Below are 72,089 nucleotides of genomic sequence, written 5' to 3' on the forward strand. Positions count from 1 at the left end.
AACGTCTTCAGCCAGACAAAACAGATGACTCGAAAAATAGAAAGAATTTTACCCACTGGATTACAGAAGTGTAACTAACTGTAAACCAATAATCGATACATCTGTGGGTCCACCCAAAACACAAAATTTTTAGTGAACGATAGTCTCACATTTTTATGAACTGTTGAAAGTGCATGTGAGACTACCAAAGAAGAAGGGCAATCCCCAAACTTAGTGGATGCACAATCCACTAAGTAAGTATAAATACTAAGACCAACGACTAGAAAGTTATCAAAAGAATCGACATAACAATGAAGGGCCAATATATCCGTCGAAGGCAAAAAGTCATCTGCAAGCTTAGTGGATAGAATGTCCACTATGTTCATAGGCGTTCTTGAGGAGACGTCTGAAGTTTCCCAAAAGGGATCACCAACCGAGTTTGAGGTCATATGAAAAGTCAAACTAGACTCTAAGGATAAGGCAATAGGCTCGGTGACCAAGTCAAGGTCCATGGTTTCCTTAGGTAAACAGTCTGACAAACTATCTAACATGTCCCTAACGTCATCAATGTCCTCAAAGACATCTGAAGCCTCACAGTCAGTTATAATATCATGCCTTCCTAGCATTTCATCTAAGACTGACTCCTTACAAGTGTCAAATATCGGAAAGCTCAGAATCGTGTCATCCCCAAACTTGCTCATAGAGCCATCATCCTGAACATCAACGTCCGATGTAGTCCTATCATGGTGAGACGACACATGTGGAGGAAACAAGACAACAATGTCATTAGACCGTGCAGGCTCTAGGATACTATCAGTAAATTCATCGACATTTAATTTAGTACTAGGGTAAGACATATTAACCTCGTCATCTTACCTGGTACCCTCTTGAGTTTGGGGTGGTGAAACCCCTTCCTCTCGGCGAATAACTGTGACTTAATCTCCTTTAATTGATTTGTTAGAGACTCAAACGTCTGATCTAACTGTTACTTCATTTGAGTATGTGCCTCTACAAATTGCGACATCATCTCAATAAGACGACTCTTAGACTCTGTTTGGAATTTATCTCCAAGAGCCTTTTCATAATAAGGCTCACATGTGTAACTAAATGAAGACTCTTGCTGATTACTCCCATTGTAGATACTAGGATCATACATGCCTCTAAACTCATTGGTCTCAGAATACTGTAGACTATAAGGTCTTTAATACGTATTTGGTGTCTGACCATATCCATCACAAATTCGACCATCTGTATACATTTGTCGTATTCTCCTAATGGCATACGAGATCGATCAGGTTATGGTCTACTCCGCCCACTAATCGGACCGTCCCTACACATTCGTTGATAATCTCCAAATGTGATATTAGGTCGGTTAAGCTCATTTCTATGCAACAGTTGGTATTCTCTTATGGTCATATCAGGTCGGGTAATGACGGGTCTCTTTAGATCAAGGTAATCAACATCAACAGGGTATGTCTAACCGTTAGAATAGCATGCCATGATCTCTAAAGTATTTAAGATGGTAAGGCACGACCACAAGATGAGAACTGACACTTACCAAACTAAACTTGATTCCTTTCTTTCAGTCTTTTTTTTTTCAAAATCGAAAAACGAGAAAGCACTACGAAGATCCCAGAAGGAAAACAACCACAATCAAGCTGACTCAACCAATCAACCTAAACAAAATGTAGACGACAGACAGGTTGGTCAATTTAACTTAAAGGTCTAGACAGCTCCTACTTCGTAACAAAGCTTCAACTATGATTGTTATGAGGGTTACTCCGTCAAAGTACTATGGTCAAACAATTCTTCAAGACAACCATAAAAGTTGTGATAACCGACCGTCCTACCTTAGGCAATGTTTCCTCTTCTCGAGGCGGCCTTTTAAAGAATTGAGTGACACTTTCCTTTTAGGAATGCCCAAATAAAAATCGAGTTCATGAATTGCTTCAAAGATCCTATGAACTCGATACCTTAGAAGTTGATGTCTAAAGTAGATTTTAGTTTAGGTGAGGTTTAGGATCGTGAATGTTGGTACCTACTTGGGCAAGAGAACGGTGATGAAATTCGTCTTCTATCATTCAATTGGGTTATTGCCCTTACTAGAATGCTTATACTAAACAGTCCGGTCATAGCAATTAGGCACACGAAACACAAAATTACCCACTGATAGGAGATTTGTGGGTGATCAAGAAGTCACCTCCTGTTCAAGACGAGCGATGACCTTTTAAGACGACCCGGGTCACTCTTCCCTCAAGTGTTCGAACCCGAGGCTTCTTTGGTTTCGATTACAATTTAGCCCTTTTAAATTAGGGTCAAAACTTAAAACAAAAGAAAGTATTAAAAAGTCTAAGTCTCTCTCTCACCAAAAATAAAATAAAATAAAAATGTAAATTTCTTATTTTTTACTCTTCCTCCTTGTTTGCGCCTTATCCTTCACTCCTTAATGTCCTACACACCAAAAATAGAGAAACAAGTCAAAGTGGTCAAAAAATCAAAACTTACCAAAAATAAAACTTTCTAATATTAGAACAAATTAAAAACTTAGTCCCCGGCAGCGGCGCCAAAAACTTGATGGGTCTAAAAGGGTACACCTAAAAGGTCACCAGCAAGTATACGGGCATCAAGTACTAACTCGGTAAGACCGGAATCGTCCACGGAGACAAAGTGAAACCTATTCCAATACTTAGAAGTAACACGGTTTTGTTTGAATTTGGGGTTTTGGTGATAAAAGAATAAAATACTAAAACAAATAATAACGGTAAAAGAATCAACAGAGGAGAAGCCTAGGATTTTAGAATCCACTCAATAAAATCACTTTTTGGAATAAATACTTAAAATGATTAGTTCTCTTTTTTATAACTCAGAATTTCGGATAATGAACTATCCTAATTCCGGGAGATGTTCTCGTTTAAAACAGATAAATCATAACAATGTGATTGTGTTTATTTTGAAAAATACATTTCTAAACTACTATCTATCAATTAATAAGTGTGCACCGTCAAAGGATTTAACCTAAACACGATGCATCAACTCTAAAAGCATATATAGTGAAAAGATAATGGATTTGACAAATTAAAACAATTTCAACTTTGAATCACAATCAAAAGAATTAACAAAACAAAAATATATCTCTAAAGCTTGAAGTACGACTTTCATCATAAAATCCTAGATGAGAGATTTAGCTAATCATGATGGAAGAGATAAAACTAATAAGTATGAACAATAAGAGGGAAAAAGAAAGAACTAAACTTTTTTCGCTGATTTTCCCTGTTGCAGCCAAACGCGCCCCTAAGGAAAATATTTCAGCAACGATGGGAAATTATTTTCAAAAGAGAAATTCCGATCAAACAAGGTCTTCTTCTCCACCAAAATTTCTCTTTCTCTTTCTACTGTTTTTATTCAAATCAGAGAATCAAAACTTCTGATGAAGAGATTATATTAGATGAACATTGGATAATCCTCTCTATCTCACTCTACAAATCACTCATTCTCCCTCTGTTTTACTCTCTCAATCTCTCTCTCTCACTATTCAATCTCTATTCTCTCACAAAACAAAAATAAGAACAAAAGAAGAAGGAGATGATGATGATGATGATGATGATAACTCTCTCTGTTCTTCTTCTCTCTCTCTCTAATATTCCTGTTTAGTTAAGCTCGAGAGGATGAACCCCCAATTGAGAGATAATCATCTCTATTCCTGTCCTTTCAGTTATATAAAGAGAAAAAGAAATATTCGAAATCCTATTTCTCTCTAAACTTAAAAACGCAACCCCAATCATCTCCTTCTATAATTTGTTATCCCCGTCTCTCTTTATTCTCCATCAAAAACATAATCTCTATCTCAATATAGTAACAGAAATCATTCGGGATGCCTGAAGATAAATGGGTCGGGCCCATTAATTCGTGGGCTTAGTCACCGCGTAAGCCCATCAATCGTGGATTTCTGGGGGCGCCCCTAGTGACCTATTTTGGCCCATACAAAAATTACCCACTGACAGGAGATTCGTGGGTGATCAAGAAGTTACCTCCCGTTCAAGACGAGCGATGACCTTTGTAGACGACCCGGGCCACTCTTCCCTCAAGTGTTCAAACCCTAGGCTTCTTTGGTTTCGATTACAATTTAATCCTTTTAAATTAGGGTCAAAACTTAAAACAAAAGAAAGTACTAAAAAGTCTAAGTCTCTCTCTCACAAAAAATAAAATAAAAATGTAAATTTCTTCTTTTTGACTCCTCCTCCTTTTTTGCGCCTTCTCATTCGCTCCTTAATGTCCTGTCCTATACAGCAAAAATAGAGAAGCGTGTCAAAGTGGGCAAAAAATGAGAACTTACCAAAAATAAAACTTTCTAAGATTAGAACAAATTAAAAACATAGTCCCCGGCAGCGACGACAAAAACTTGATGGGCCTAAAAGGGTACACCTAATAGGTCACCACCCGCAAGTATACGAGTGTCAAGTAATAACTAGGTAAGTCCGGGATCGTCCACAGAGACTAAATGAAACCTATCCTAATTCCGGGAGATGTTCTCGTTTAAAATCGGTAAATCATAACAATGTGATTGTGTTTATTTTGAAAAATTCATTTCTGAACTACTATCTATTAATAAGTATGCACCGTCAAAGAATTTAACCTAAGCACGATACATCAAATCTAAAAGCATAGATAGTGAAAAGATAATCGATTTGACAAATTAAATCAATTTCAACTTTAAATCACAATCAAAAGAATTAACAAAATAAAAATATATCTCTTAAGGTTGAAGTATGACTTTCTTCATAAAATCCTAGATGAGAGATTTAGCTAATCATGATGATGAAGGAGTTGAAGGAAATATCCTTCGACCAAGATGGCAATGCGAGCAATATGTCAGCTAGGACAATTGATGAAGAAGATCATCAAGTCCGATTGATTTAGGGGTCGTAGTGTTTAGCTAGAACCCAACTACGATCGTCGAATTACGAAGTAATTCGCGGCTAACTTCGATCGGATCCTACATCGGGTTACACATAAGAATGGGTATTTAATAGGATGATATGACTAGTAGGAGTGTGATATAACATTAGGAGTGTCCCATAAACATATCTCACAGGCCTAAATAGAATTTGGGCAAAAGATAGCAAAAAGGCCCGAAATAAGGGTTTTGGGCCTAGACCGATTCGGGTACTTCTAGGACTCGGATTGGGCTGAATTTTGGAGGGTTAGTTGATGATATAATAAGAATTATATCTTCCAAGAAAATCCAACAATGTCTTTTCTCTCCAATTCGAATCAATGTCGATCTCGACTTCTCGTTCTTTCCATCAATGGAAATCTTTCTTTTAATTCTTCTTTAGCCGAGATATCATCAATCCCCTCAGAGATTTCTTTTTCCTTTCCCGCTCTCTCTACTATTCAGTAGTTTCTAACGATAGAGAAGAGAGAGAGAAAAAAAAAAAAATAGGTTCCCATAATTTTTGAAACCAACCAGTCCACGTTTTCTGGCTGTTATAAGGGAGGTGATTCAGTGTATCAATAAGTAGTATAAGAGGTGGCAACGCGAGTCTAGATGAAACCATGTGAGTGAAAATAATTCCAGTCATTAGATGCATCTGGATTTACGGTAGTATATTGCGTAAGGTCACGCAGAATTAAGGACCTTAGAAATCCCGAAATGCACCGAACTTGTGACAGAAATGAACCCGCACGTGATTTGCGCGTTCTAGTTTTGTCGTTCGGACTTCGATGTGACTTTTGTTTTCGCCTACAGGTTCGTCTTGAATTGTACTTTTCATTCGAGCAACAATGTCGATCAAAATTACCATAATTCACAAATGACCAAAATACCCCCAACATCTCGATTTCATCCGTTTTTCACATTGGACTCCGTAAAAGACACCTGGGAAAGAGAAATACACAATTCATAAGAGTAACTTCTCGAAATAGACTAACTAGCCCAAATTAAGAGATTCAGATGGGACATTTTCATGTCTCATCGCCCGACTTACTAACTTGGCAATTAGCCTAATCATCTGTCGTACATGAGGCCCTACTGGTTTTCCTTTCTCGATGGTTTACAAACCCATGTTTAGGTGCTATTTACAAAACAAAACTGCATGCAATTATTGCAGACATGGGTTGTAAACCCTAATTGCAGAACTTGTAGGCAATGGAGTTTACAAACCCCATTTGCAAAACAAGTATGGTGAATGGGGTTTACAAACCCCATTTCCATATTACAAGTGGTGTTTGCAAACACTATTTAGACAACAAGTGTTGCAAACAAGGTTTACTAACCCTATTTGCAGAGCAAATTTGGGAAATGAGATCTACGAGCCCTATCTATAGATCAAGTAGTACAAATAGGGTTTGCAAACCTCATTTGCAGAATAAGTATAGCATATGGGGTTTACAAACTCTATTTGCAGAGCAAGTATTACAAATAGGTTTCACGCCCCATTTGCAAAATAATTATCACAAATTGGGTTCTCGAAGCCTATTTCAAGATCAAATACTGAAAATAGGTTTTACAAAACATATATGAAGTGAAGAACTATAATCATTAACATCACCTTCAAGTTGAAAAGAATGCAATGATGAAAACCAGTAGATGAAGAAGAATTGAAGTCGAACTCGCGAAGCAGGAAATCGAAAGATGAAGACAACGAAACCTTAAAATGGGAATAAGGAAACTAGTTGAAGAAGATGAATTTTTGCGACTACGGGTCGGAAACGGACCGAACAATCGACAAATCCACGGTCACTTACTCTTCCAGTCCGGGAGAAAATTTGTCCGCTCAGACATCCAGACAAATCGGGGGGGCACTTGAGAATGTTTGGTTGTTCGTTGCCTGTCCGAGCCCGCCTAAATTATCGGGCAATTCGAAGATCAGACCATTCGGACCCGGACATAATGTTTATTTATTTTTGTTCGAGTGCCTATAAAAGATACTCATTGAGATTTCACCCGAGCAAAGTCCATAAACATAGTCCAACCAAGAGTGTTCTATCTCTCAACTCTTTTATAAGAAACTTCAATCACTTTTTTCTTAATCACTAGTGATGTTGGATTAAAACACAGAGAAAAAAACTTATTTTGTAATAATAATACAGTCCGACATTGTAAACTTTTTGAGATGAAAGAGATGCCAAACTTTATAAATAGTAAACGTGTGAATCTTATTCTTATCATGCACATAGATGTAAGTGTTCAATCTAAATACTAACCCTAGTAGTTGATTTATCTATATAGAATTAAAATGTCGAAGTAAGTCGAAAATAGTAAGTCGAAAATATCAATTGGTCGAGCTTATTGGTCAGACTCGAAGGGAAGGCCGGTTAGAGCCTTTTTCGTCCGTGTCTGTATGACTAAACTTGGCAGTCGAAACAGGTAGTGTCTGTCTTGGCATTGGGCGTCCACGGACACTTGGGGCTCGGGCGATTCGTGGGCGGATCCAGGCTCGCAAGCCTTTTTCCCACCCCGAGTTGCGGCTGCTCGAGTTTCCGTGACATTTTAGGGCACAGTTGGAAGCTAGAGGGAAGAAATGATTTGTTTTTCTCCAACTGAAATGTCTTTTGTATGGAAAGACACAAGAGGGATTTTGTAGTTTCTGAAGTGTAATTACGTTAAATCAGAATTTTGGGATTTTTTTTATCTGATTGATAATTTGGTAATATTTAGTGTCTTTTTACTTCTTTTTCAATACTAGAAATTGGGTCGGAGGCCCAATTTCATGTTTTTTTTGTCAAAAAGACAAGTTATCTTTTTGTCCTTTTAGGCCCCATATATAGTTTGGAAATAGTCTTGAAGGACAATTCTAAAAGCACTCCCATTTTAATTGTCCTTAGAATCTTAGCTTGCGAAGCTTTCCAAACTAGTTTACACTACTTTGCAATCTGGTTTACAGAGCTTTGCAAACTGGTTTCCACTGCTTTGCAATCTGGTTTACAAAGCTTTGCAAACTGGTTTGCACTGCTTCGCAATCTGGTTTGTCTTGCAATGACTTTGCACACACTTTGCAATCTGGTTTGGAGAGCTTTGCAAACTAGTTTGCACTACTTTGCAATTTGATTTGTCTTCCAGAGCTTTGCAATCTGGTTTGCAGAGCTTTGCAAACTGGTTTGCACTCTCGTTTGCAAACTGGTTTGCAATCTGGTTTCAATAAGGTCAGTTTCGTCTTTTCCCTATGTTAGATTATTTACAAACATACCATAGGGAGCTGAAGCCTTTAAAAAGTTGATAAATCATTTTTAACCAAAACTCAAATTTTTTAAGGAATTTTGGCCAAATTTCCCATTTTTCAATATTAAGTTAGATCTATTTGATAAAAACCTGAATTCGCAATATCCAGTTTGACGATAAAAGCATTTTTCCGAGGCTTCAGTGGAAGGAAACAATTCCAGAAGTACGATATTATCACCATTTTATCGAAGAGAAAATGGCTATTTGGGTTCAAAATATTATCATAATAACTAAAAAAACCATCATTTTTTTCTATTAACCAAAAGTTGTAATAATAATATTGGTAATGATATATAAGGTTTGAAATAATACGAAGAATTATAGATCAGGTCATTTTCTACTCTTTTAGTTCCCAAAATACCCTTGACCCTAAAACTCCATTTCTCTCTAAAAAAAACGAGACCAAATTTAGGGTTTGTTCTTCTTCTCCTTCGGCTCGTCTTCATCAATCTTTGAACAGTGAAACCTGATCTACAAAATTCAAGCATGTTCGTTCTCCTTGCGATCCTATATGTAAGTGATTCCGCCTGAAACTAAAAGAACTTAGAGATTTTCTGCTCTTCTTATTGTTTTATATGAACATCTCCCCACTTTTCTTCTTCTTTTTATTATCCCGGAGTTTTGCAACTAACCTGATGCTCCAGGGATGATAATTGATCATGTATCTGGATATTTTATGCTTAGAACAAATTCTACTAAAACTGATTATGCACATTAAATTTTCATCTTAACTGTGTTAACTCGCATTCGACCAGATTGAATCGTACCAATAGCAGAGAGATTTGGAATGGATCCCAAGGCCATACTTGATAATGTAAGCAACACTTACAAACTCATTATCCTATTTCAAATTCATCATTTTCATAACCTAGATAAAAGGGAACATAAATGCTCAACCCTTCCCTTTGATGATTAATCAGTAGTGACTGGCACTTTCCTTTTAATTTACTTTGTTAGACGTATTATGTTTGTTTTGTTTGGATGAAGATTGTATATGCCAGTGCTTACACTTATGAGCATCAGTACAACCTACTAGTTGGTCTGGCTGCTAAAACGGCCGAAGAACTTTTCAGACTTTTGGTGAGTTACTTCTTTATCTTGTATTGCTATCTATTTGGGTTTTGAAGATTAAACAATCTATGAGACTGATACAAAATGACTCACGTTTATTATCTCGTGAATCATTGTAGATTATTGATTCAATCATCGCTCTCTTTCGAGTGGATTTCACTGGTCGTGGCGAGCTTGCTGATCGCCAAGTTGCATCTTGTACAATAGTTATAGAAAGCATCTTGATGACTCGTTTAAGCTGTTCTAACTGACACTCAAATCTTGTAGCAAAAACGAAGCTTTCTCGTATAAGAAAAATTGCTGAAGAATTCAGCGTTCCAGTCTACATGACCAACCAAGGTAACCCTTGCCAAACTTTTAACCATTTTTACACTCTCCTACTACCAAAACTAACAATTACCATATGATTTTGGGATGTTGCAGATATAGCTGACCCAGGTGGAGGTATGTTCATATCTGATCCAAAGAAACCAGCAGGATACCATGTTCTGGCCCATGCTGCCACTATCAGGTTGATGTTCAGAAAAGGCAAAGGTGAAAAACGGGTCTGCAAGGTGTTTGATGCCCCCAATCTGCCCGAAGCCGAAGCTATATCCTTTTACCACATCATTCATCTATACACACACACACACACACACACACACACATTTCATACGTATTTACTAGTTGAACTACTCTATTAAACCATCTCTCTGTGTCGCTGAATCTTTCGAGGTATTGATGGGTTCATCTTAACCAAATATCACATTTTCCAGATAACACCAGGAGGTATTGCAGATGCAAAGGACTGAAGAGCTAGGATCTATTTCTCTGTCGATATAGACAGGTTTAGGTAAAAACCTATTTTCTACTGTTTCACCATATATCAGAAATCAAAATAGGATTAATAGATGCAAACAGTAGAATCTTCATCTTATATTTCATGTGTTAATCTCTGAAGTTGTTTCACAATTAAGACTTTTCCACATTTTGGTGTTCATAAATCATAGTACATTTTTTTCCTAACCAAAGCTCAATTCAACAGTTCAAGCACCAGCAGAAAACTAAAATTTGGTAATTAAGTTCCCCAAAGTGTCCATTTGTCCAAACCCCATCGAACATTGAAACCCCAATTTAGCATCTCTTATTATGTTCTGTGTTCTGATGGTACAACATTAGGGTTTAATTTCTTCCTTCATTACTACTTATAGTACTCATTTTTTCTGAAAAAAAGAATATGTATTTTCTTTGTAATAATCTTATAAATTGATTCCTTCTTTTTGGTTAAATTGAAAGGATTTCATAGAGTTTTATCAGCAAATAGTTATCATTTATAGGTGAGATATCTTAACCCAAGTTTCTTGTTCTGTGGCAGCTCCATTTTTAGGTTAGAATGAGATTTATGAAACTACTGTTGGTCGTTCTAGAGTTTCAACCCTACTTCCAGTACTAATTACAAACTGAATTATGTGACAAACTGTTAAAGTAGCATTGATTACTTCAATCATATTGCTCTATTAAACCAGAAGTTTGAAGCCATTAAAGGAGAAAAGGCAGGTTTGGAGTCTAAAATAAGGAAACTCACAGTGCAAACTGAACAATGGAGGAAAGTTGTTGATACATCAGCAAGGTACTATCCGGAGTAGATATGAATGGGAGAGTTGCTGAGACATGTGGGTCAATGGACAAGCAACTCTTTGATGGTGGATATTCTGGTTTCCACCATTCACTAATAATCAACAATGATTTTGAATATGGATTTGACAGTGGAAAACATAAAGGCTCTGGAACGGCGAGTTGTGGAACAAATAGGGTCACAAATAAGCAACTTCAGTATCTCGGTGACTGCATTTTTCATTTGTTTCCTGTCTCGATTACTTCTTTTTAAGGTTCCGAGAACATTTCGCAGTAGTATATTGTGTTGTTCGGATTCGAAGAATGATACTTTTGTTTGTAAGAATTTAGTTTATCAGTATATTTCTCGTTACTTTGTCAAATCATCAGAACAACTTCGACAGCTTCTTCGTTTGCAGTCAAAATTTCGAATAATTTGATGCATCAACCATTTTAGCTGGCCCGAGTGGTTCGAACATCCCAATAGTTTAGATTCTCGATTTGCAAATCGAGTTTGCAAGATATGCAACTCAGGATTATATTCTGCAAAGCTTGCATATCATGTTTGCAGTTTACATTATGCAAACACATGTTTGCAGTTTACATTATGCAAACACATGTTTGCATATCAGATTGTTGCAAACACGTTTGCAGAACAAATTGTTGCAAATACGTTTGCATAACAGATTGTTGCAAATACGTTTGCATAACAGATTGTTGCAAACAGGTTTGCATATCAGATTGTTGTAAACACGTTTGCAGAACAGATTGTTGTAAATACGTTTGCATAATAGATTGTTGCAAACACGTTTGCATAACAGATTGTTGCAAACACGTTTGCAGAACAGATTGTTGCAAATACGTTTGCATAATAGATTGTTGCAAACACGTTTGCATAACAGATTGTTGCAAACACGTTTGCATAAAAACGTAAAGGAAAAAAACGCCGTTTTTTCCTAGTTTTTTTTTTTTGAAAAAATATATTGAAAGTGGATCTTGTTAGAAAGCTAATGAAAAATCATTTCTAAATATATAAATTTTATAGAAATCCGACATCTCAAATAAAAGTTATATCGATTTAAAGTTTAAAGAAAAATAAAAGAATTTAGTTATATAAAATGACAAAAAGGGATATTTTAGTATTTGCACATTTTTTGACCTAAATAATAATTTTCAAATGTTTTGTACTTTTCTACTCATTTTCAATATTATTTTGACCTTTCTAGAAATTACCTGTTTATCGAAAATCATTATTCATGGGACCCACGTCCCTCACCTGACATAAGTACTATTGTAAAAGGAACAATCGTCATTAACCACAACCGAACCGACTCGCAACTCTAGTTATTGGGATATAAATGACATTATTGAAATTGAATAAGAGTACATTAGTAAAAAAATGGTGACTCTCTGTCTCTCTCTCTCTCTCTTCTCTTTCTTTTCAGTGTGATGATTTTCTTCTGAAAGGAAAATGTGACTTGCAGAGTTGGCAATGACTTTCCATCAAGGCAGCTAAGCCGCTTCCATCCGATTACCTAATCCCTTACCCTTATTTAAATTAATTCTTTTTCATTTCTTTAATTCCTTTCTGCCATTAAACCTCTGGTTTTAACCTCTCTCTCTCTCTCTCACTTTCTCTCTCTTCTGTAATTAATGTTCAATTTAGATCTTCGATCTTCTCTTTCTAGAAACACAAATAATTGATAGTGAAAGAGTAGAGAGAGAGAGAGAAAGCGAGTTATAATGCCTTCAGTTCGATTTCAAGTAAGGAATGAGTACGGTTTAGGAGCTCAAGAGCTTTATAGAGGAGTAAGTGATGAAGATCCCAAAGGTCTTCTTGAAGGTGTCACTGTTGCTGGTCTTGTAGGGATTCTACGACAGTTAGGCGATCTTGCTGAGTGAGTTCTCTCTTCTTCTTCTTCTTTCTCTATCTCGATCATAGTGGTTTTTTCTGTGAATTTTGTTTCCTAATGTGATGTTACTAGTTGAAATTGTTAAATCATTGTTAGAAATTGTTCAAGCTGAGATTGAATTTGGGATTTTATTGATTTCTATTAAGGATAATCGAGTTTTAATGATTGGAGGTACCTATTATGTCTGAATTAACTTGCCCTAGTTTGTTCATAGTCATCTGAGTACAGAGCTCTTTAATGCAAGGAATTAAATTTTGGTTTCGGTGGAAATTTCGGTAGACATGCAAATGAAAATATTTAGGTCATTTCAACTGAAATATTTCGAAATTTATTTCTTTCACAAGGCATTGTTAAGAGAAACTTAGTTGAATTTCGGATTCAATGGTAAGTTCTGTCGGCATGGAGGTGGAATATTTTGTTCAATTCAACCAAAATAATTCGAAATTTAATTCCTTGCTTCAATGGAAGGGAATGTGTTATAATAGAAATACCACTTCTCACTCTTTCCATGTTAAACTTTTAGGTTTGAAAGGAAATATGTTGATAATAACAGTTTTCGTTTGCTGTAATACCCCTAAGCTGTAATTGGTTAGGACTATTATCAAACAACGTTAAAATAGTTTATGATATAGACAGTTCGCTACGAGAGGGTTACAATCTTTTAAATCAAAATAAGAACTCCAGAAAAAGACTCGGAAGTCTAATAAATTCCCACTACCTGCTACCAAGCACAACAACTTGTGATCTTGCTAACGCACCTACCAACAAAAAAGGAAATCCATAAGAAAATGAGTACTAACTTATTAAAAAAGAAATAGAAACTAATCCTAGACTTAAGCAAACAAAATTAATAGAGCAGTGGGTCCTTAAGGAAGTGCATTTAGCGGAATTCGAATTCACATCAATAAACTCCATCCAAAAACTACAAAGATACACAGACGAGAATAAAAATTATCAGAACTTCTCAACCTGTTGTTCTGAGCACCAAAGAGTTTAAGAGAATCAACTGCATGTCCTGTTTCACCTGAGCATAACATGGTTAACATTTCTTAATTATCTTCACCTACATGTATGCTCCAAAGAGCAGTATAAAAAGAGTTAAAACAGCAACGGCAGATGGTGCACATCGTTTCTTCTGTTCACCTTTCCTCACTCTGACCAGTTTCCTTCTTCAAATTAGTTCTAGCTATTGTTTTTGTAACACCAAAAATTATAAGGAATGCTCCTTATGGCTAAAGATTCAATAAAATCACGAGAACAGCTTTTAGTGAACATCGATAATTGATTGTTTTAAAACCTCAAACTCGTAGAAATTCATGTCAGAGGGATAACATAAGTCAAAAACAATGGCAATCGTCAGTGGCGAGGCCACATAGGGGATCTGTGGGGGCACGCACCCCCATGGCCCCAAATGTGAACTCCTTCCATACCCAAATATGAAGTACAGACAACACTCTCAAAACAAGTCATGCCCAAATAACTAACCACAAGCTGACTTATTACTTCACCATAACCAACCCTTATCTCAGTTAGGAACATATCTGCCACCAGTTTTACAAACCTAATGCGGCATCCATCTCTTCTATATCTCTCTGTCGCCAGCAGAGGATGTTTTGTGTCACGACATTTTTTTGTGTATACAAGTAATGTGTGGACTAAAATATCCTGATATTTCTGATGGGTTGGTTATAAATAGTCTGTGCACATATAAGTTTCCTTTTAACTTTTGACCCTAACCCTCCAGAATATTCTTTTTCCCATATGGATTTTTTATTTACGGACTACTGTCACTAAAACATGCTCCCACAACAAAAACTTTTCTGGCCTCGCCACTGGCAATCGTGGGAGCTATTTTCTGAAAGCATGTCAGGGAAGATAACTCGCTCATATACAGATATACTAACCTGGAAATCGTGTAGCCTTAGTAAGCGACATTTCAACTTAATGGAAGTTTTGGGCTTATGCTGAGGAGTCATCCATAACTCTATTGGATAATTGAATTTGTTGAGTTCAAGTAAATGAAAGTATTCTAGCTCTTTTAAAGAAGTATTGCTACGCTGACAGCAAGATGATGGCAAATGCAGGTTTGCAGCAGAGGTTTTCCACGACTTGCAAGAGCAAATGATGACCACAGCTGCTAGAAGTCATAAAATGGTAGCTCGTGTAAGACACATAGAAGCCTCCATTCCGGATATTGAGAAGGCTGTTCTTGCTCAAAAGAACCACATTCATTTCGCCTACACAAATGGTTCACTTCTGTTCTCTGTTATCATTTTGATGTATAAGTTGCTTGTGTAACATCTGATAGTGGACTTTTAGATACCACTACTCTTTTCTGCTAATTTGTCTGAATAACTATAATTTCTTGTGGTAGAAGGAAAAATTGTATTGATTGAGTAGCGTTTACCCAAAACTATGTTTTTGAGTAAATTAGGGAACTGTTGAATATCCAAATTTAGGTGCTTGGATTAACTAACTGATCATTGTCGTGAATTTTTGAACGTTTACCTTTTTGGTGTTATCTATTTCGATTTCTAGTATCCGTTGTAACGTGTTTGTGCGCCGTAAAATTAGCAACTAAACCTAACACACCAAAAACCACTACTAAACTGATAGCAAGATTCATTTGTGCGAGCATTCAAATATTTGATAGCAAGATGGTCTGCAGGTTCTGACTGGCATCCCAAAATTCGTACTCATCGAAATCACTTCATATATGGTGACTTGCCACGCTTTATCATGGATACATATGAGGAATGTCGTGATCCACCAAGTCTCCACTTGCTTGATAAGTACGATATAACTTTTTAATTACGAATCTGCTTCTAGTTGTTTGACGAATGCTAAAATCTGTTACCATACTTTGCAGGTTTGATAAGGGTGGACCTGGATCTTGTTTGAAGAGATATTCTGATCCATCCTATTTTAAAAAATCACTGCCTAGCTCTGGAATGCTGACTGATGACAAAGTTCAGAGAGATAAGAAAGCTAGGAAAAGAAGGGTATAGAACTTGATTTCTTTTCTTTTATTTTGTTTATGAAGTATATATATATCATGTCCAAATGAAAAGAATGTGCACAATCAGAATTCCCTATTCGGGAACACCTAAGGGTGGCCCGAGACCAAAGCAGCCAAAGCGGCCGCTTTGGACCCCAACGTAATCAAGGGTCCCATGTTTTGGATTTTGTATGTCACTTGCGAAATAATAATTATATTTGAAACAGGTATTTAGTATGATTTAAGTTGTGGCTTAGTGGTTAAGACTTAAGATTATGTGCAAGAGGTCAAGGGTTTAAATCCTCCCTTAAGCACTATTAGAAATTTTACTTATTTTTTCTAAACCCATTATAGGAGGCCCAGTTTGAGCTCCGCTTGGGGCCTCTGAGATGTTGGGGCGGGCCAAACATTCTTCAGCGCACACTCAGGTTCATGTCATAAATGGTTAAAGTCTTTAACAAAACATCATCTAAATGTCTTAAGAGTTTTAGTTATTGTGACATCATAGACTAAATAATTTGATGTAGAATTAACTCTTTTGTTTGGAATAACTTAAAGTTTCTGAAGATTTTACCCTTAATTATCATTTTGACGGGTGGAGTGTACAAAGGTTACAAAGTGCCAAGAGGTACTTCGCTTCAAAATTATGGCTGGCGGCATCACAAACTGTTGAAAGTGCCTTGAATACGGGTCGATGTCTAACCTGGTTGGCGACCCGAAAAATCGTTTTCCGATATTTTGACCCTATCGGTTACTTATGTTTGCCCTAATCTTATAGGGATTCTTATTAATGTAAAGAGGGTATCTTGAAGTCGGTTTTAGGCAGAGGTGAAGCGGTTGAGTGCTAGGGTTTTAGTCAGCTACAAATAATAAAACCCTTAAGAAATCTCAGTAATCTTGTTCTTCTTTCATAGTGAAAATCATCACGCCATTGTTCACCGTGGAGTAGGTCTCACCAACCGAACTAAATAAATCTCTTATGTTTGTTTGATTGTTTAATTCCACTATTGCTTTTCTTGGTTTGCTTGTTCTTAGTCGTAGCACGAACTTTCCTCCCTTTTTACATCTTTAACCCTTGTTGAGGACTAGCGCCCTCAGTAGAACTCTAAAGCCCCTCGGTCCTGTCATAATTTAGCGGTCAAGTTGATCTGGCAGGAGAAATTGTAAACGCTGATGAAGGCCATCTTCTTAATGCCGATCCACTGGCCTACCCTTGCGCTGGGACCTGCCTATCCTTCTTCTTAAACCAAAATAAATATATGAATAGGTCAATAATTACTTAGCAAGTAATACCAATATAGCCTAGCCAACGCTATAGAAGTAGTTAAATCAATGTGCAGAATATCCCTGATAGGCAAGGAATAAAATTTTGAAATATTTCGGTCATTTCATTGTCGTGGCTACCGAAATTTCCACCGAATGAAAGAAAAAAAACCGAAATTTTATTCCTTGGTGATAGGGAATAAAATTGCTGATTAAATAGTTGAGACTTTACACGAGATCGTTGGGCCCTAGGGAAATTCCAATTTGGGCGAGCAATGTAAAGGGGTCCGCCCAGGGTTGGTAGATAACTCCGACCAAAAAGACTTCCTCGCAAAGGAAAATTGTGATCAACTTACCTGTTATGAAATGAGAGTTGACAACTCATTTTAACTAAATATATCCTCATCCGATATTCCTATTATAAATAGTCAGTTTAATAATTCTGAGCCACTTTCTTTTTATGAATTTTAAAGCTCACTTGATATTTCTAGCTTCCCCTTTATCCTGTCTGAAAAGTGTTTCATTTTAAAAGAATCTGAAGGGACAGAGAAAGCGGCTGGAGCAGAGGAGTAGAGAACGGTCACATGGTGTCTCAGTACCTGATTTTGGCAGGTATGTTTATCTTTTCCTATTTATTTGGATACTAGGGTATAGCCCGTGTTTCTATATTTATGTTATACAAAATTATCGAATATTTTGGTCTTATATAAATATCGAAGTAATAAAAATATATTTAAAATAATAACCGAGATTATATTGTTGTTTGAAGGGAGAAAAGAGGAAAGAGAAAAAGAGTTAGAGAGTTTTTAGGGAGTGGGTAGTTATTTTGACTGTTAAATATCTATCGTTTCAAAGACTCTTTAAAATGAAGGGTCATGATTTACAAAAGAAAATTGGACGACCTAGATTTATAAACCAAAGTTATGACATGGCACCAAAACCTATGTCATTTGTTATATAGATTTGTACTTCTATAAGTTTATATCGTTCAAATTTTATCATTAAAAGGTAAATGTATACTTAGAACTTGAAATGACTAAGATATTTTGGCAAATTGTCAATCAAGTCTTTCTCCTCTACTCGAACCCTATTAATAATGATTGTATCGTAATAGCATACAATATTCTATATATGCGCTCTTTTACTAATCTAACAGTTGTTAAATCTAATTAAACAGAATTCATTTTTCTTCTCCAACAAGTTATGGGCAAAGTTCTGCTGCTGAGACTCTTTCCACATTCACAATGAGATCAAAACCTGACTTAGGAGACCGATCTTTTGATCCAAAAACGCCAGACACCCAATCTACCTCTTTAGATGAGAGGACAAAGTTGGGCTACCCTGACACTGTTAGTTCTTCCAGACAGCAGGAGGATCAGGAGCGTTATGGATTGACCTCGTCCAAGTCAAAGCTGCAAACGAATAGTGACTGTTCTACGTTAGATGAACGGGAAGAGGGTGAATATATTGACATAAGTGGGTCTTCTCTCGAATATAGTGTTCCGAAATCATCATCTTCTGTTAGTTGGGATGAAAAGACAGAAATTGTGAAGCCGATGCATCAGCAGCCAGAGAGAAATTCCGAAAACCTGGGAAAAGCTTCAGATATATTACCACCGACCACCAACGAAAATAAGTTGGAGAATGGAGTTCCTGTGCTTAGAAATATTGACAGTATCTTGTCTGATCCTGGTAAAACCTCATCATCAGTTAATAATGATAACCAGTTTGAAGAGGTTGAAAGTGACTCAGACAGCTACATTGATGCACTTAACACCATTGGATCAGAAGTTGAAACGGATGTTGAGCTCCAAACGAAAAGGGAACTTTCCTCGGACAGGTTAACAAATGAAGGAACGGTATGTGAAACACGTCCAGTGCCAAAGATGAGTAGTAGCGAGACTTCAGAATCATCTGATGTTGAAATCTGTTCAGAATCCTACAGTTCCTCAAACAGACAAGTTCCAGTGAACTTCTCAAATTCCATCTCCTCAGAGAGTGTGAACCATGGACATGAAACCCAAGTGAATAGTGTGTCTTCTGCTCAGAATGTTCATGTAGACACTGTTTCCTGTCAAAGTACTGATTGTCTTGATGTTTCAGGAGGAAGAGATTTTGAGTATGCTAGTAATGGTCCCCTAGCTTCTGGCTCTAACATTCCAAATTCACAAGTTCCATTAAACATTGAAACCCGGATGAACGAGTCTGCTAAAACTTCTGATGCGCCTTCTGTTAAATTTTGGACAAATGGAGGTATGTTGGGACTTCAGCCATCAAAACCTCAACAATTTAGTGCTATTAATAATGTGAATCAAGATTATAAAGATGGTAAAAAAGATGATGAAGGTCCTGCTTCAAGTGAAATGGTTGGTCCCGAGTCTCATTCTAATGGGTTGAATGTGCCTATTAAGACACCTGAGCAGACAGAAAAAACGGCCCAATCTGGAGGAGGAACTTATATATATCTTGATAATCTTAGCTTGAATGATCTTCCTCCTCATCAATTGGTTAGAAAAAGAGGGAACATAATACAAAATGTAGATCTATCTCACATATTACATAATATTGACCAGCCTTCACTTTCAAAATCATTCAGTAATAATCTAGATGATGATACGCCGACAAAGAACTCGGCAGTTTTAGTTTCTTCGATGCCAGAGTTCGTTAATAAAGCTGGAGGGTCACGTAGTACAAGTTGCGTAGGGGATGCCCAAGCATGTCGCTTGACAGAAACCAATAATAATATCACAAGAACTGGTGATGCGGAGTTGCAGGATTATGATAGTAGACAGAAAGAAACAAAACGTGATGTTCATAAAACCTCTGCAGAACAAGAATCTCCAGTGAGCTCAGCTTGTTCTTCACCACCACTAGAACATATGAAGATCTCTGCCCACCCCATTCATATTTCTAATACCTCCATTTTGAAACTAAAATTTCCTCGTGAGCATCATTTTCGTGAAAGCAATAGAAATATCGTGTTTCCTTCATTTCAGCTACTTCCAGAGCTATCTGCTTCGTTGCAGGGTGTGAAATATGAGACTGATGATGACACATTTTACAGATCATCTCCAGATATGTCTGACGAACTTATGAGCCAACAATCAGATTCAACCTTAGAGCAGTGGGAATTTGAAGAAACACCTACCAGTGCCAAGGAACCTGGTGTCTATGATTCACGTCAAGTGTCATCTGAAGAAGCCATCTCGAGCCTCTTTGCAACCGAGAGAATAAATGATGGCATCTATCATGTTTCTGATGGAACCAACAACTGGGATGGCTTTAGCTCATTCCAGGATGGTCCTTTGCTTGATTTTCCAAGTTTTGATGTTGTGGATGAGTTGACAAATAATCTAAGGATGGAGGCGGAAACCAGCCCAAAAGATCATGTAGACTTAGAGTTACAATATCCTATTACTGTCAATCCATTGTCGCCTCCTAATGAATCAACTTCACTTCCCCCTTCAGATGAAGCAACTCCAGCACCACCTCCACTTCCCCCAATCGAATGGATAGCAGTAAAACCTAACATTTCTGTTGAGAATAATGAACAGACCTCTATATCTAAAAACGTGAGTCATTTGAACACCTTACAAGTTCCCGGAATCCCGCCCTTTAAGCAACTCAAGCCAGTGCCGTCAAGATATCTACATACTGAAGAGACCACAGCATTGCCCCTACTTAAGGTAATATTGCCACATGTATTCTTTGTTTTATTTGAATTTATGTTTTAGTCCTCTTTGTTTGTGTTGTTGGACTTTATGGACCTAGTAACAGTATGTATATTCCAGTTATGATAGTTAATCTTTATGCAGCTGGGTGAAGAGAAGTTGAATAGAAGTACAGAAACTTTGGAGACTTCAAATGGCAAGGTAATGGATGAAAGGGAAGATTTTTCACATCAAGTTACAAACAAGGTTAGTTTTGTTTTCCTTTTGTTTCCGTTGGTGAGCTTTTCTATACCTAGAAAGACTGAAGGATCCCTTTCCCGGTAACTGGGATATACGATCATAATTTCATGCCAAGAATTTAATCATTCTATGCAGCATGACCAACTGAAATTGAAGAGGGCCGAAACCATTCAGGCCTCAAATGGCAAGGGTCCAGATGAAAGGGAAGATTTACTATATCAAATCAGAAGCAAGGTGAGTTGTGTTCTACTTCTCTTTTAGCATTGTGGGCTTTTCTATACCCAAGTTAACTTGTGTATCCTTGCTTTGATATTCAGTATATAATAAACATATGATTCTAAAATTAAATTACATCTGAGTAGATATGAAATGTCTTGAGATATAATGGGATAAATGTTCTGTTAATCGTATAGTATAAACCTACTAGGTTCCTATCTGACAACCACCAGATTCAACTAGAAATACAATCACTCATCAAAAACTAATTTTCTTCTACTTTTTTTTGGTTATTGATTTGTTAGGAACTCGTCTGCTTAGTGTGGACTTCCAGGACTTATCCAAGAAAAACTAACTTGCACTAGGAAAGGAAACTACTCTGGCACATAGGTTTTCGCAGTATGAAGAACTTCTTAGTAGAGTAAAAAGAAGGACAAAAACAACTCTCAAAAATCTGGGAACTTCCTAACTACCAAAAAATTCTAAAATGAAATTCTTAGTACTATATGCCCGAAACAATCTTCTAACAGACTAGATTAGTTTCGAGATGCCCAGCTGCAGACCTAATCATGCGCGACTTGTGAAAGTTCAAAGTTGAAAAAGCCTACAATCATGTGCAAGTTGCCACTTATATTAATTAAAGTTGTTATATCATGCATATTTCTTTTAGTTAACTAGGACACATTGACCTAGTCCATTCCGTCAATAGTGAGGTCTCTACAATCAAAAACCCAGATGAGGTTGTCGTTCTCAAATTGCTGAGCAAGACTGGACATATTCAATATAGTACTTAAACCTTTATAGTCGTCACCTTTTGATCGTTAGATTAAGACACTATTAGGGGCATATGATGTGATGGTTAACCCAAGTGATGAGCCAAGGGCAAAGATGTTATTGACACTGGCAAGCTGAGTAATGTTTTATGACATGACTGAACCAATGGATATGGGATCGTGTGGTTAAATCCTAAGTGTTAAAGAGATAATTTGTTTAGGATGTATCTTATATACCATCGCCTTAATCACTGCCTAGTTAGTGTCGTATTTTAGATACTTGATACTTCCTTATTTTGAGTTTCAGTCTTTCAATCTACGTCGCACAACAACATCAAAGCCAACACCAGATACAAGTCTCACTACCAACACCAAAGTAGCTGCAATGCTAGAAAAGGCAAACGCAATCCGTCAGGTTATCATTCTCTTGTTTCTTTCAATTCTAATCTGATCACCGAAAAGTTTCAGTTCTGTTCCCCACCAATCTTCACTGGTCATCAAGCCCCCACGAGCCTGTCACTGTGACCTTAAACCCGAGTATTTATGTCCCTATTGATCGCACGATTAGGTTTTCTCTGTCAATCTGAAGGCACCGAGCAAAACCATATATCGACATATAGTGTTCTTCCATCTCGTTGTCTAACTGATGATCTTATTCTACTTTCAGGCATTTGTGGGCAGTGACGAGGGAGAAGATGACCAAAGCTGGAGTGATAATTGATTTATTCAACTAAGTTAATTAGTGAGAGGTTATCTTTTGTACATTTCCAATGGCGAAGTTAGATGTTATATATGTGAATAAGTCTAAGTTTCCATGTAATTAAGGTATACGGCTTGTCTAATATAACTTGATTTTTCCAGGTTTAGGTTCCAATTATTTTGTAAGACATGATCAACTATTACTTGTTCATCCTATAATGTAAATCTTTGACCATTTGCCCGAGTAAATATATCGAGAGAAATTTGTATCTTTGACCATGCTTTGATGGCCTTCAGAAAGCATAACTCTGTTTCTTTTCATATCTACGAATCTGACGGACTTTCACTTAACTTAGTTTTGGTATAACTCTGTTTCTTTTCATATCTACGAATCTGACGGACTTTCACTTAACTTAGTTTTGATAAGTTCTCTACCCCAGACCTTAGACCAAGTCAGGGCTTAGGTTGAGTAAACTTTGACTCGGATTCGCCTAATGTGCCTTGAGGCAAGACGGGCATAAGGGCCAAGTTGATTTCCACGGAACCCCTTTACTGCTCCAAGATCCAGAGCAAAGTTTGACCATGGTTGACCTGGTTGATTTTAGAACTAGAGCGGGCTTAAAGCGCTTAAAAAACTCGTGCCAACCTCCTAGTTCTGTGTTTAGGTGTCAGAGCTCTTTTTGATTCACTTTGTTGGTAACTAAGACACGTGTTTCCAGGTCTTTTCTTGGCTTCTTGACTTGGTCAAAGTTGACCATATTTCGGATCAACAAGTGTATTAAAGTAAATCAGTCTTTCTTCCATTTATTTTTCAAGCTTTCAAAGCCCTAGATTATCGATTAGAGGTCTATATGTTACACGAGAACGTAGGTTTAGAAAACGATTTTAGTGGAAAAATCAATTTGTCATTGTTTGATTGGACTTAAAAGTGTGGAAATCACTTTCTAGTGGTAAAAAATGGTGGCAAACAAATATCATAAACTCCAAAATGTGGTAAACAAATATCATAAACTCCAAAATGTGGTAAACAAATATCATAAACTCCAAAATGTGGTAAAACTCATTTCCTATCCTCTCTCGTAACTCTCGCCCTCACACCCAGACTCGTCTCTCCTTTTGTTGTTTCCTTCTCTATCATTTCTCTTTCTCATTCTTGAGAACTGGTTAGTAGAATTGGTCGTCTACAACGATCTTTCTTCTTCTTCCTCTCACCACCCCCCACTTCACCTCTATCTCTTCTTTTTTTTTAACCTCATTTTTTCTTCCTCTTTTTTGAAACGATAAAGAGAATTCGTGAAAGTCCATGGACTCTCAATTGTCAATGAAAATGTAGACGAACATAAACTCCTTTTCCAAATCAACCCCAAATTTCCACAAGTCAAAATAGACCATGACTTTATCACATACCAAAGGGCAAAAGGTTTTGCCAAGCGGGGACTTCCCTGGAAAAAGCCAGGTTGGTGATTGGTTATAAAAATTGGAACGAGCCGGCCGATGTGTCGTATTTCCCTTTCACATAATACTTTCTCTTTCTTCTCTCTCTCTCTCTCTCTCCTCTTTTCATTGGCCTCACGACTTGGTGTTCTACAGAGAAAAAAAAAAGAAAAGAGGAATAATACTAATCTATCTGATCACCCGAGAGAGCAAGGAAAAAAAAAACCAAACCCCGATACCAAGCGTTTTTGAAACCCTAGAAAGTTTCCTAGATCTGCAATGGCTTCCTCAAAAGAACGCGACAACTTCGTTTACATCGCCAAGCTCGCCGAACAGGCTGAACGCTACGATGGTTAGATGATCTATATCTCTCGTTATCTTTTTCTAGATCTTGAAAATGCATGCTATTAGAGTCGATTTTGATTTGATTTCTTTGTTTGTGACAGAAATGGTGGAGTCGATGAACAACGTCGCTAAGCTGGATGTGGAATTGACTGTTGAAGAACGAAATCTGCTATCTGTTGGCTACAAAAATGTGATCGGAGCTCGAAGAGCTTCGTGGAGGATCTTTTCTTCGATTGAGCAGAAGGAAGAAGGTAGAGGAAATGAACATAACGTGAAGAAGATTAAGGAGTATAGGCAGAAGGTGGAATCGGAACTAAACAAAATTTGTAATGATATCATGACTGTAATTGATGAACATCTCATTCCCTCGGCAACTGGTGGAGAATCCACCGTTTTCTACTATAAGATGTGAGATTGATCTTTGTTTCTCTTTCTGTTTCTGTTTATTGTTCTGAAAAAGTGATTCTTAGGGTTGAAACCTTTTGAAGCTTTGATTGATTGGTTTCAGGAAAGGGGATTATTATCGTTATTTGGCTGAATTCAAGAGTGGGGATGATAGGAAAGAGGCTGCTGATCAGTCACTTAAAGCATATCAGGTATACTTCTTTTGCATTCTTTTGATTTGTTAATTATATGGAAGAGATTCGAATCAGAATCCCATTTATTTGATAATTGAATTTGGCTCATTAAGATTTCATATTTAATTGAAAATTCATGTTTCCTTTTATCTCATACTGATGGAGATCTAATTTTAAGTTTATTTTGATTTTAATTATACATGCCTTTTCTTTTGTGAATCTTATACTTTTTGAGTTATGTATGTCACCTTGTTGAATCTTTTCGGTATTACCTATTTTAACAATTGACTTAGTTCTCTTTATTATATATATGCAATCTTTCCGGCTAATGAAGCGAAAGAATTAGTTTACCTTCAAAATGAATTTCTTCGATCTCCATGTGTGATAACTTTATTATTTCTTAGGACCTTCAGGTTTCTTTATATTCTTGAAAATACTTTCTTGTCAGTTTGGGTTTATCCTCACGATTCTACTGTAGTTGCATATAGTTTTGTTTTTATATCTACTAAAGATACTTAATAAATCACTTTTTTTTATTGGGAAAGTAATCTTTTACCAAATCAACCCCCTCTAACATGTGCAAACTCATTTTTTGGCGAAATCCACTATAAAGAGTAGGAAGTAGTAGAAATGAAGAGCTCAATGCAATGGTAGTTGTACGCTGCATTCGAAAAGGAAGGTATAGCTCCACTTAGCTCAGGGGGTATGGCTCAGTTGGTAGAGCTCTGCTCTTGCAATTACGTCGTTGAGGTTACGGGTTGGGTATCTATTTGTCCAGACAGTAATGATAGTATTGTCATTTACTTGAACCGAACTCTATCTTTTTTTAATTAATGGGGAATAGGAACCACCCTTTTTTCTTTTCTTTTCTTTCTTATACTTTATTTTTCTTTTGTAGTTGTCATTCTTGGATCTTGTTTTTGCAAGTTTTAGCTGCCTATTAATTTTTATGGATCTAAATATATGACTCGAATCTGGTTATATTTAACATGCAAAATAGTTTATCTTCTTGGAATTTGGAAACGGCAATTTTTTTTTGAGTTCTTTCACAGTTGCCTAATAAGATGGTTTTCTTTTATGGATTTGTGCTGCAGACAGCATCCACCACTGCAGAGACTGAATTGGCTACTACACATCCCATCAGACTTGGTTTGGCACTGAATTTCTCAGTCTTCTATTACGAGATTATGAACTCACCTGAAAGGTATTTGTCATATTTGGACACAGTTACTGGTTAGCAGTACTATACGACTTCCTCCTATTTGAGTACTACATGTTTTAGAAAATTCGGTCTCTTATACTGTATTTGAGAAAGATTATGATGTAAACTTGATTTCAGGGCTTGCCATCTTGCAAAGCAAGCTTTCGATGAAGCTATCTCAGAGCTAGATACCCTTAGCGAAGAATCTTACAAGGATAGCACTTTAATTATGCAACTTCTCAGAGACAACCTCACCTTGTGGACTTCTGATATCCCAGAGGAAGGAGGTAATTTCTGCACGTTAAATTTATGGATCATACGTCTATCTTGTTTATGTGTTGAGAACTTGCTGATCTCTTCTTTTGAGTCATATATGGCTGGGCACACCGTTCCTATCTGAACTGTAGGAGTATATGATATGGCTCCTGTAGTAGTACACGGTAAAAAAAAAAAAAATGTATTATCACATCTTAGACATCTATATATCTAAGATTTTTAATGACCAAACCTGTACTGGTAGTTCAGGGAAAGCTTTAACTTTTATTTTTTGAAGCTTACTCACCTACTATCCTAGAAAATTATATAGTTAGGTTGTTTAACCCTAGAAGAGTTAAATTGTCATCTTTACCCTACGTCGGAACTGTTTCAGAATTCAGAGATGTTATTTTAGTCCTCTACCTTATTTTCTTTCCTATATTCTCTAGAGTCTCATACTAGTAAATACTCTCTGATTCTCCCATGCTTTCTTCCGTTATCTCCTGCATGGTTGTCACTCGGTCTCCTTTATGTAGCTAATTTTACCTTACTTTTCTCCATGATTACAATTATCGTGGTTGAAGCACACATATAGTGTGACATCCTGCATAGTTGAGTTAAATCACATTCACACACCTCAGTGTGTTTATGCATGAACTCCTTAGCTAAGCACCAAAACATCTATTTCCAGTTTTATGCTTGTGTTTTAGCACGAACTACATATTACATACAGCTAATTTTCACGTTTTGGTTGGACCTAGAGAGTTTTAGTAGATACTAGTGCATGCAGTATATTTATTCTGGAAAAATGACAAAAGAGGCTACAGATGTAGACCTAATCCAGACCTATATAGGAATCAGCAGTCCACCGAAGTGAAAAAGTTCATCGAGAGAGAGAGAGAGAGAGAGACCGTTGATATCATGCAGGTGTGGAGTAGGGTTTGACTTTTAGCGCCTATAAAAACAACAGTCCCAAGGAGAGATCCTTCTTAGAGCGACCTCTGGTCCATAGATAGAAGACCCCATTCAGCGTACAAGAGCCTCTTCTAGGGAGGTACCTTTACCTTTGAAAAAATGGTCTATCATCGTCATGAGGTTAAGTTCAGATCCAACCAACCAAAGCTTCCTACTTTTTATTTGACCAAGCACATCAGTTTTCCTGAATTGAAAAGTTTACTTCAAACTTTTGAAGATCTACATATTTTACACCTTTTCTGTTTGGGTTCCACGAAAACCGAAAAAGATACGTTGGTCAATGTACATAAATGATTTTCTTATTGAGTTCTAATCTCATCTTTCTAAATTTTGTTTGTGTTATGTTTGATCCTTTAGAAGAGGCCCAGAAGATGGACACCTCTTCTAAAGTTAACGGAGGCGAAGAAGCAGAGGTAAGGAAGGCCTTATCTAAACGTTTCATAAAACCTAAACTTTCACCAATTAATTCCATCTCATTCTTTTTTTCTGTTTCTTTTTGTCGCTTTGGCAGTGAAGTGAAGAAGCAGTATAAGGTGAGTCATTGTGATGATGGTTGGTGGGAGAAGGAAGAAGTTTATCGATCTGCATAAAATATGTCCTGTTGTCTTAGATTTTATCACACAATTTCAAGTAATTAAGGCTTTTATTCCTAATTATTGTTACTTCTATGGTAATATAACGTTTAAGATTCCAATGGTGTTTGTTCTTTTCGAAATCTGGTCAAGCAATGTTATTTTCCTTTCGCCTTCTGCTGTTGCGGAATGAATGTTAGGGGAAACAAAAGAGAAGGAATGGCTGCTAGGAAGCGTGTTGGTAGCTAAAGAAATTGCATGAAGTTTTCTTGGCTGAAGAGACCAAATCACAAATAATTTCTGTGCTTCCATTTCTTGCTTTAAATATTATTGGATCTCATGGTAGACTTTGGCCTTATATCCTTGTATTTTTTTTTCTCTTTTCAACCGTTCAATTATTTCGATTAAGACTTCGGTGCTGTTTGTTTTTTTTTTTGTGTCTGAATCTGAATTTGTTGAATAGTTTTACAAATTAGCATGTTTGTTTTTAAATCTCAATTATTAGGTCTGAAAATTAATAAATTACATTTATACCTTGATACCCTAGTTGATATTTCTAAGCATAATTTGTAATTCTCTCTAACCTAATCTCTAAATAAAAAGAGGCCAAAACAAAACCCTAAACAACTCCTCACCTCAATTTCTCTTTCTCCACATCTCTCTACAGTGAATCCCTCTCAATCTCTCTCCATAATCAAATGTCCGGTGAAGCTCCGACGAAGATTTGGTAAGAATTCAATCTCTCTCAGTCCCTTTCTCTCTAACAAATCAGCAAACTGAAACCTCGCCAACCCCCGTGGGTTCCTTCTCTTTCTCTCGATCATCCCCTCTCTTTGTAGCAAGATCGGGAAAGTGAAACCCTCGCCAGATTCGGCGAGGGTTTCGTCTCTCTCAGTCCCTCTTTCTCTGACATACTGGCAAAGTTTGTAAAGAATCAAGAGTAATGAATCAATAGATGTCATGAACCAAAGATAGGCGTAGTTTGTGGTGGTGCGATCTAGTTTGTGGTGGTGGTGAATTCAGGTCATTGTGGTGGCGTTTTGTTCCTGGCGGCGGCAGTGGTTGTGTGGTGATGATGTGGTGGGGAAAGGGATGAAGATGGATATATTTTGTATTTTAAAGTTTAACAGGGGTATATATAGGGGTGGGAATCGGTCCGGACCGGTCGGTATCGGACTCTAACTTCATCGAACCGGTCGACTCGGACATAAACTGTTGGTGACCACCTATTTACTCGGGCGGACTCGGACGGTCACTCTCAAGAATTCTTTGTCCATTGACCGTCCAAGACCGTTTATTTTACCGGTCCAGTCGGACACCGGACGGTCTCGGTCCGGACTTTCCAATAAATTTACTTAATTCAGAACTTTATTTTTATTACCACAAACAAAATTACTTACAAATGAAGATGTTTAGCCAAATTATCAAAAGTAAATATAAAAAAGAAAAAATACAATTGATCATCATTCGACAAGATATAATTGAGCCATTCACTAATGTTTGGTCTTCCCGAGGACTATATGACTATAGCCAACGAACATCATATATTTATATGTCTATAAAATTCAACGGTCAACTTCTAAAAATGAGGACAGTTTAGTCGGTCAACCTATTCGGTCACTCGTACCGGTCGGTCAGCGGTCGGTCCTTCGACATAAAATTTTGACCGTGACCGTCCGCCAATTCTTTCGGGCCGGTCGGACACTGACCGTTATGACCATCGGGTGTCCATGGACACTTTTTATCTCGGTCGAACGGATCGGATAGCGGTCTTCCGGATCTTTTTCCCACCCCTAGGTATATATATGTCCTTTTGCACCTTTTCAGATCTTAGGCTCGCTTTTCAGAGTTGTTTTGAAGTCTGAATTGGCTGAAATCAACTCAAACCTAATTTAAGATTTGGCTGAATATAAAAACAAACATCTGAAATCTGAATTGGATTCCAATTCAGACTTCAGATTGAAAATAAGAAAAAACAAACAACCCCTTCATTTAATTATGTTTTCTCCAAAATAATTCTGAATACAGGAAATTGGGCCGGAGGCCTAATTTCTTTTATTTTTTTTTGTTAAAAAGACAACCCATCTTTTTAATTAGCTAGGCCCCAAGTAAGTTATAAAAATAGGCTTGAAGGACATTTTTAAAAGCACCAACTTTTTAAGAGTCAAAAATACCCTTCATTCAATTAGAAATACCTAGTAATAATCTAACTAATAAATCAGGAACTTGAGTTTTTCTCATGAACGAACCGAGTTGGATTGTCAACGCCGATTAGAATTTCTGGGGTTTGAATCGATTTTGGCTATAAGATAGGTTGATGTTTTTAGGTTTTGGTGATTTAATCTATTTGTTTGTTGTTTGAAGACTCTTTTAAGGGGTTTGATTTAGTTTTTGGTTCTAAATCCTAGAGAGAGAAAGTTTTATATACTTTCAATGGAAGGAGAATTTGATAGTGTTTCAAGGTATAATCCAACTTCTTCATTGCTTTATTTTCATTGAGTTATGAATGATGGATGACAATTTGTTAGTTTTGATGTTTATGTTCAAACTTATTTGTTGGATTTATATGGAAGTTGTGAAAGTATAGTTGATGCAAGCAATGTGTTTGATAAAATGCTAGAAAGAGATGTTGTTGTTTGGAATGCAACATTAGTTGGTTATACAAGACTCAGGTTAGTTGATATAGCTATAAAGTTGTTAGATGAAATGCCTGTGAGAAATATTTTTTCTTGGACAATCATGATTGGTATTTATGTTCAAATTGAGAATTTCATGAAAGCTTTAGAAGTTTTTCGAAGAAATGTAAAATGATGGTGCTATAGCTTATAAAATGATTATTATGGATTTGTAGGGGTTTTAGCTAGTTTTTCGATACAACATTCTATTAGACAATATATAATAATTTGTAACAAATTTCATGTTAAATCAATTCAAAAACTAATTTGCAAACCATTTGCATGGCATTGCAAGGTGTTTGCAAGGCTCTGCAAGGTGTTTGCAAGGCTCTGCAAGGTATTCGCAAGGTTGTGCAAGGTATTTGCAAAAGTCATGCAAGGTGTTCGCAAGGCTCTGCAATTTGTTTGCAAGGCTCTGCAACGTGTTTGCAAGGCAGTGCAAAGTGTTTGCAAGGCAGTGCAAGGTGTTTGCAAGGTATTTTCTTAGACTAGGGTTAGGTTGGTCTTTTTACTGAAATTGAAAATTACATAATTGCCATCAGGGAGGTGAAACCTAAAAAACTTTGATAAATCCTTTTTAACCAAAGTCATAATTTCTTAGGGAGTTTTGGCCAAATTCCCGGAATGAATATTTGATTATTTATTTGGACTGCTTCCAAAATATAACCCAAAGGTTCGTAGCTTCTATAATATGGGCGGAAACTGGTGAACATATCCAGAAAAAAGAAATCCTTATAAGAGCATCTCTAATGCAAGATTCAATCTTAAAATCTTAAGTGACACTTAAGATTTTAGAGTTCTTTTTAAGAAAAAACCTCTCTAATGCAAAACCCAATTGAGATCTTAAGATGATGTGGAAGCAATTAAGTTTAAGATGTCTCAATTGGAAACTCTATTTTTGAGATCTCCCTTGAGAGTCTTAAGTGTTCAAGTCATCAAATTTGATTTTAGGACGACAATAAAGTGTTTCCCTCAACTACTTTTTCTTATTAAATGTATGCGTGACATGTGTAACTATAAGAGTTTTTTAGAGTGTTGCATTGGAGAAAGGCTTAAACTAGAGACACTCAAGTATGCCATATAGGAAAGAAAATCTCAATTTGACACAAGCTAATTAGAGTTTTTTTTTTTTAATTTTGTATTAAAGATGCTCTAAGACTCACCCCCAATGCACCTATTTTTTTTTTTTTTTTACGGATAGTCGTCTTTGCATTTACCACTGTTCAATCCAAGAAAGAAACAAATTACCTTCCATTTTCTTAGCTTTGATCTCTCTCTCCCTCTTATTTTTTTTTCAACACCTCTTTCCTTCTAACAAAATTTGTTGATTTTCATCCTAAATAATTTTCATATGGATTTTATAAAACAAGTGGAGAAATCTTCTTTGCGAAAATGTTGCAAATTTTAGGCTACGTTTGACGTGCGGGAATCACGTGAGAATGAAATGTGATCCTTGGGAATCACAATCCTAACTACTGTTTGACTCGAAGAAATACAAGAGATTCCTCCAGGAAGGGAATTTCTGCCTCCAGGAATGAGATTCCTCCTAAATAAGATAATAGCGAATCCAGGGAGGAGGGTGGATTTGTGATCTCTTTCCCGGAAATGATTTAATTTAATATTTAAGTACAAAATTATTAATAAAATATTAGAATGACTAATAGTAAAATCGTCCTTCACATAATATTTTAACTAAAAAGAATAAAAAACCTAGGGTTTCAGCCAGCGTCACAACAACTCCCTCTCTCACTTTCTCTCTCGCTCGAAAGTAATTTATCTCTTTCTCTCTCTCTCTATCTCTCTCTCTCTCTCTAGCTCTAGTGTTTTCCTTCTCGCTCGTTCTTTGTTCATTCAAATTGATTTCATAACGTTTAAAAAGATGTTTTTTAGCTGAGTCCTTAATTTATTTTAAATAAATCTTTAAATAAACTTCAATTACTATATCATCACATTACTATTTCATATCTACCAATTTGAATAGATATTTCTGATTAATATATATATATATATATATATATATATATATATATAGTTATATGGTTTAAGTAAAATGATATAACATGACTTTTATAAAGATTTACATTCCTATTCATACATGAACCAAACACCAAGTCAGGAATTTATCAGGGATATAATTCTTATTTCTGGTCAAACCAAACATCAAACAATAGTTTGATTCCAAGGAATCGCGTTGTGAGAATGCGATTCCCGAATTCTGTTCTCGCGCGCCAAACATGGCCTTAGTGTTCATGATGAAGTATCCATCAACAACGAGCATGATTTCTTGTACAAATCGATGAAGAAAATATTATGGGGTATAAAAGATTATTTTTAACAGATCTAAAGGATTCAACATCAAACATAATTTTTTCAATAACAAATTTAGATTTTTTTTTCTTCGCGAACAAATTTGTTTTTTTTTCTTGGAAATATCTGTTTTTCTTAACGGATTTGTACTACTGAGATCTTGTAAATATTTGGCATCGGTTTCCTGTTAATAGGTTCATTGATTCCATGACTAAGAGATAAAACAACATTCGAAAGATTGAAGATAAAATTATTTTTTCTCTTTTTGTGTATGAGGATGATATGATATTGAGAATGATTATGCATTTTTTTCTTTGTTGATGTGCACGATGCTGATGATAAATGGAGATTGTTTTATTATCGATTTGTTGATTAACAAATTTGATGTTAATCTTGTTAAAATCTGTAACTAATTCGAAAAGTGTACAAGACATAATTATATTTACAATACAAGACATTTGATTGTATACATACACAACAAAGTGTCCTTTACTTTTCCACCAGAAAGTGTAAAAAATTTGAAAAGTGTATAACACATAATTATATGTATAGTAAAGGACATTTGATTATTCGTTGTACACAACAAAAATACTTTCTCCCCACAAAGTGTAAGAAATTTTAAAAATGTATATAACATAATCATATGTATAGTACATTTAATTATGTACTGTAAATAACAAAATGTACAATACGTTCTTCCAAAAAAGTGTAAGAAATTTGAATAGTCATAGGACATAATCATGTGTACAGTACATTACATTTAGTTTTATACTATACATAAAACACTTTCAATAACTTTTCACTTAAATGACTTTTGTGCAAAAGAAATGTATATGACATTTGATTATGTCTGCGAACATTTTCAAATGTTAAATGATTTTTGGGGCGTTTCTTTACATGTCTCTTACATGTAAAGAAACTTAGAAATCTTAACAATATAGAGCAAAAGTTAGAGATAAAGAAAGACGTTTGGTAGAGGAGCTATAATAAAGAGATAAAACTTGTGAAGCACTAAAAAAATTCAGGTTATTGCCGACGACATTGTACCGTTGGCAACATAAAAGTTACCGTCAGCATTAACTATTACCGATAATTACTTGTTGTATCATCGGCCATATACATTATGGCTGACACTTTCTCATTATGCCGCAAAAAAAAAGGCGTCGACCATAACCCCTTATTTTGTTGTGAAGGATTGAAAGTGAAATAACTCAAATTAATTAGAAATAAGAAAAAAGAACTCTTCTTCATTTGGTTCTCCCCTTAGACTTCGACTTCTTCCCTCCAGCTACTTCGGTTCCACTCCCTTCTCTTCATGAACTAACAATCTTTGGAGGTGATTTCTACCGCACATTTTGTTCAATGAAGAAGACATTAGCTAAAGTCTTGTAAATTTTATTTCTCTTTCTAATTTCTAGGGTTCTAGCAACATTTTAGTTTTATATCTATGTACTTTGGTTTTAAATTTCTTTTAGGGTTTTTATCCTCATTTCATCAATTCCCAAAACATTCAAACCTTTTTAGACTAAATTAGGGGTCCAAAATAGAATTCACTTTAGAAAAATTGAAAACATTAGTCACCTCATCTCTCTCTCTCCTCTATTTCATCACCTCTTTTTTCCGCATCACATCTCTCGCCAATCATCATCTTTTTCAACGTATGTTTCCGTCCAGTAAAATTTTTCGGAGACGTTCATTTTTTCTTCCTTTCTTCTTCTTTTTTTCTCCCTTGTTTCTTTTCTCTCTCTCTCTCTCTCTCTCTCTCTTCTATCTTTTCCCTCTCTCTACCCCCCTTCGTCTGAAACCAGTGCTCTAACAAAGGTGATCCTCCCCTTTGTCGGAGCTTTAGAGAGAGAGAGAGAGAGAGTAACAAAGGTGATCCTCCCCTTTGTCGGAGCTTTAGAGAGAGAGAGAGAGAGAGAGAGAGAGAGAGAGAGAGAGAGAGAGAGAGAGAGAGAGAGAGAGAGAGAGAGAGAGAGAGAGAGAGAGAGAGAGAGAGAGGGAGACGAGAGAGAGAAGAAGAAGAATTAAAAAAATTTGAAGGTTGCCAAAAACTTTTACCGCCCGACGATCTTCGCCGGAGAAGATGATGAGCTAGCGAGAGGGATGATGTGGGGGAGAGATGATGTGGAGGAGAGATATGAGGTATCTAATGTTTTAAATTTTTTTTAAGGAAATTCAATTTTGGCCCCTTAGTTTGATCTAAAAAGGTTGGGATTTTTTGGAAATTGATCCATATCAAAAGGGGGTCAATTTTGAACTAAAAAGTCACTTTTTATAAGAAAGACAATTATGAAAACAAAAGAAATTAACAATTAAAGTTAGTTAATGGTGTTAACAAAAAGGAGTCAAATTTGAATTTACGAAATACATAGATCTAAAAAAGAAGCTGGTCACAAATTAGGAGGCCAAAAAAGAAATAACTCTTATTTAAAATTACTGTAGAGATTTAAAGCACTGGAGGCACAAAAGGTCTCTATTTTGTCACATAAGATTCTAGATAAAGCGGATCTTTCAACAAAAAAAAGGATAAAGCTGTTTTACTAATACCACATGTAGCGATTATCATTTTAATAATTGAGATTGGGCTAAGTAATTTTTTCTAGCCATTGACATATTATAAGGTGCTCCGGGATTAAGTCAAAATGAAGAAAATAAAATAGAGATGGTCAAACTTACAAATTCACATAGTTGATTTAACTGACAAAACCTTTGGTGGAGATATGATTGTTAGAGAGATAAAGGGAGAATTAGGGAAATGGTTAGTTTGCCATGAAATGGTCAAGCACCACAAAGAAAGACAACACAAATAACAAACACCCAAAATAAGTTGGTGTTCAAAACCTATAAAAAGAGGCATTCCTACCTTGTCTTAAAGATCCAAATTGCATCAAGACATGGCAAAATTGTGTCAAGCTCTTCCCCTCCTTGCCATTGCTCTTTGCCTCTTCAACCTATTTGGGTCTTCTTACGCCGAGAACTACTTGTTCGTTGAGGGGAAGGTCTATTGTGATACCTGTCGTGCTGCGTTCGAAACCAAACTATCCACTTACATTCAGGGTACGTGTTAATGTCACTCTCCTATAGTCATTATGTTTTTAAATCTTTTAAATACGGCTAGAAACAATGACCAATGCCATGCAAACCCTTGATTAATCTAATATTTCGATCGATACAATGACTAAAATTTTATAAGCATTTCCTTTTTTGCATTTTATTTGGTGTAGGTGCCAAGGTCAGACTAGAATGTCATAAAACTGAGAATGGTGAGATTACATACACTATTGAAGGTGTCACTGATGCAACCGGAACCTACAAGCTTCCCGTCCAAGGTGAGCATGAAGAGGAAACCTGTAATGTGATCCTTATGAAGAGCCCGTTGCCAGACTGTTCTGAAATCCTTAAAGGAGGTGACCGTGCTCGTATTCACCTCACATCAAACAATGGCATGGTTGAGGCCGTCAGACATGCGAATCCCTTAGGGTTCTTGAAGAAAGAATCAGTTGCTGGTTGCACCGATGCTCTCCGAGACATCGGTCTCCCCAAGGAAGCCATGATACCTGTATAATATGTCCTAAAATGGATAAATGCAAAAGTTGAGCATAAATTCACAATCTAATGACTTTCTTGTGCTGGAAAGAAGAATGAAGTGAATGTAAAAGAAGAAAAACTAAGTTAAATTTCATTATATTATACAAATATTTGTAGATCTTTCCGTCCTAACCGGTGGTGGTGATAGGTTTTGATTCCAACGATTGTTAAACTACCTCACCTAATGTCATTGTTCCATTAGCACTTGACAATGAGCGTATAACTTTTTTATGTCCAATCTCATAATATAGATATGATACTTTCTTGCATCAAGGTACGTGTATTCGACTCATTGTTGATTGAAGAATAAAAAGAACAACCTTTAACTGAATCGAGAAAAAAGATCTTGCGTATCCTACTAGCATGACAAGCTATTTGATTGATGTTAATAACTCATTCATTCGGAATCCTATTAAGCTGAACCATAGATCTACATTCAAGAGCTCGATGAGACAAATCCAATGATTTGTCTTGCTCTTCTGATTTGGACACGTTAGGTGGCGCAAAACCAAAAAACAGACTCAGCTGAATTCCTATTTCAACAATAATAACCGTAAATTCAAATGAATCTGAATCATAACCTGCCATTTGCTTATTGCGGTTTGAGGTGCCTTCTAAAGAATATGGATATTACAACTTTCTTAACAGTATCCACCCTGGAGGTGTATCATTCATTTTGCCTTTCCAATTATTCATCTTTATACATTTCTCTTAAACTATCTCCTTGAGTACTTCAATCGGTGGTCGCCTTTTTTTCTTTGAGCACTCTCCAGTTAGGTTCATTCAATATGTTATTATCGCACTAGCAGACTTTATCGTCCCATTATACCGTCCATTGATGTTGCACACCAAGTAGGCGGAATACACATAAAACTATCCAAGATCCTCCATATAAGGGCAGTGAAATAAGAGTCAAGAGATGCAAGTTTTCTTCACGATGTTAAAATAATATGCAAGTACCACTGATATTTAGACACCAAAAACATCGTTTCAAGCTAGTTTTTAGTCTCCTTATAGCAAACCAGCAGATAAAACTGTGTTGCAGGATGCAGAATACCATCCTTGCACCCACACAAGTTTACCCCACATGACAGCTCTCGGTTATCCCTGAGATGGGCATCTACCACCTCTATTCGTTGAACACTGAAGGATTACTTCATAAGTCTGACAAGAACCTTAATTAGAAATTTGGATATTATTGTTAATTCTCGGTTACTTCACAAGGCTGACAACACCACCAAAATTCATCTCAACATTTTCAGAAGTAGTTTTTAAGAACTTTTTTACGCAATATCTACTACCTATCACATTCAAAGGTTTTTCGAATCTAAAGATGTAAAGTAGAACTCAAACTATTCTAACATTGACTGTCTACTCATTTTGCTGGCTTCAAATTTACTACTAATTCATCAACATGAAAGTAAGAAAGCCAATTCTCCAAGAATGGTGGAAACCGTCCACCATATAATACCTGCCAATTCTCTAAGAATGGTGGAAAATGTTCACAAATTCCATCTAAAGAAAACAAAAAGCTAGAACTTTTGTCTGATTCCCATACTTCCATGAGTACATAACAAGAATGAAAATTTTCCATAGTTAAAACAATATTCAATATGTTTCTAACTGAAACTACCTAAACTGGTTCCATCAATCTACGATTAGCACCACGAGCATACAACTTTTTCAAATTTAAACTTCATGTGGACATTGTTGAATGGAGAATTGAAAGAACAAACTTGCATCGTCTTTATGAAGACATGCCAACCTACTAACATCCTAAGCTATTCGATCGATGTTTTGTTCGAAAAGGCAAGATCCAATACGATTAACTAAGTATTCTTTCTATCTGAGAATAGATTTGTTTGAAGAATTTATACTGCTCACAAGGAATAGTTACTGGGACACAAAGAAATATGAAAAGGTTTAGATTATGCAATCAAAGAACTGGCCGATTTAGAGTAATAAACCCTTTCTCACTTCCCACATAATATAGATAAGAGAGAAAGAACGATATCACCTAAATCGACGGATCTTTGACAACATAATCTCACTCTTTTCATTCACTTTGTGTACTAGTAACTTCACCTCCAAAACAATATGAATCCAAAAAACAATTCTAATCGGAAAACTCATAGAAAGGTGCTTAATTGTCGCATAGGCTGTATGAATTCTTTCTATCTGAGAATAGATTTGTTTGAAGGATTTGTACTGTTCACAAGGAATAGTTACTGGGACACAAAGAAATATGAAAAGGTTTAGATTATGCAATCAAAGAACTGGCCGATTTAGAGTAATAAACCCTTTCTCACTTCCCACATAATATAGATAAGAGAGAAAGAACGATATCACCTAAATCGACGGATCTTTGACAACATAATCTCACTCTTTTCATTCACTTTGTGTACTAGTAACTTCACCTCCAAAACAATATGAATCCAAAAAACAATTCTAATCGGAAAACTCATAGAAAGGTGCTTAATTGTCGCATAGGCTGTATGAATTCTTTCTATCTGAGAATAGATTTGTTTGAAGGATTTGTACTGTTCACAAGGAATAGTTACTGGGACACAAAGAAATATGAAAAGGTTTAGATTATGCAATCAAAGAACTGGCCGATTTAGAGTAATAAACCCTTTCTCACTTCCCACATAATATAGATAAGAGAGAAAGAACGATATCACCTAAATCGACGGATCTTTGACAACATAATCTCACTCTTTTCATTCACTTTGTGTACTAGTAACTTCACCTCCAAAACAATATGAATCCAAAAAACAATTCTAATCGGAAAACTCATAGAAAGGTGCTTAATTGTCGCATAGGCCGTATGAATTCTTTCTATCTGAGAATAGATTTGTTTGAAGGATTTGTACTGCTCACAAGGAATAGTTACGGGGACACAAAGAAATATGAAAAGGTTTAGATTATGCAATCAAAGAACTGGCCGATTTAGAGTAATAAACCCTTTCTCACTTCCCACATAATATAGATAATAGAGAAAGAACGATATCACCTAAATCGACGGATCTTTGACAACATAATCTCACTCTTTTCATTCACTTTGTGTAGTAGTAACTTCACCTCCTAAACAATATGAATCCAAAAAACAATTCTAATCGGAAAACTCATAGAAAGGTGCTTAATTGTCGCATAGGCCGTATGAATTCTTTCTATCCGAGAATAGATTTGTTTGAAGGATTTATACTGCTCACAAGGTATGTTACTGGGACACAAAGAAATATGAAAAGGTTTAGATTATGCAATCAAAGAACTGGTCGATTTAGAGTAATAAACCCTTTCTCAATTCCCACATAATATAGATAAGAGAGAAAGAACGATATCACCTAAATCGACGGATCTTTGACAACAAATCTCACTCTTTTTATTCACTTTGTGTACTAGTAACTTCCCCTCCTAAACAATATGAATCCAAAAAACAATTCTAATCGGAAAACTCATAGAAAGGTGCTTAATTGTCGCATAGGCCGTATGAATTCTTTCTATCCGGGAATAGATTTGTTTGAAGGATTTATACTGCTCACAAGGTATGTTACTGGGACACAAAGAAATATGAAAAGGTTTAGATTATGCAATCAAAGAACTGGTCGATTTAGAGTAATAAACCCTTTCTCACTTCCCACATAATATAGATAAGAGAGAAAGAACGATATCACCTAAATCGACGGATCTTTGACAACATAATCTCACTCTTTTCATTCAGTTTGTGTACTAGTAACTTCACCTCCTAAACACTATGAATCCAAAAAACAATTCTAATCGGAAAAATCATAGAAAGGTGCTTAATTGATGGTAAATAATACTACATAGTTTCTCGATCTAGTCTAAGATCGATACTAAATTTAATCATGGAAACTATAGGTGTTATTCTAAAATATGTAACAAGTAAACCAATCATTAATTATGAAGATTATGATATAGTTTTAGTGGTGAACAAATACTAGATGATGACTTCCAATAAAGGACTCCATTACAAAACGACGACCGAGTCATCTGCATCATCAATCATTACTTTTCCGGGGATTGAGTTCTTTACCTCTCTCCATGAATCTGTTCCTAATGTATAAACCATACTGGTTTATATTCAAACCCAAAAAACAATACAGACAATCTTGTATTCTTTTGTTACTGTATCCATTCCAAATGTGCTCCTTTTTGTAATTTACTGTCTACTAGGGTTGCAAAACCTCAAGAATACTATGGTCTCCAATAAAGAAACAGAACAAACCCTTACAATAACCAATTGTGTTCCTTTATGTAATTTACTGTAATATCTTGACATAATTTACTGTATTTATCTAAGTAGAAGAATCTATTTTATAACAAGGAAAATAATAAAACTGTTTTTTTCTGAAAAACTTTAAGATGAGAAGTGGATTGTTTTGAGAATATTGAAGGAAGTGGGAAGAGGACAAGTAGTTGTTCCAGGTTTTATGATCATGGTGAATCTTGATAAAACAAGAACTTTTTTTTTGATGAGGAATAAAACAAGAACTTACAAGATATTCACAACTCAAGAAACAAAACATACCTTTATGAAGATTAATTTTAGGGCCTAATTTCGTGACTCCTTGCTCCATGTGTGAAACTATATATTGAAAAGGAAAACAAATCACTAATTGTTTAGGTTCTCCGTTCCCCCCCCCCCCCCCCCCTCCTTTATTTATAATGATAAGAGTTGTACCAGCCTAGGGACCGACTCTAATTATGAGTAGGATTTCAGATGTGAACCCTCCTAGCAACCGACTCTAACTAAGTTCCTATTTTCTATTTTAGTTTCTAATTTTAGCAATTAAATATTAAAGAATCTCTCTATCCTATTTACTTGCTTGCCGTAGTTTCAACAAAAAAAAAAAAAGAGTAACTTTCATAACAAACTTTCTATTTTAACTCAAAAAAAAAAAAACATTCTAATTCCTAACAAACTTTCTATTTCCTATTCTATTTATAATTAGATTTTAGCCATTTCTATATATGGAAAAACCATCTTCTCACAATTGTTTTCGGGCAAACCTAACTATCATTCTTCTTTTTCTTCTTCTCCTTTTCGACTACTACAAGTAAACTAGAACTTTTACCACTTTACTATTTTATTTACCGAACCCTAAAAGGATGAGGAAGATAAAGTTTTTCCAAACGTTTCTATATTAGGAATTAATGATATTGGTGAGGTAAGCCCCTAACTTCTATTATTTTTTTACTTTGTATTTTCGTTTTTGTAGTTTAGAAGAATCTTAAAGGATTTCATGAGCAAAATTCGAAATGAAAGAGAAGGTTACAAGAATTTCGTGGAAAACCCAAGGAAATTTATTATTTTTTTAGGGTTTTCCCGTGAATTTGGTCAGATTTCTAGTACTTTTCCACGAAATTTTCCAAGTACTTTTAAAATCCGGATTTGTTTATATTTTGCAATCTTGTATATTCTTTACAATGTTCTCGTAGAACACCTAATTTAACTCGCACACATCATCACTTGGAGACAAGGCCATACCTTTGAAAGTTAAATTTCCTGACTAAAGTGAACTCTTTACGACTTAGAGGTTATGTTTCTCTTACTTACGTATCCTATACTTTTGTATACATTGTATAAACTGATCGAACTAATTCTCTAATTTTGTAATTTTTCGAGTCAAGAAAGCCAGTTGTTGCGTGGCGCACGGAGAATGCGAAGCAAAATCTCTTCATCGTAGTTAAAAGATCCAGAAGAAATAAAAACAATGAAGGCAAGGGGTCATTCAGTTCGTTGAGGTGTTCTAGGGATGGTACATATGCAAGTCACAAGGCGAAAACTTTGAAGTCCAATACAGACCTCGCAAGAAAGAAACGCACAAGTTCATCAAAGTGTGATTGTCCTTTTTCTATAAGTGTAAAAATGTTTGGAACACAGCAAATGCAGTGTTGAAGTATTTGAACTGACGTCACAACCCCCCGCTAATATAGAAACACTGTTCAAACAGAAAGCGACAAAACTCCCTGTATTTAGAAAAAGGTCGACCGAAAAGGAATAACATTTCCTAATGACAGATTCTAAGTTTTTGGATTAGATTCCTAACAAAATGAGAAAATATGTTACCTACATCAAGAATATTTCCTCTGATGGACACTGTGGTTTTCATGTTGTTGGATGAATTGTGTGTAGATCGTCAAAGCATGTAACAAAATAAGCTCTAAAAAAATGTGTGATCACATTGTACATAATAGGGGTGGGAAACGGGCCGGGCTCGGGTACCCGTGGGCACCTCTAGGTCGGGCTCGGGCGTTTCGGGTACCATATATTAAGGAACAAGTGACTTCGCGGGTGGGCTCGGGCCGGGTAAAAGTCAGATTTTCTTGCACAAAGCCCGCCATGGATACTAGCCCACCATGGGCATAACGGGCATCGGGCGGGCCGGGTAACGGGCCAACCATCTTCAAATATGATTTTTTTTTTTTTATTTCTTTTGTACATAAAAAAAAATCACTGTTAACCCTAAATTTGTTTAGTTCATATAAACCTTTCATGAATTAACATCTACATGAAAAGAGAAAAATAGAGATCTACACAAATATGAGACATGAACACAAATATTAATCTTTAGTAATCTTATTTTTACAAAGAGACAAATCTATATATATATATATATCTTCTATATAATAAGGGAGGAGGGTATCTTTTCCCCTCCTCCCAATGGTCCAGATTTATCCTCACAAATTATATCAAGTGGTTGAGCTTGAGACTTTAGGGAACGGAGGGTTCAGATTTATAGTGAAAATCATTTAAGGGCTGAGATTACAAAGAAAGTCAAATCAGAATCTTTCCAAAGATGCCCTATTTTGAATACCCTTCCCGCTCCTTTTCCATTTTAACCCACGGTCTCAGACAACTCTCTCTGCCTTTCCCTTTCATCTCACGCCCTTTTCCATTTCATCTCACACCCTTTTCCATCAGCACCACCAGGAGGTACTACTTCTTTCTCTCTGTCGATCAGTGTATGTCCTTTACCAAGAATTTATCTAGGGTTTCATCTCTCTACCTGTTCATTTTTGTTGAACAAAATTTATGGAGGATGATTTTGATAATCATGATTTGGAAGGATTTTATTAGATTTCAGTGGATTCACACAACCCCAAGGGTAGTCTCTCTGTCTCTGTCTTTCTACTATCTTCTATCTTATTGTTAGGACTTGAGGGATTTTTCTTCTACTATCAAGTTAGTAGTTGTTATGGTTTTATCAAGAAAAAGTTCAACTAAAGCCATATAAAGTCTCTTAGGTTAGTAATTTTTTCTCTTTAATCTGATTGAACCTGTATTTTGAATGTTTTCTTTTTTGGGTTTGAACCATCTGTTGGGTTATGAGGTAAGCTATGATTTCTGTTGGACGGTACAACTTTGAGATGATTTTCTGTCATCCTTCTTACGGGATTTTTTGTCACCGTTGAAATGCAGTTTTAGTTCTGCACTTCAAGTGTTTGACGAATTGTCCAATAAATTTTCTCATCAATTTGCCTCATCTCTACTTTTAGGTAAGCTCACCGAATGTTAACAAGGTTTGTGAATGAATTTTCTTAACCATTGATTGTTTGTTTGATCCTTTATGTAATATCGGGATTGGGAGGGAGATGAAAATTAATTACCTAAGCATAACTGATTTTGTAATGGTAAAAGTTTATGTTCATGTTTTATGTAATCTTTTTTGGTTTATATGTAAGCGGGTGAATCCATCGCTCAATTCAACATGGACAAACTACTTACTCATAGAGTCACTGAATATTTTGGTGCCACAATTTGTAACAAGGTTGTAGACAAGATTGTTGGAGCTTCTTTGCCTTCATTTTTTCCCAAGCTGATTTGAAATAGCTTCTTGGAGTAAACATAGCTTATTCTTTCCCAAGGTGAATCCATCCTATCATGTACGTGTGAGACATTTTTTGAGTAAGCGTTGTATTCTCTTGCTCTCTCCCTTTCTCTTATTATGTTTCTTTTTGAGAAGTTTCCAATAAGCATTGTACTCAAAATAACTAAGCATTGTACTCAAAGTAACTAAGCATTGATATCAAGGACATCCCAAGTAACACCTTTTTCTTTCCAATTTCAGGATATTTGCACAACATAAACCGAAATCGATGCTTTCACAACACATTGTATGGCAACGAGATCACCGATAACCATCAATGGTTACGAGTTCAATACATTGAAGAAGCAGATATGTGTAAACGCTAACCGTCTGGAGAGAAACTCAAGGTGAACAAACCCAATTTTTTGTGGTTCAAGTTAAATGCATTCTTTTATGGTTAAATCCATTGATCATATAGAGTTAAGAATGTTTGGGTTTACATTATATGTGATTTTATTTGGGTAGATTTTATTCATGAGAGGGTTAAATAGAAATCATATTAGGTGGTTCAGTGTTAGTTTTTGTTAAATGCGTTCTTATTTGGGTATATTTGATTATCCATCACCAGTTAAGACATTTTAGAGGCTATTAATGATATGTGAGTGTTATGGCTTCTCATGACATAGTCATTGTATTTTTTATACTTAAACAAATATTTAGAATACTGCATAAAAATGCCTATAACTACCTCAAGCTCTTTGGCAAAACCAGATTGCAGCTAACCTTGGTAAGGTTTTCTTCTCATGCCTATAACGTGTTCTTATTTCGTTGTGTTCATTATATTTCTTTGTTACTATCTTTCTAACGTTGAAGGTACTCCATGTCAGTGTTACGCTTTTGACACTCTCCCTCTCTAGAATAGGTTGAAGATACTCTCACTTCTTTTTTTTCTTTTCTTTTTTTCTGTTTTCTCTCACAATTATTTTGTTATGAATGTTTTTTTTTTCAGAAAAACGTTCAAGAAGCAGGGTTTCGATTATCTCAATCTACTTCTTTCTCACTGTCCCTCTCATTCTCTCGAATAGCTAGAAGGTATCTTCTCTTCTTCTCTTTTACAGCTTTTCTCTAATCTCTCACAACACAACTCATTTTGAAAGATTTTTCTAATCGCTTACACCAGACTGGGTTTTGTGCATTTTTAGGAGAAATCAATGTATCTGATTGATTGAGACTCATATTACACTAATTTTAAGGTTTGAAGAAGATGTTCGTCACAACAACGCTGACACTACTTAATTGATTCGCATGTAAACTGTCACTTTTTGGGTTATGCCAATAGAGCTTTTGTACATTGGTGGTGTTACCATGTTTGTATTAAAAAAATTTGTCTAATGGTTAGTCTCACCAAATAATCTCTAATGTTGTCACTTCTCTCTCTTTTTATGGTTGGTTAAAACTTTTTGCCTATTTCTCTCTACAGTTTTGGTGAACTTTTTGCGTGTTAGGGTTCAGTATGGCTTCGTCCTTCATTGCAACTTTCCCAGGTAAATATTCGTCGTTTGCTGATTTTTTTTTCCTCACTCTCTATATGTTTTTATTGAATTTTGACTTCCAAGGGTTTGGTGTGATTTAAGCTATCATTTTTTTTACCACCATTTTGGCTTTTTAGGTTTTAGTCAAACTGAGAAGAAATAAATGTATCTGATTGAGACGTGCATTATGTTGATTTTAGGGTTCGAACAAGGTATCAGTGACAACAACGCTGGCACAACTTAATTGAATCGCTGGTAAATCACTGTCAATTTTGTCTCTTGAGTTTGAGTTTCTAACATGAACAACTTCATAAGTTCATTATCTGATTTTGTAATATCATATTTATCTAATAAATGTTTGTAAAAAGGTGTTCATTATATTTTGTGATTATTTCTTCTTCTTCCAGAATACGGTATTAGTTTAATTCGGTTTCGCTAATTTTTTTTTTAAACTAAGCAAAGATATCTAAAATTTGGTGTTTTCTTCGATGTTTCAGTTCATCCAGGAATCAATATCGTCGAAAATGAAGAGCTATCAGAGACCAACTTAGAGCTCAAGTAAGTTATCTACTAGCTCAACGATTTATCATTTCCTAATCTGTCTCAAGGTTTGTTCACTGTAGGTTTATCCTTCACTCTAGCTTATGTCCAATTAAACTGAACATTACTCGAAGTTTGCTCACTGTAGTTTTACCTTCATATAAAATGCAATGGAAACAACATATATGAAAACTTTTGCCCATTTTAGTGCAATTTAGCAATTTACAAGGCCTAAACAGAAAGCAGAAGTGTCTGACTTCTTTCTCTTTGGGTTTGCTTTTGTTCTTAGAGCCCTTTAAAATGTATATAAGTTGTTTGAAGAAATGCTTGGTTGAATTTCTTGCTATGTCTTGGTTTTATTGTTCAGAATAGTGTTAGAGGCATCTCGGAAGATATTTTTATATTGCCCTAGGTTCTCAATCTTTTTTGTCTATAGTTTTGAAGTTGGGTTTGCTCCCTAGGTCTTCAATTTGGTTTTAAACCGAGTTTATAACTTTAGTTATTTGGTTATGAAGGGTAATCTTGGAGTTAGTTTATTTGTGGTACCAAATCCCTTCAGTCAACAACTCCTAAGTCCTAACTGGATCACTGTCTAAATGATCATATTTATATTCGATCTCAACCCCGTCGAAAAAAATTTAGTTTTAGGTTATATTATGGTTTTAGGTACATCTAATATGTATTTCACCAGTTATGTTTGAATGAGTTGTTGAATTTGGAGATCTTTGTTATGTTCAATTTTATGTTTGTTGGGTTTCACCCGATTTGTTAAGCTCATTTGCTCAATGATACGAGTTAAGTAGTATTTGGAAAATACGATGTTCAATTTTATGTTTGTTGGGTTTCACCCCTCAACTTACTGAATCTTGCTTTTGTGATCAGGTTCCCTTACTCCTCAGCTCAACTTGGAGTTAGTTCGAACGGTTACTGCATGGATTTATCAAAGAAAATACCTCCTGTAAAAGTACTATTTGAGGTTCCATCTTTAAAGTCCATCTCAAGGAAGTTCGACGATTAAATATTTACACAAATATATCTACAAAGGTAAAGATCGTACGATCATGGTTGTGGAAGGAATCAGAGAACAAATGTCACATGAAAGTCAAGCAACAAATTTATCAGAGAAAGAACCTTCTGCAAAAGGTTTTAGATTGTGGAAGCGATAAAAGAAGAGTTTTGAATTCTATTTGGAATGTTTAGATGTTTGAACTTATGTTAAGACCAGGGTTTGTGAATTCAATTTTTGTTAAACTAAAATTGACTTCTTCTCATGTTTGACTTAATATTCTAAGTTAAATATATTTTCTTATACGCACTTCGCTTAACCCACATGACAGAATTGTCCGTGCCCGGCGGGCACGGGTTATACCCTCGTATATATATATGCAAGATACATGAAATTATTTTTACTGAGAAAAGATAAGAGTATAGAGAATATTTTTACAAATCCATATCCAAACTTTTATAACAAATCTACTAGTTTCTTCTTTAGATTTACTTGAAAACAGATATAAAGATCTACATGGAAATACAATATTTACTGAGAAAAGATAAGAGTAGAGAGAATATTTTACAGAAAAGAGATAAATTCTATTCCCCATAGATCTTCTTTAGATTCACTCTTCATAATATTTCTCCCTGTTTCTATTCCAGATCTACAACAAATGTAAGAAGTAGCCTATCCAAACAACAACTCCCTATCTTCATTTTTTTACTTTAATCTTCATATCTCTCGCCGTTTCTATCGTGATCTCTCTCTCCCTTTCCTTGTTTCTCTTCTTTTTCTCGATATTTCTCTCTGCCTATCTCCCTCTTTTCCTTTCTCATTTAGGGCGGTGGGAATGGAGAGGCAAGTAAAGAGCCCTTTATACCATAGAGAACCCTAAGATTAGAAACTAAATCTAACCATCCATCTTTCATCTGACGGACCTTGTGAGTCGGGTAGGTGACTCGGGCTATGCACTCGGGTAATGCACTCGGGCAAGGCATTTTTTAGTAGAGGCCAAGCCCGCCCACCAAAAGTTAACGGGCCGGGCGGGCAGAGTCCGTCTCGGGCTTCGGGCTGCACGTTTCTTCGTCGGACTCGGGGGTTCCGGGTCGGGTTTTGGGCTCTCGGGCTAAATTCCCACCCTTTGTACATAACGAAGATTTATATTCGTATATGTGGACTGAGATTGAAGTGCGTTCTTTGAAACTACCTTATCTTGCTATGATAAACTACCAGATGATGCAAATTGGGTTTACATGCTGGAAACGGGGCATGTTATAACAGAGGCTCTTAAAATTCCAGTTGTGATGCTATCCCATAGAATCAGTCACACTTTCTTACCAGTAATGAATCCTCTAGATGAAACGCATAATGATATAGTGGTGATGTGTCACGCAAATAATAACCACTACGTTTTAGTCAAGCTCTAATTGTCGCTCCTCTACTGGAGACACCCGAGTAAGTAACTTGATCTCCCTTCTCTGATGTCACCTAGGACTCCATTAAAAGTTGAGAAGAAGAACCATTCTTCTTTTGACTGTTTAGATAGATTGGGAGCTTTTTCTCAAAACCCTCTCTTTCCACTTAATTGTCTGAGAGAGAGAGGTTGTTTTTCTCTTGAGAAAAATCCACACCTTTTCTGTTCTATAATGGTCCTTATATAGAGAAACCTTAATAGGAATCATATTCAGATTAAGATTTAATCCAGACCACAGAAAAGATAAGTCAGAACTCTTTCTGATTGGGAATCCTAGATGGGAGGGATTCCCGTCTAGGGTTTCTCCTTTTTAGTGTGGCCGACCAACATTAGCCCATAAGTGGGCTTGGCCTGGCCGGCCCACTCATATTATGTGGTCAGCCAGATCAACCCATTAATGAGCTTGATCTGTTCGGCCCATAACTTCCTTTTAGCCATCTCGAGCTTCCCTTTCGAGTCCGGTTCAATCTATCTTTTTGCGCCTATCAAACTAGATCATATCCATCTATATAGGCAAGCTCCAACTAGTCAACACTCTCTGATCAAGCCACCACTCTTTGGTGTAATCCGTTGTAGGATCCGGTCTATGTTAGCTGAGGATTACCGAAGTGACCCGACGATCGTAAGCGGCTTCTAGCTAAGCATTATGATCCCTAATTGCACTGGACTAGATGATCTTCCAGATAAATTCATCGTTATCCTAACTAAAAAATTGATCGCATTTCCATCTTGGTCAAAGGACACTCCTTCGGAAGACATCTCCTTCAGACGGAACAGATATATCCTTCAGTCTCCCACTTGTACTTAGAACAAGCGCAATGCTCGATTCCCATGTCTCTTCGTATCTCATCTGATACGTCATATCTTTTCAGACTTTTTTGATCCGGAGAACAACTGTCAAAGCAAATGATTAACTATTACTCCATTTGAGTACGGTCGTACATTTTCCAGTTGCTTCTCCTCAAGTGGCCTAGAGATACTTACCCTAACATAGTTATGAGGACATACTTGTACTCTCATTTAACTTCATATCTATCGTGTTATTCCTAGTACCCGCTTTTATAACCTCCTTTGACAGCGCAATGTTTAGAGGTACCAAAGTTTGACATTCCTTTCATAAGATGAGTCGAGCACTCATGTTTAAGGAACCTTTTGAATCTTGCCTATGAGATTTCATGACGTTTTCATAACTTGAAGAAACTCTCATGTTTGTATTATCTAGTGTATATTCCCAATCATGCACCCATGTAGTTAACTTGAATACCATATTCCTATAGCCCATGAAACTGCGCTATCAGTCAATCTCACATGATAGTCTCAGTGAGTCATTATTGTCCATGCAATGACCTAGACTAGGGACTTAATAATGAATCTATTCCAAATTCACTTAGTAGGGTTTCATTTACCAGATCACGTATCTCATAAGCCTACTTGGAATGCTTCATCATTTTGGACTGTCAGTTAAATACTAAACCACGATTTAACGACGAAATAATTAAATTATTTATGATAATAATAGTTTGTAATTTGAGTCTTTCCGTGTAACTCCTTACACCCTCAATTTTAATAGTCTAAGGTGACTGTTTAGTTAATAGATTTTATCTATGCGGATATTTATGGTTATCATCCCGACTAAATGATGATAATCTTTAGTATTCCAATACTAAATTAAAGCTTCTCAAGCTTTAACCTTTATTTGTAAAGTTTTCAACAGTCTTCATCTGGAACCTTTCCAGCTTACTGTTCTTCCAAGTCAAGATTGTCATCTTATTCTGGAGGTTTGCAACATATGACTTTTCCCTGCTTTATACCGAGAATTTATCATAAGTCTTTCTCAAATACTTTATGATATTTCTCAGTTGCAATCCATATCAACTTATCTGGATTTGATTGGTGATGACTATAAATACTCTAAGTATTTAAGACGTCGAGGTGAACGTTGATCATGTCTAACATTAACGATCTTATGCCTTTAGCATAACCACCTTTTCTCATGCACGCTTGCTCATCAGAATATCTCAGATGCTGAAATCTTTCTTTGCTGCGTGCCATTAGACTTGGGAAATACTCTACTTAAGTCTTTCACATTAGACTTTTCAAGACCTTTTCCTAAACAAGTCTTACTTCTCGATCGATTTCTATAGATCTTTGATGCCTAAAAGCCTTTCACCTTTATGTGGTCCTTTTATTGAGCCAATTCTAAACTGTTTTCAACATCAAGATGTTTTTCTGAATCTCCAGATGTGATCTACATACCGGACCAAAGAAAACTAGGTCACTCCCACTAACCTTCTTGAACTTTTTAAAATTCAAGATTTCTCTTCATTCTCAAAGAAATTAACTCTTGATTACTTTTCCGAATCGAAGATTCCAACTCCTACTTGCTCGCTTCAATCCTTCAATGGATTTTTGAAGCTTGCGTTTGTCACCAGCTTTTAGAAGAGTTGACTCTCCTCCGAATGTGTCATGTACACACTCTTTTGCTTAGTGATTGGTCATTATTGTCTTAAGCATCGTGACTCGAGAGATGGTCTTTTCAGAGTTTAAACCAAGAACTCTATGACCTTTTTTCTAGTCTAGTTCTGGGAAACACTAGTGTTTCCATCCTTGTTCTTTTTTCAAACTCTTTGAAAAACCTATTCTATTTAACATAAATTATCCCGTTAAGCAAAATAGACCAAGTTCCAAACTTGATTTTAAACATGGATTCCATTCTGATCTTATGGCTCCAAGCCATATTTCGGAGTGATTCCGTCATAGCTTTTTGTGTAGGTAGCTCATTTTCTTCTCTAGCAGGATTTTAGTCCCCTGAGACAGATTTATGAGCCTTCAAGGCCTACGACGGGTTTGAACAACTTTGAGACGCTCTCTACCTTTTCTCTCCTGCGAATCTAATTCGACTTATGCGGGAGGATCTCTGAGATATTCTATCTCTACCTCTTTTTCCCTGTCTATCGGTAATGAATAGATAGGAACTGCAATTTCTGACATTCGTATTCCACAGTTCTAAACTATTATACCATTGTCAGTTTGTCGCTCAAATCGAATTTCTTCAATATCTTAAATTTTTCCCACTTGTCTTCTTGGACATAAATCTTATTTCAAGGAAAACACATCAAGAGCAACAGATACTATATATTATGATGGGTTGTAGAAGAATCCCCTATATTTCTTTATCCCTTAAAGAAATACTTTGTCTAATATGCTAATGTTAGTTTTGCAATTTCAGATATTAAGAAAAGACCGCTTTAGAACCATTCCAAATCCATACCTTTATGGTGTCTTTTCAGCTTTTGAGGAAATGTGGTTGGGTAGGAAGAACGACCGTGTTTAGAATATATCCTATAAAGTGTTCGGAAGATTGACATATACCTATCATCAATTGACTCATGTCTAACATGTTCGATTACTCCCACTGAACTCATCATCCATATGATGTGATATTTGGAGCAAGATGAGAAACTATTTCTCAACTTCTTTCATGGTGATCAAATTCTTGACTCAAATATTAATCATCCCGATCCGATTGGGTGAATCATAATTTCTTGTCAAGTTGATTCATTACTTCATCTTGTGCTTGTTTGAACTATTCAAACAATATCGACTTGTGTTTCATGACTAGTTGTTTCCACACTTTCTGAAGTTGTCAGTGCACATGGCAAAGCAATTCCGGTTAACTTGAGTTCACCGATTTGAATCCTTTGATTATAGACTTAAGTACCATTGTTAACCTTTTAGTTCTCCTAGAACCAAATTTGTTAATATCGCACTTGGTTAAAACCTTTGATGTTTCTAGAAGAACATGATAACACTTATTTTCAGTCAAGTATGTAATTCCCTTGAGCTTCCACTGAGCTTCACATCAGGTCTTAAATACCTGATGAAGGGAGTCTACTATACTTGTCGAATTAACTTTGTTAACGAAGACACTGATGATGCATAAATTGTGCAGCATTGAATGACGTCAAGGAGTCAAGACTTGACCTGAAGTTCAACGGGTCAACCCGGCTTAAGGTAGCAGGAGCAGAAAGAAGGAATCCTAATTGATGATGCACAAAATGTCCAGACGTTGACTAACGTCCGAAGAGTCAAGATCAGACCCGAAGTCTACTTTGTCAACCCGGCTTAAGGTAGCAGGACAGCTGAGGCCTGATGGTCCACAGAGTACCGAGTATTCTCCTAACAAGGAGGTCGACCGGAAGAAACCAGCCCTACAAAACGCCCTTGGCATGAACAAATCAATCCTGGGATCTTCAAAGGAGTAAGGGGCGTTTGCACAGGTTTCACCAATGTCTTACTCCCAGAACTAGAGAGGCAACAGCGCCAAGCAACCTACCGACTTAATCCCAAAACTTCCAGAAAGATCTCAGTCGGCTACACATCTCGAAGTGTATAAGCTAGTTTGGACTCCACGTATCTAAAGGAGGAAACTTATCCTTTAGAGTCTATCACATCGGCAAGATATCTACGAAGAATCCTTGAACTTAGGAACTTCCCCTTATCAAAGATCCGAGATAGACTCTAAGAGAAACCCTAGATACTCAAGAGAGGAAACTTCTCTTTCGGGTTGACGGCAACCGCCTCACCAATGCCACTAATCACAGGCGGCCTAATATCGCCTATAAAAGGCCCCCCACATCGTCCTTCACAGGACACGATCTCTTTACCCGAAAAAGATCACAAGAAACTCAGAGTTCTCATAACTCGCCCCCCAAAAGGATCAACCAATATTCTTTCTTTCACTGCAAAGAGCACCCTGACTGGCTTGAGCGTCAGAGCGGTTTTCGAACCCTTTGCATGTTTTCTCCCCTCGGGAATAGAGAACATGAGCAAGAGCAAGGAGCAGGAACAAGGAGCAGGAGCAAGAAGCAGGATTAAGGAGCATGAACGAGGAGCTGGAATAAAGAGAAGCAGAGCTGGAAGCAGGAACACTATGCTAAATAATACTCAACATAACGGAATAATCATACATAACGGAAGCTTTTATGCATCAGCTCCCTTTTTCATGCTGATATAATAGAAGACCAATTTTTGACATCAGCTTTTGGCGCTAGAAGGAGGGGATCCCTCCAGCAAAATCATCAATTCGGTAACCCGAATTCTATTTATTAAACTTTTCAGACTAACTACTTCCCTGAGTCCCTCAGGCAGACATGTCTTCAAGCGACAAACCCCACGAAGATCACCACACAGGCTCCCCAACCCAGTCGAGCTCATGGCCGAGCTAGAACAAGTCAAGGCCGACTACCTTTGAAGGGACGAGGAGGCAAAACGACTGGAGGAAAGCCTCCGCAAAGCCGAGACGGCTAAGAAAGCCGCATCACCCGAAGAGAGAGAAGAAGCAATCAGGAGGCACGCGCAGAAGCTCTTCTCACCCGGTAATACATTCTCTTCCGGAGCTCTGACTTTACAACCTGTCGACCAGATGCATCTAGAGAATATCTTGGACGAATACGGAGCATTAGACCCCAACAGGCCGTACATCCCTAAAAAGAAGGGGGTTGGCGAAGGGTGCACGGACGACCCAACTGTCTGGGAAGTGCTTATACATCAGGTAGCAGAGCTAACTCGAGAAAGAGAGAAGAAGAGACTGTGGGGGAAAGCAGTAATCCACCAACCCCCTTCTCTGCCGAGAGATATTGGAATCTGAGAAGCCGAAGAACTTCAAGTGCCTAACACTAGACCATTACCACGGCCTGGAGGACCCTGGAGTGTTTATAAACAACTATACTACAGTAATGAACCTATACGCGGCCAACCTGAATATATGGTGCGTGGTCTTCACCACCATCCTAAAAGGACCAGCCAAGGCATGGTACCAAGTGCTGGCCCTGGGATCGATCAAGTCTTTCGGGCAACTTGCCCAGGTCTTCTGTGACGCCTTCCGAGGAAGCACCACAATCAAGAGAAAAACCAACGAGCTGTTCAACGCGGTTCAAGGAAAAAAATGAGACTTTGGTGATTTATTAGCAGAGATTCTGCAACCTCACGGTGCAGGTCCCCGATCTGGAGCCAAAAGTCGCTTTTGCCGCTTTGTCGAGAGGCCTCAGGCAGGACGATGTCATCAGGGACATCTCTGGCTGGGAACCAGATACTCTTGCAGAGCTGATAGAGAGGGTACATAAATTCATTAGGAGATAAGAAAACTACCGACGAATGAAGGAGGTGGCCAACATCCCGTATGAGGGCGAACCGACCCGAAAGAAAGAACGGGAGGAAGTTAGGCCCCCCAGGGAACGAGAACGAAGCAGGAGACCCAGATCTGACTTCGCTACCTATTCCCCGTTTGTGAAAGGCACGAAGGAAATTTTACATATACTCATAGCGAAAGGAAAGGCGGGACTACCCAAACCCAACGATGACAAGGAGGAATTCGGGTTCAGAGACATGACCGCGTGGTGCGCTTTCCGCCGAGGCTACGGTCACAAAACCGACAACTGCCGACATCTCAAAAACCTCATCGAAGAAATGGTGAGGAAAGGTGAGATGGACAAATACATCTAGAAGGAGCAATGACCCCACGAATACAAGAATAAAAGGTCGTCAAACAGAGCAGGAATCGGGTCTTGGCTGGATTCCAACGAACAGAGCCCGATCATCAAGAAAGCGACCAAATTCTTAGAGGAGCCAACCGGGGTCATGGGAAACATCAATGCTATCTCAAGAGGACCGACTCTCGGCGGAGCTACCCACCAGGTCTGTTTATCAAACCCAGTGTGGAAACACCACTCATCATCTTCACCGACGATGACCTAGTGGGGGTAATAACCCCACACGCGGACCCACTAGTGATAACGACAGTAATAGCCAATTGGAGGATAGGGCGCATCCTAGTCGACACAGGAAGCTCGACTGAAGTCATGAGCCGAACATGCTTCCAAAAATTCGGGGTAAGTCTTCACCTTCTCAAATCATATAAGTCTTGCCTGACAAGGTTCGGCGACAATCAAGTCGAAACCGATGGGACAACATCGTTACCCGTACTGATAGGAGAAGGAGAAACGAAGAAAGTGATAATGTTAAATTTCGTCATAGTCGCAAAGATGCATGCCTACAACATCATACTGGGCAGGAACTTCCTGAGAGAGTCAGGGGCGATAATCTCTATGAACCACCTCATGATGAAATTCCCAATCCCGGGAACGAATCTCATAGGAACGGTCAGAGGGAATCAAGAAGTAGCCAGAGAATGTAATAATCTCCCCAGAGCTGCGAAGAGGAAACAACTAACCCGACCATCGTAGGAGGAAATAAAGTGTTCTACGAAGATCCCGCGACAGACTTGCAGGACTGAAAGTCAAGAACCACGTAGGTTACCATCGCTTCTGATTTCCTTTTTATTTTGCGAATAAAGCCGTTAGGCGAGAGAAGTAGCGCTACAAGCTACATATTTTATTAATAAAAAAAAATATTTAAGCAAAAAGGCGACGCTATAAAAGGAGGAGTCTTGGCTAAACTCACTTTGCTTCGGCAAAAGCGACGACTCTGGTAGCCATGGCGACGACCAGAGGCCCCAAGGAGGAGTCCTAGTTAAACTCACTTTGCTTCGGCAAAATAGGTTGCTCTGGTAGCTAAGGCGACCAGAAGCCTCAAGGAGCAGTCCTAGTTAGACTAAAACTTTACTCGAGTAAAACTGACCCTTCACTAAGGTCCCAAGGAGACTTCCTAGTTAAACTGACCGTGGTCAAACCTGCAAATCAGGCAGCTCAGGTAGCTAAGGCAATGACCAGAAACCTTATAAGGAGAAGTCCTAGTTAAACTCACTTTACTCGAGTGAAACGCGGCCCCCACTGAGGATCCTAAGGAGAAGTCCTAGTTAACCTACAACCCTGGCAAAGGTGATCGGGGGTATAATGAAAAGTCCTTGCGAAACTAGTCATGCTTAGGCAGACAAATTAACCCTGATAGCGGAAGCAACGACCAGGGATGCGGGAGGAGTCCCGTTGAAACTAGTTGTGCTCAAGCCAACGGAACCAGCTCTGGTAGCGAAAGCGACGACCCGGGGCCTAAGGAGAAGTCCTAGCTAAACTAGTTGCGCTCAAGCCAACGAAACCAACTCTGATTGCAAAAGCAACGACCAGGGGTCCAAGGAGAAGTCATAGCTAAACTAGTTGAGTCCAAGCCAACGAAAAACATCCCTGGGAGCAGCGGCCATGATCAGGGGCAAAGTCCATACCCGAAAATCGTTCTAAGCTATGCAGTTACGCTAATTTGGGTTCTGTTTTGCAGAGGGAATTAGTAACCCTAGGTCATGCTAGAATTAGTAAGCCTAAGCTATGCGATCATTCGGAGCATGCGTAGTAAGTTTAGGGAAAATGCATTAGTAAGTGTAGGATTAATTACATTGACAGCTTGTTTTGTGTATACGTCTATATAAAAAAAACAGGAAGATGCCATTCACGAACAACTACGCATCAGAAGGAGGAGAAGGAGAAGTAGGAAAACCACCAACGTCCACCGAAGCTCTGATAATGACGGCAAGAAGATGACCACCCCCGTGACGGCGAACTAGGAATCCCACAGCCGAAAAAAGAGTCGGTTCAGAGGTGCTCGTGGTACCAGTGAAGGAGTAGACCAGAGGGTAGAGGGGCCTAGCCACAAGCAAGGTAGAAAGATGATCCTCATTCTGCAAGTCTCGAGGACGAAGAACATCAACAAAGCCCTCACCGACCACCTCCATTAAAAAATGTTCAATAGAAGAGTCGATGTCACTCAGAACCATGTAGAAAACGACCCTCACGTCACCACCAGGAGGAGTTCCGCTAACCATTAAAAGAGCTGCTAACCATCGTGAACGGGCGCGACCACCGAAGAGTCGCAATAAATGGCCGCGAATAAGAAGTGGAGGATCGACAGACCTAAACGCGGGAAAATAGAAAAGAAGCACAAAAGCATAAAAGCCAAAAGGTAACTTTTTATTAATTCTTATAAGGGACCTATTACAGAAGAAATTGCAGAAAAGGACACCGAAGCTACAACAGTACGGTTAGGTCTGTCGATATAAGGGTACTTTTTACTAATTCTTAAAAGGTAACTTTCAGGTCTATTGTAGAACAAATTGCAAAAAAAAAAATGGATATAAAACCCTAAAAAAGAAGTCGAGGGCAAGGAAAAAACCAAAGAACGTGAACGGCTAGAAGAGCAGTCACGCAATTCAGTTGGAGAAAAGCTGAGAAGTTACCTGCAGGTACCCCTTTCCAGAAGAGCTGGCAAGACAAGAAGACAACCGAGGAAAAAATAACCCTCTTGTCGTCATCACCTTGCCCTAAGCACCTCAGTTGGAGGCAGCACTGGTAACCCTAGTTCCTTGTGGATTCTACCAAAATGGGACATGGGGTTACCACGACCATTATGGAGAAGTCCACCCTTTACCACGGTCATTATGGAGAAACATCTTTCAAGCATGTAACTAGTATGAAATCAAACAGAAGCCTCATCTCGGATCCTCGGTAGATACAAGGGATAAGGAAAAAGAGTTGGAAAATAGCGTGAAAGGAAGGATACTTTTGATCAACTTTTGGTGATGAGGAGTTAAAGAACCAAAGAAGGCTATTTATACTGGAAAGGAATAACCAAGAGACTTTTTGAAAACAGATGAAGGGTCATTAAGGCGAAGACCAAACACATCTCGGGAATGCTCAAAGGAATAATGACCAAGGGATACACATAGCTCAAGATCGATCAGGTTTAAAGGGATATCAGCGGGTTTCGAGGAGACGCGTCAACTCTCGCACTAACAAGGCACCACGTGTCCATGCATGCTGAAATAACTGCCGTGTACAACAACCCAAAAGATTAGCACCGAAAACGCGTGATCAGAAGATCAAATACATGATGTCACAGAATCACGCATGGAAAGGAAATTAATTGCTTGAGCAGAAGTCGAAACGTGTCTCGGGAGAACAAACCACGCGTCCAAGGCAAACACAACTTGAATCAATTCTGGCGAATACAGCCTTAGAGAAAAGAGGTTTTACCATCAACAGTCTTTACCAACTCGGTACAAATCAGCCCAGGAATATGCGGCTTTGGAAAACCAAAAGAAAGACCAAGCTTCACGAAACAGCTCTGGTCCAGGTAAAATCCTTGACTTCAGGGTCTTCAATGTTTAAAAGACACGAGTTACTTCTACTCCTCAGTCTCATTACTTTTGACTAAGGAGTGGCGGGACTCATGATGATGCACAAAATGTCTAGAAGTTGACTAACGTCTGAAGAGTCAAGATCAGGCCCGAAGTCTACTGGGTCAACCCGGCTTAAGGTAGCAGGACAGCTGAGCCGGTGATGGTCCACCGAATATTCCCTGAACTGGCAGGTCGACCGGAAGAAACCAGCCCTGCACAACGCCCTTGGCATAGACAGATCCACCCTGGGATCTCAAAAGAGTAAGGGGGTCCGCACAGGTTCAGCCACTGTCTTACGCCCAGAACTGGGGAGGCAGCAAGGCCAAGCAATCTACCGACTTAATCTCGAAACTTTGAGAAAGATCTCAGTCAGCTACACATCTCGAAGTGTTTAAGCCAGTTTTGACTCCATGTATCTAAAAGAGGAAACTTCTCCTTTAGAGTCTATCACATCGGCAAGATATCTACGAAGAATCCTTGAACTTAGGAACTTCCCCTTATCAAAGATCCGAGATAGACACTAAGAAAAACCCTAGATACTTAAGAGAGGAAACTTCTCTTTCGGTTTGACGACAACCGCCTCACAACCGCCACTAATCACAGTCGACCTAATATCGCCTATAAAAGGCCCCCCATATTGTCCTTCACAGGACACGATCTCTTTACTCGAAAAATATCACAAGAAACTCAGAGTTCTCATAACTCGCCCCCTAAAAGGATCAATATTTATTCTTTTACTGCAAAAAACACCCTGACTCGCTTGAGCGTTAAAGCGGTTTTTGAGCCCTATGCATGTTTTCCCCCTCGGGAACAGACGAACAGGAGCAAGACCAAGGAGGTGGAGCAAGGAGCAGGAATAAGGAGCAGGAGCGAGGAGTTGGAATAAAGAGAAGCAGAGCAGAAAGCAAAGCTGAAAGCAGGAACACTAGGCTGAATAACACCCAACATAACAGATCAATCATACATAACAGAGGTTGTCATACATCAACTCCTTTTTTCATGGTGATCTAACGGAAGGCCAATTTTTGACATCAACACTAATCAACTCACAGAATATTCGATCATAACGAACGCTGTCATGCATCAAGTCCCTTTTTCATGCTGATATAACGGAAGGTCATTTTTTGACATTAGCATTTGGTGCTAGAGGAAGGGCTTCTCTCTAGCAAAATCATCAATTCGATAACCCAAATCTTTTCCCACTCTCAAAACTAACTGTTTTCCTTAGCCCTTCAGGCAATCATTTCGTCTGACGATCGCACACTACTAGGGATGAGCCCAAAGCGCCCACCATCGACGAACTCCAGACTGACTCAGACAACTAGAGGAATACAGATTACATAATGAGCAAGAAATGAGGCAGCTACAGGAAAGACTCCGAGCAGCTAGAATCGCTCAGACTAGGGGTGAGATAAATGCCCGAAAACGATATCCGACACGTTAACCCGAGTCCGATAAGGTCCGTGGATGCCCAAGCCCGATGATGGGTAGTACCCGCCCAACCCGTTACATTTTAGAGGGCGGGCTCGGGTAAATTGTTCCACCCGACCACCCGCCCAAGCCCGAGCCCGATGGAATGCCCGGTGAGTGCCCGTAAAATGTCTATTATAACTTCAAGTCCCTGAACTAGTTTTATCCGTTGGATGAGATCTGAAGGAGTGTCCCACATCCGTTTGATTAATTGTAACCCTAAATCTATTAATATGTTTACTAATATATAGTCTTATCTTCCTTAGCCCATTTTTTCTTTTCTTGTGCTTCAACCTTCAGTCCATGAGAAGAGTGAGAGAGATCCAACTTCATCTCTTATTTATGTTTCCTTCGGTTTCCTTTCTTTATCTCACTCTTTCTAGTAACTTCTCCCATTATACTTTATGGTTAGTTTGGTATTGCTTTAGAAGAATATAACTTCAGAGAAGAAGAAAGACATCACTAGATTTTTTACTTTTCTTTTCTCTCTTTTCTTTTCTTTTTGTATATTGTTTATGGGTTGCTCAAATGTTCTTGTTAACCCTTTTCTCTTCTATGTATATATATTTGTACAGATCTAAACAAGATCTACGTAGATTGGTATATGATATTTGTATACTTACCAGACCTATCTAGATTGGTATATATATATATATATATATATATATATCATGTAATAGAAATAGTCGATGTAAATCAAAGTTGAGTATATATTTGTGTATCAAAATATGAATAACATACTTGCAAAATTGTTGAATGCAGATTTTTTTAGGGTTTAGATTTATAAAATTGTTTAGATTAGAAAAGCTTATTTTGGATTGAAAATATCAGTCACGAAGCCCGATGCCTGCCTTGCCCGAATCCCGGCTAACCCGATATTTTAGTGGGCTTGGGCGGGCTTTAAGCAGAGGAGATTTCAGAAAAGCCCGCCCGAGTCCACCCGAGAACCCGAGTGGGCAGAGTAGAAATTTACCCGACCTGCCCGAGCCCGACTCAGAACTACCCGCGGGCGTCCATACCCGCACGATTCCCACCCCTAGCTCAAACAAAAGTAATAATGGAAGAAAGAATGGAAACAGTCAAAACCGGGCACGAAAGTTTTTCTTCACACCCGGAAGCACTTCCTCTCACAAACGAACTACCCGACAAGTAGCCGCCCTCAACCAAAGGCACCCGACGACGTCAGGATATGAGACTTCAATCGTCGGAGCGCCCAGCTCTGAACAAGTGTCCTGAAAAGACTGAGAGCCGATATGAACGCACGAGCGAGCCGACCTTGGATGAAATACTAGCGTGGCACATGTCAGAGCTAATCCAAAAACTAGACAATGAATCAGAAACTCTGATAGAAGAACTCGCGCGGCAAGAAGAGCTTGACAAACGCCACAAAAAAGATCGTCAGTGCGAACAGAAGGGCAGTCCCCGAGCCACGGAGATAAAGGATCCTCGAACGAAGGACATGATCGACACCAGGAGCAATGAAAAACATCAGTACCTAGCCGGAGGCCCAACCTTCATAAGAAGCGCAAAACATAAGCTGATCAAATACACCGGTGAGATCGAGATACCGCCGGCCCAATCCAACGAGAAGGCACCACCAATCTTATTCACAGATGACGACCTGAAACGAGTAGTCACCCCCTACACCGATGCGCTCGTGATAACAGCAATGGTGGCTAACTGAAACGTTGGACGAACTCTGGTCGATACAGGAAGTTCGACCGAGGTCATGAGCAAGGCATGCTTCCAGAAGCTGAAGGTAAGACCTCAACAACTTATACCCTATGAATCATGTCTGACGGGATTCGGCGATAATCGAGTCAACACAGAGGGGATAGTAGCATTGCCGACAAGTTGCATGCTTACAACATCATCTTAGGGAGAAACTTCCTGAGAGAATCCATTGCTGTTGTCTCTATAAATGATCTGATGATGAAATTCCCAATCCCGAAAACAAGCCTCGTGGGAACAAATCAGGGAAACCAGGGGATAGCCCGGGAATGATACTTAATCTCGACACAGAGCTGCAGAAGAGAAGTGGTCACCCCAGTCAGCACTTGAAATAAGGGAGCTTTTTACGACGACTCCACAACAGACCTGCTAGAGTGAGGCATAAATCGCCTAGGTGGGACTAACCACTTCCTTAACCATTTCCTTTCAACTTATCTTATAATAAGACCAGTAGGCTACCATGTAACAGTAGCTACAATACCTATTAATAAATAACGCTTTCTAAAAAACAAGTATTATTCAAGGAGAAGTCCTAGTTAAACTAGTCGTGCTCAAGGCGACAAAACAACCCTTGTAGCTGATGATGCATAAAATGTCCAGACGTTGACTAATGTCTGAAGAATCAAGATCAGACCTGAAGTTTACTGGGTCAACCCGGCTTAAGGAAGCAGGACCGCTGAGCCCTTGATGGTCCACCGAATATTCCCCTAACTGGGAGGTCGGCCAGAAGACACCCGCCCTGCAAAACGTCCTTGGCATGGACAGATCAACCCTGGGTCTTCAGAGGAGTAAGGGGGGTCCAAACAGATCCGGGCAATGTCTTACGCCCAGAACTGGGGAGGTAGCAACGCTAGGCGATCTACCGACTTAATTAATCCCGAATCTTCCAAAAAGATCTCAGTCGGCTACACATCTCGAAGTGTTTACGCCAGATTGAACTCCACGTAACTAAAGGAGGAAACTTCTCTTTTAGGATCTAATAAAAAAAAGAAAAAAAAGAACAGGGAAACACAAGCGACTACGCATCGAAAGATGGGGAAGGAGCAGCAGGAGGACCGCCAACGACCACCGAGGTTTTGATAATCACGACAAGTAACCGACCACCCCCACGATGGCGAACCAAAAACCCGACGGTTGAAAAAAGAGCAGGTTCAGAGGCATTTCTGATGCCGGTTAATGAATAAACCAGGGGATAGAGAGGATTGGCTACGGCCAACGCCGAAAGATTGTCGTCATCTAACAAGTCCCGAGGACGAAGAACCTCAATAAAACCTTCATCAGCCACTTCCATGCATAAAGTTTCAACAGAAGAATCGTCGTCGTTGAGGGCCATGTAAGAGGCCACCCCTATGTCGCCACCAAGAAGAGTTCCATTAACCATTAGGAGACTCATGGAGAAAGTTGCAAAATACTCGTACTGTATTTTCAGGCATATTTATAGCACGAAGGGCAGTTATGAATGGACATGGTCACCGAAGAGTCAAAACGAACATAAGTGAATGTAAGACCAACAGATTGACGCGCAAAGAGGAAATATCAAGAGAAGAAACATAAAGAGGAAAATTAATTCCAATAATTCTCAAAGCAGGGCCTATTATAGAAGAAATTGCGGAAAAGGACACCAAAGCTACAATAGGCATTCAGGCATATTACAGAAGAAATTGCTAAAAATAAAAGAAAAAGAAGTCGAGGGCAAGTAAAAAAACAAAGAACGTGAACGGCCAGAAGAGCAGTCACGCAATTCGGCTGAAGAAAAGCTGAGAAGCTACCAGGTACCCTTCTCCAAGACAAGAAGACAATCGAAGAAAAAATAACCCTCTTGTCGTCATCACCTTGTCCTGAGCACCCTAGTTCGAAGCAGTACTGGTAATCCTACTTCCTTGTGGAATCTACCAAAATGGGACATGAGGTTACCACGACCATTATGGAGAAGTCCACCCTTAACTATCTCCATTGTCGAAAAACATCCTTCAAGCAGGTAACTGGTATGAAATCAAACAGGGGCCTCATCTCGGATCTCTAATGAAAACAGATGGTAAGGAAAAAGAGTTAGAAGAATATTTGCAATGGGAGGACTTTCTCGGATTTTTGATGATGAGGAGTTAAAGAACCAAAGTAGGTTATTTATACTGGGAAGGAATAACCAAAGGGCTTCTCGAAAACAGATAAAAGGTCATTAAAGCGAAGACCGAACGATCCTCGGGAACGTTCAAGGGAATAATGACTAAAGGATACACAAAGCTCAAGATGGGTGAGATTCGAGGGGATATCGGCAGGTTTCGAGGAAACACGTCAACTCCCCCACTGAGGAAACGCCACGTATCCACGCATGATGACGGAACTGCCGTGCGCAGTTACCTAAAGGTGTAACGCCGAAAGCGCGTGATCAGAAGATCGGATATATGACGTCACAAAATCGCGTATAAAAGGGAAATCAGCTGCTTAACCAGAAGTCGAAAAGTGTGTCGGGAGAACAAACCACGCGTCTTTCAATACAAAACCCAAGTCAGTTCTGGCAAGAACAACCTCAGAGAAAAGAGGTTTTACCGTCAGCAGTATCCATCAGCTCGGTGTAAATCAGCTCAGAAACACGCAACTTTGGGAAACCAAATGAAAGACCGAGCTACGAGAAATAGCTCTGGTCTAGGTAAAATCCTTGACTTCAAGGTCTTCAATGTTTAAAACACACGAGTTACTTCAACTCCTCAGTCTCATTACTTTCGACTAAGGAGTGGAGGGACTCATGATGATCCATAAAATGTCCAGACGTTGACTAACGTCTGAAGAGTCAAGATCAGATTTGAACTCAACAAAGTCAGGCCGGCTTAAGGCAGCAGGACCGCTGAGCCCCTGATGGTCCACCGAATATTCCCCTAAGTGGGAGGTCGACCAGAAGGAACCAGCCCTGCAAAACGCCCTTGGCATGAACATATCGGCCCTATGGTCTTCAAAGGAATAAGGGGGGTGCACACAGGTTCGGCCAATGTCTTACGCCCAGAAATGGGGAGCCAGCAGCGCCAAACGATCTACCGACTTAATCCCGAAACTTCTAGAAAGATCTCAGTCGGCTACACATTTCGAAGTGTTTAAGCCAGCTTGGACTCCACGTATGTAAAGGAGGAAACTTCTCCTTTAGAGTCTATCACACTGGCAAGATATCTACGGAAAATCCTTGAACTTAGGAACTTCTACTTATCAAAGATCCGAGATAGACTCCAATAGAAACCCTAGATACTCAAGGGAGAAAACTTTCCCCTCGAATTGACGGCAACCGCCTCACCACCGCCACTAATCACAGTCGGCTTAACATCGCCTATAAAAGGCCCCCCATATAGTCCTTCACAGGACACGATCTCTTTACCCTAAAAAGGTCACAAGAAACTCAGAGTCCTCATAACTCACCCCCCAAAAGGATCATTTAATATTCATTCCTTTACTGCAGACGAACATGAGCAAGGAGCGGGAGCAAGGAGCGAGGAACAGGAGCCAGGAGCTGGAACAAAGAGAAGCAGAGCAGGAAGCAGAGCTGAAAGCAGGAACACAGAGCTAATCAATCCCCAACATAATGAAGAATTCATACATAACGGAAGTTGTCATGCATCAACTTCCTATTTCATGTTGATCTAACGGAAAGCCATTTTTTGACATCAGCAGGAGCCAGAGCCGCCAATCCCAACAAGGACATGCTCGATGATCACTTGAGGTTCGGAGATAAGCGGAGTCAACAATTCAACCGCCAAGAGGAGCGCAAGAATAGCTCATAGCCCCACAACACACTCAACTTATGCTCCATCACCAGCTTGTATTGATCAGATCATCAACTTCGAAGACAATGAAGTCACAGGGGTTGTCAACCCTCACCATGACGCTCCCGTCCTATCTCTCACAATTGCTAACGTTCTAGTAAAGAGAATTTTAATTGATAAAGGATCATGACAGCCTCCGTTATGATGGTATACTCTGTTGTGAGAGGAGAGATTCCTTTGTTCAGCCCTGGTTCTCTACTCTGCTTCTCTGGTCCAGCTCCTCGCTCCTTGCTCCAGTTTCTCGCTCCTTACTTCTTGCTTCCTGTTCGCCTGTTCCCGAGGGGGGAAACCTGCAAAGGGTTCGAAAACCGCTCCGACGCTCAAGACAGTCAGGGTGCTCTTTGCAGTAAAAGAATGAATATTGATCGATCCTTTTGGGGGGCGAGTTGTGGGAACTCTGAGTATAAGGTGATCTTTTCGGGTTGAAGAGATCGTGTCCTGTGAAGGACGATGTGGGGGGCCTTTTATAGGCGAAGTTAGGCCGACTGTAATTAGTGGCAGTGGTGAGGCGGTCGCCGTCAAACTATAAGGGAAATTTCCCCTTTAGCGTATCCAGGGTTTCTCTTTGAGTCTATCCCAGATCTTTGATAAGCGAAAGTTCCTAAGTTCAAGGATACTTTGTATATATCTTGCTGGAGTGATAGACTCTAAAGGAGAAGTTTCCTCTTTTAGATACGTGGAGTTCAATCGGGCTTAAACACTTCAAGATATGTGGCCGACTGAGATCTTTCTAGAAAGATCGAGATTAAGTCTTTACGTCGCGCAGCGCTGAGATCTCCCCAGTTCTGGGCCTAAGATATGGGCCGAACCTGTGGAGACCCCCTTTTTCCTTTCGAGACCCCAGGGCTGATCTATCCATGTCAAGGGCGTTTTGTGCAGAGCTGGTTTCTTCCGGCGACCTCCCAGTTAGGGGAAAATGTGGTGGACCGTTAGGTATTTAGCTGTCCTGCTGCCTTAAGCCGAGTCGATCCATGAGACTTCAGGTCTGATCTTGACTCTTTAGACGTTAGTCAACGTCTGAACATTTTGTGCATCATCATGAGTCCCACCACTCCTTAGTTGAAAGTAAAGAGACTAAGGAGTAGAAGTAACTCGTGTGTTTTTACTTTATTTGAGGACCTGAAGTCGAGAGTGATACCTGTGAAGGGATTTTATACCCTTATACTAGTGTTTATAGCGTATAACGACATCTAATGTCTAACACTAGTATCCCCAAGATCATCATGCAAAATTAGTAATTAACTAATAAGAAGATAGTAGATTACCTTAATCGCTATTTCCTTCGAGCTAGTTGAATAGATTAAAGAAGACCAAGAGCTTCAAACGTAGCTCCTCTACTTGGGACACCGAATAGTGTATTTAATCTCCCTCATTGAAAGCTCGCTAGCACTCCAATGGTGGTTTGATAATAAGAAGACCTTCTTCTTGCTTGACTAGAAGATAGCTTGGGAATTAGCTCACTTTCTCCTCTCTACTTGATGTGGTAGGGTAAGAAAGCTTGGAGAGAAATTCCACATCTTATTCTCTACCTTAAGAGTGTTTATATAGAACCCTAATAAGAATTCACCTCCTTTTAGGTTTCCTAAAACACCTTTAGAATAAGATTTAGGGAAATTGTCGAAAATAGCAACTATTGATATTTTCTCAATTACCTAAAGAGGAGGTATCCAAACACCACGAAAATTGGCAGATATAATGCTTATTATATCAGCAACTAACCCTCCAAAATTCAGCCCAATCCGAGTACTAGAATACCCGAATCAGTCTAGGCCCAAAACCCTTATTTCGGGTCTTTTTGCTATCTTTTGTCCAAATTCTATTTAGGCCTGTGAGATATGTTTATGGGACATTCCCAATGTTATATCACACTCCCACTAGTCATATCATCCGATTAAATATCCATTCTTATGTGTAACCCGATGTAGGATCCGATCGAAGTTAGCCGCGAATTACTTCGTAATTCGACGATCGTAGTTGGTTTCTAGCTAAACACTACGACCCCTAAATCAATCGGACTTGATGATCTTCTTCATCAATTGTCCTAGCCGACATATTGCTCGCATTTCCATCTTGGTCGAAGGACATCTCCTTCAACTCCTGCACGAGGGCCCTATGGAACAGTCCTAGTTAAACTGAACTTTGGTCGAGTAAAACTGACCCTTCACCAAGGTCCTAAGGAGAAGTCCTAGTCACACTGATCGGCTCAAGCCGGCAAATGAGGTTGCTCCGGTAGCTACGGCTACGACCCGAGGCCTCGCAAGGAGAAGTCCTAGTTGAACCTAGACTCTTTACTCGAGTAAAATGTGCTCCCTGAGGATCCCAAGGAGAAGTCCTAGTTAAACTACAGCCCTGGCGAAGGTGACTGGGGGTATAAGGAGAAGTCCTTGCGAAACTATTCATGCTTAAAATGAGGAAGACAACCCTGGTAGCTAAGGAAACGACCAGGGGCACGGGAGGGGTCCCGGCGAAAACTAGTTGTGCTTAAGCCAACGAAACCAGCTCTGATAGCGAAAGCCACGACCAGAGGTCAAAGGAGAAGTCCTAGTGAAACTAGTCGAGCTCAAGTCGATGAAACCATCTCTGGTAGCGAAAGCCACAACCAGAGGTCTAAGGAGAAGTCCTAGTGAAACTAGTCGTGCTCAAGCTGACGAAACCAGCTCTGGTAGCGAAAGCCACGACCAGAGGACTAAGGAGAAGTCCTAGTGAAACTAGTCGTGCTCAAGCCGACAATACCAGCTCTGGTAGCGAAAGCCATGACCAGAGGATCGAGGAAAAATCCTAGTTAACTAACCATGCTCGAGTCAAAACGACCAGCGCTGGTTGTTCAAGCTACGATCAGAGGTTAAAGGAAAAATGTTAAGACCAAGCTAATAAACAGCCCTAAGAGCAATAGCCATGATCAGGGGCATAATTTGGGCTCAAAAATCACTATGATTTACAGAGCTACGCTAACTCGGGTCTTATTTTGGAGAAGGAAATAGTAAGCTTAGGGCATACTAGATTAGGTCTGAAATTGTACTCTTGCAGGTGCAATCATTCGGAGCATGCGTAGTAAGATTAGGAAATTGCATTAGTAAGTATAGGATTAATTACACTAACTATTTGTGTTGATTACATGCATATATAAAATAGGAAAACACAGCTCGGCGGCGAGCCGTTAGTCGCCAGAAGAAGAAGGAGAAGAAGGACCGCCAATGTCCACCGAAACCCTTATCATCACAGCCAGAAGACGGCCACCCCCATGACGACGAACCAGGAACCCTACGGCGGAAAAGAGAGCCGGTTCAGAGATACTTGTGGTACCTGTCAAGCAGTAAACCAAGGGATAAAGAGGCCTGGATGTGCTTAAGGTAGAGAGGCGGTCATTGTTCAGCAGATCATGTGGACGGAGAACATCGACGAAACCTTCGCCAGCCACCTCCATGCAAAAGTAGTCAATAGAAGAATCTTCGTTGTTTAGAACCATGTAGAAAGCAACTCTATCATCGCTGTCAGGGAGAGTTCCGCTAACCATTAGAAGAGCCATGGTGAGATACAGAGGAGTCAGTCGTATCTCCACGCTTATTTATAGGCCAGAGGAGTCGAGATAATGGGGTGTAATCAACGAAGAGTCGTGGCGAACAGTCGCGGTCAAAAAATAAAACAGACTTGAACGTAGGAAATAATTCGCAGCGCAAGAGTATAAAGGAAAAAGGTAACTCTTTACTAATTCATAAGAAGGATCTATTACAGAAGAAATTACAAGAAAGGACATCAAAACCACCACTGGCGCTTGGGTATATTACAGAAGAAATTACAAAAAGCCCCAATTGTTCAGGGAAAGGAAAAACCTGAGCTAAAAGGGCAGTCACATGTCTTGGCTGGAGAAGGAGATGAAAGGCTACCAGGTACTCCTTTGCAGAGGCGCAGTCAAGGCCAGAAGACAACCAAGGACAAAGAAGCCCTTAGGACATCATCACCTTGTCCTGAGCACCTAAGCTGGAGAAATTTCTGGCGATCCTTACCCTCCTTCGGGCTCAAACAAAACGACGCGCGAGGGTATCACGGCCATTATGAAGGAACCCATCCTTTATCACGGTCATTATGAAGAAACATTCCTCAAAGTAGGCGACTGGTATAAACTCGAACAAAGGCCTCATCTCGAATCCTTGATGAACGCAGGAAGAAGGAAATCAGAAGACAACGTCAGAAGAAGGACCACCCCAAAATCGTCTTTCAAACTTTCAGTGATGAAGAGTTGAAAGGCCAAAGTAGGCTATTTATAGCATGAGAGGATAACCAAGGGACCTCTCGAGAAACAGATAAAGAGCATTAAAGGCGAGGATTAGACGTGGCTTGGAAACATTCAGCGAAATAATGACAAAGAAAGGTGAGCGGCTCAAGGACAACGGTTACCAATGGAATTTCAGCGGGTCTCGAGAAGACGTGTTCCATCCGCCAGTCACGACGCTCCACGCGTCTGTGCATGATGGAACAAGCAATCGTGCGCAGTAACCTAAAAGATCAGTGCCGGAAATAAGTGATTTAAGAATCAAGTCAATGACATCACAAAATCACGCATGGAAAAGATTAATTACTTACGCAGAAGACGAAACGTGTCTCGAAAGACTAAACCACACGTCAGAAGAAGAACACAGCTGGGATGGCTCAGGCCGAAACAACCCTTGGTCGAAAATACCTCCACTCAGCGCAATATTAAGTTCCACTAAACAACCCAGGTCCAGGTAAGACCCAAAGAGTTTCTCGATACAACTCTGGGACAGGTAATACTCTCGACTTCAAGCCTTCAAATAAAGTAAAAAACAAACGAGTTACTTCTACTCCTTAGTCTCTTTACTTTCAACTAAGGAGTGGCACGACTCATGATGATGCATAAAATGTTCGTCCATTGACTAATGACTGGAAAGTCAAGATCAGACCTGAAGTCTCTTGGAACGACTCGGCTTAAGGCAGCAGAACAGCTAAACACATGACGGTCCACCATACATTCCCCTAACTGGGAGGTCGACCGGAAGAAACCAGCTCTGCATTAAACGCCCTTGGCATTGACAGATCAGCCCTGGGATCTTAAGAGGAATAAGGGAGGTCTCCACAGGTTCGGCCCATATCTTACGCCCAGAACTAGGGAGATATCAACGTTGCGCGACCTAACGACTCAATCCCGGACTTTCCAGAAAGATCTCAGTCGGCCACACATCGTGAAGCGTTTAAGCTCGATTGGACTCCTCGTATTCGAAAGAGGAAACTTCTCCTTTAAAGTCTATCACCTCGGCAAGATATATACGAAGTATCCTTGAACTTAACAACTTTCCCTTATCAGAGATACGCAAAAGAGGTAACCTCCCTTACGGTTTGGCGGCCACCGCCTTACAACCGCCACTAATCACAGTCGGTCTAACTTCGCCTATAAAAGGCCCCCACTTCGTCCTTCACAGCACACGATCTCTTCGCTCTAGAAAGATCACCCCATACTCAGAGTTCTCACAACTCGCCTCCCAAAAAGGATCGATCAACATTCATTCTTTTACTGCAAAGAACACCCTGACTGTCTTGAGAGTCGGAGCGGTTTTCGAACCCTTTGCAGGTTTTCCCCCCTCGGGAACAGACGAACATGAACAACGAGCAACATTCATTCCTAGAAAGATAAATACCTTATGCGCTAGTTTTCCCTCGAACCTTTCCAATTGCTTATGAGAAGACCAAGAGATTCAAGCGTAGCTCCTCTACTTGGGACACGAGCAATCAACTTGATCTCCCACCTTGTTGTTTAGCTAGCACACAATGGTGGTTGGAAGAAGAACTCCTTGATATGGTAGAGTAAGAAAGCTTAGAGAGAAATTTCACCCCTTATTCTCTGCCCTAAAAGTGTTTATATAGAACCTTAATGAGAATACACCTCCTCAAAGGTTTCCTAAAACACCCTTTAGAATAAGATTTAAGGAAATAGTCGAAAATAGCATCTAATGATATTTTCTCAATTCCCTAATGAGTAGGTGTCCAAAAACCACGAAATTTATCAT

At 38.5% G+C, this 72,089-nt stretch overlaps 3 protein-coding genes and 2 long non-coding RNA genes across 7 annotated transcripts; all 5 read left to right on the forward strand.

Moving 5' to 3' along the window:
* The first annotated feature begins 8,635 nt into the window (after nt 1–8,635).
* Nucleotides 8,636–9,832, forward strand: LOC147549240 (uncharacterized). Its single transcript, XR_015236698.1, has 4 exons — nt 8,636–8,713; nt 8,956–9,014; nt 9,539–9,610; nt 9,695–9,832. It is a non-coding gene; the product is annotated as an uncharacterized LOC147549240 (long non-coding RNA).
* A 2,071-nt stretch (nt 9,833–11,903) lies between these two features.
* LOC147549241 (protein SCAR3-like) lies at nt 11,904–22,886 on the forward strand. The gene is made up of 10 exons (XM_086665139.1): nt 11,904–12,762; nt 14,862–15,025; nt 15,446–15,569; nt 15,647–15,779; nt 17,571–17,650; nt 18,216–20,724; nt 20,854–20,955; nt 21,085–21,183; nt 22,246–22,353; nt 22,606–22,886. Exons 1-10 carry the CDS (start codon nt 12,608–12,610, stop codon nt 22,657–22,659), a joined length of 3,528 nt encoding a protein of 1,175 aa, XP_086521265.1. The 5' UTR covers nt 11,904–12,607; the 3' UTR covers nt 22,660–22,886.
* Nucleotides 22,887–24,012: 1,126 nt separating this feature from the next.
* LOC147549242 (14-3-3-like protein C) lies at nt 24,013–28,489 on the forward strand. Of its 2 annotated transcripts, none has more exons than XM_086664807.1 (7): nt 24,013–24,423; nt 24,518–24,824; nt 24,925–25,012; nt 26,089–26,198; nt 26,334–26,482; nt 27,783–27,838; nt 27,937–28,489. In XM_086664807.1, the coding sequence occupies exons 1-7, from the start codon at nt 24,351–24,353 to the stop codon at nt 27,937–27,939; spliced, it is 786 nt and encodes a 261-aa protein (XP_086520933.1). In that variant the 5' UTR covers nt 24,013–24,350; the 3' UTR covers nt 27,940–28,489. The 2 variants fall into 2 exon arrangements, with proteins under 2 accessions (XP_086520933.1, XP_086520935.1); XM_086664809.1 differs by having other exon boundaries at nt 27,786–27,838.
* A 7,360-nt stretch (nt 28,490–35,849) lies between these two features.
* On the forward strand, nt 35,850–36,843 carry LOC147549243 (olee1-like protein). Its single transcript, XM_086671739.1, has 2 exons — nt 35,850–36,039; nt 36,207–36,843. The coding sequence occupies exons 1-2, from the start codon at nt 35,877–35,879 to the stop codon at nt 36,545–36,547; spliced, it is 504 nt and encodes a 167-aa protein (XP_086527865.1). The 5' UTR covers nt 35,850–35,876; the 3' UTR covers nt 36,548–36,843.
* Nucleotides 36,844–44,363: 7,520 nt separating this feature from the next.
* On the forward strand, nt 44,364–47,789 carry LOC147549244 (uncharacterized). 2 transcript variants are annotated; one of them, XR_015237751.1, is made up of 8 exons: nt 44,364–44,478; nt 44,664–44,809; nt 45,412–45,494; nt 45,605–45,709; nt 45,883–45,946; nt 46,135–46,189; nt 46,432–46,492; nt 47,357–47,789. It is a non-coding gene; the product is annotated as an uncharacterized LOC147549244 (long non-coding RNA). The 2 variants fall into 2 exon arrangements; XR_015237750.1 differs by lacking the exon at nt 45,605–45,709.
* Nucleotides 47,790–72,089: the final 24,300 nt, after the last annotated feature.

This window comes from Eschscholzia californica, unplaced genomic scaffold (genome assembly GCF_041429995.1).
Source record: "Eschscholzia californica isolate CP2 unplaced genomic scaffold, dmEscCali1.0.p SCAF_3, whole genome shotgun sequence".
Classification (NCBI taxonomy): Eukaryota; Viridiplantae; Streptophyta; class Magnoliopsida; order Ranunculales; family Papaveraceae; genus Eschscholzia; species Eschscholzia californica.

What these genes read in the sequence shown, in the direction of transcription:
- LOC147549243 (XM_086671739.1), top strand. Translation starts at nt 35,877, where the DNA reads ATGGCAAAATTGTGTCAAGCTCTTCCCCTCCTTGCCATTGCTCTTTGC. An exon ending in ACTATCCACTTACATTCAGG is followed by an intron (nt 36,040 to 36,206) that starts GTACGTGTTAAT and finishes TATTTGGTGTAG; the next exon opens with GTGCCAAGGTCAGACTAGAA.
- LOC147549241 (XM_086665139.1), top strand. Translation starts at nt 12,608, where the DNA reads ATGCCTTCAGTTCGATTTCAAGTAAGGAATGAGTACGGTTTAGGAGCT. An exon ending in TCATTTCGCCTACACAAATG is followed by an intron (nt 15,026 to 15,445) that starts GTTCACTTCTGT and finishes GATGGTCTGCAG; the next exon opens with GTTCTGACTGGCATCCCAAA. An exon ending in CACATCAAGTTACAAACAAG is followed by an intron (nt 20,956 to 21,084) that starts GTTAGTTTTGTT and finishes CATTCTATGCAG; the next exon opens with CATGACCAACTGAAATTGAA.
- LOC147549242 (XM_086664807.1), top strand. Translation starts at nt 24,351, where the DNA reads ATGGCTTCCTCAAAAGAACGCGACAACTTCGTTTACATCGCCAAGCTC. An exon ending in ACCGTTTTCTACTATAAGAT is followed by an intron (nt 24,825 to 24,924) that starts GTGAGATTGATC and finishes GATTGGTTTCAG; the next exon opens with GAAAGGGGATTATTATCGTT. An exon ending in ATTATGAACTCACCTGAAAG is followed by an intron (nt 26,199 to 26,333) that starts GTATTTGTCATA and finishes ACTTGATTTCAG; the next exon opens with GGCTTGCCATCTTGCAAAGC.